The 72,089-nt window shown below is 45.3% G+C and overlaps 1 protein-coding gene across 1 annotated transcript; it reads left to right on the top strand.

The window, feature by feature from the left end:
- Positions 1-45,258: 45,258 nt before the first annotated feature.
- On the top strand, positions 45,259-64,676 carry shha (sonic hedgehog signaling molecule a). Its single transcript, XM_078227662.1, has 3 exons — positions 45,259-45,766; positions 51,083-51,344; positions 62,471-64,676. The coding sequence occupies exons 1-3, from the start codon at positions 45,473-45,475 to the stop codon at positions 63,181-63,183; spliced, it is 1,269 nt and encodes a 422-aa protein (XP_078083788.1). The 5' UTR covers positions 45,259-45,472; the 3' UTR covers positions 63,184-64,676.
- Positions 64,677-72,089: the final 7,413 nt, after the last annotated feature.

Here is a 72,089-nt window from a genome sequence, read left to right as displayed (position 1 = left end):
ACTCCTATTTATTGACTACAGCTCAGCCTTCAACACCATTATTCCCACAAAACTCATCTCCAAACTCCATAGCCTGGGCCTCGGCTCCTCCCTCTGCGACTGGATCCTGAACTTCCTAACGCACAGACCACAATCAGTAACGATAGGCAATAACGCCTCCTCCACGATCATTCTCAACACCGGTGCCCCACAAGGCTGTGTTCTCAGCCCCCTACTATACTCCTTATACACCTATGACTGTGTGGCCAAATTCCCCTCCAATTCAATTTTCAAGTTTGCTGATGACACCACCGTAGTGGGTCGGTTTTTAAACAATGACGAGACAGAGCACAGGAACGAGATAGAGAATCTGGTGAACTGGTGCGACAACAATAATTTCTCCCTCAATGACAACAAAATGAAGGAGATTGTCATCGACTTCAGGAGAACATGCTCCTGTCCACATCAATGGGGACAAAGTAGAAAGGGCCGAGAGCTTCAGGTTTTTAGGTGTCAAGATCACCAACAACCTGGCTTGGTACCCCATGCCGACACTATAGTTAAGAAAGCTCACCAACGCCTCTACTTTCTCGGAAGACTAAGGAAATTTGGCATGTCAACTGTGACTCTCGCCAACTTTTACAGATGCACCATAGAAAGCATTCTTTCTGGTTGAATCACAGCTTGGTACGGCTCCAGCTCTGCCCAAGACCACAAGAAACTACAAAAGGTTGTGAATGTAGCCCAATCCATCACGCAAACCAGCCTCCTGTCCATTGACTCTGTCTACACTTCCTGCTGCCTCGGCAAAGCAGCCAGCATAATTAAGGACCCCATACACCCCGGACATTCTCTCTTCCACCTTCATCCGTCAGGAAAAAGATACAAAAGTCTGAGGTCACATACCAACTGACACAAGAACAGCTTCTTCCCTGCTGCCATCAGACTTTTGAATGGACCTACTTTGCATTAAGTTGATCTTTCTTTACTCCCTAGCTATGACTGTAACACTACATTCTGCACTCTCTCATTTCCTTCCCTATGAACGGTATGCTTTGCTTGTATAGCGCACAAGAAACAATACTTTTCACTGTATCCCAATACATGTGACAATAATAAATCAAACCAAATCAAATCAAATCAAGCAATATTCCAGGTATGGCCTTGCCAAGCTCCTGTATAATTGCAGCCAAACATCTCTACTCCTCTATTCAAATCGTCTCGCTATGAAGGCCAACAGAGCATTTGCATCTTTACTGCCCACAGCACCTGCATGCTTACCTTCAGCGACTGGTGTACAAGGACATCCAGGTCTCGTTGCACACTCCCCTCTCCTAATCTATAGCCATCCAGATAATAACCTGCCTTCCTATTATTGCTACCAAAGTGGATAACCTCACATTTATCCACGTTATACTGCATCTACCATGCATTTGCCCACTCACTTGGCTTGTCCAAATCATGGTGAAACATCTCTGGATCCTCCTCACAGCTCACCCTCCCACCCTGCTTTGTGCCATCTGCAAATTTAGAGATATTACATTTAGTTCCCTCATCTAAATCATTAATATACATTGTGAATAGCTGGGATCTTAGCACTGATCCCTGCGGTACCCCACTAGTCACTACTTGCCATTCAGGAAAATAACCTTTTATTCCTACTCTTTCTTTCTTGTTTGCCAAGCAGTTTCCTATCCATCTCAATACACTACCCCCAATTCCTTGTGCTTTAATTTTACATGCTAATCTCTGATGGGGGAACCTCATCTAAAGCTTTCTGAAAGTGCAAATAAACCACATTCGCTGACTCCCCCTCATCAACTCTATTAGTTACATCTTTGAATAATTCTAGTCGATTTGTTGAGCATCATTTCCCTTTTGTAAATCCATGCTGACGCTGTCCAATTCTACCACTGTTTTCCAAGTGCTCTGCTATAAACTCTTTGATAATAGACTCTAGAATTTTCCCCATAACTGACGTCAAGCTGACTGGTCTATAATTCCCTGTTTCTCTCTACCTCCATTTTTAAATAGTGAGGTTACATTAGCTACTCAGTAATCCATAGGAACTGCTCCAGTGTTTATAGAATCTTGCAAGATGACCACCAGATGTTTGAATGATGTTGTTTCATTGGTTCATATTAGCCAAGATATCAGGGAATTCATTTAAAAAGTACCTGGATCCGCACTTTAAATGCCGTAAATTGTCGGGCTGTGTGCATGAAGATGGGATTAGAAAGGGCACCTGGGTGTCTTTGGGTCATCATGGACAAGATGGGCCGAAGGGCCCCCTGCTATGCTGTATCATTTCTATGGTTCTACTATTCTTCAAAATGGTGCCATAGGTTCTTCATGTCCATCTACTTGGGTGTGTGGACTGGGTCTTGGATTAACATGTCATCCGACTGCTATCCACTGATGTGATATCACAACCACGCTTTAGACACAAACAAAAGCCTAACAAACTCTTCCCAATCATTTAAGGCATAAATGGTCGAAGGGTGGCATCAAAACAATTTGTTATTTAATCAGTAAATCTCAAATAAAGAACAAAGAACAAAGAAAAGTACAGCCCAGGAACAGTCCCTTTGGCCCTCCAAGCCTGTGCCAATCATGATGCCCTAACTAAACTAAAAAAAACCTTCCGCTCTTACTCGGTCTGTATCCCCTCCCTATTCTGTTCACTTAATGGACACTCTTAGCACCTTCTCAGTCTTCTGTATCCTCATTTACATTCCCTTAGTCCAATTTCACATCCCCTTCTCCCCTCCCCCCGACCCCAATAGTATAAATCTCTACTGATTCTCTTTGCTCAGATCTCTGACAAAGAGTCATCCAGACTCTCCCCATAGATGCTGTCAGAGCTGCTGAGATTTTCCAGCATTTTTTGTCCCCTCCCTATTCATGTACCTGGCCAGATGCCTCTTAAATATTGCTAATGTGCCTGCTTCCACCACCTCCTCTGGCAGTGCGTTCCAAGTATCCACCACTCTCTGCATTAAAAACCTACTCCGCACATCTCCCTTAAACTTTCCCCCTCTCACCTTGAACCTGTGTCCCCTTGTAATTGACTCCTCCACCCTGGGAAAAAAGCCTCTGACTATCCACCCTGTCTATGCTTCTCATAATTATGTAGTGGCATTTCCGATAGTTCTGGGAAATAGGTTGCCAAAGATTGCCACTTGCATGAACTTCAGTGGGAGAGGCTGAGCTGGATGGAGAGAATTGATGGGCATCTGTACGAAAACCCAAATTGTTGGGAGGGACACAGTGGCACTGTCCTGAATCAAGACCACCCATTGTTAACGGAATAATTTGGGAACCCCAGTATAAATGTTGACTTGAAATACTGGCGATAATATTGACTTCAGAATATCACTCTAAAATCCCGATAACGGCAAGCTTTGGGGACAGAGAATGCTCCCATACATAAGATTTTTAATATAATGTGGATATAAATTAATTGTATCTCTCAATATTTTACCAGAGTTACCCAAGAGTGGGAATATTCCTGTTGTATTAAGAATAACACAATTAATGTTGATCCATTAAACTTTACAAATAACAAAGAATGGGCATTGATTCATCAAATGAAGTTTTAAGTTTATTTATTAGTGTCACAAGGATTTAATAAATTGCCTGTTGTGCTTTTGTTTGTTGAAGAAACATATTACTTCCAATTTTATGTAACCACAACGTACTGAGGATAAAGATCTCTGGCTCTGACCTCAATTTCTGGTTAATGTGGTGCATGAGTAATGAGATGATGCAGAACCACAGCACTATTCAGACAAATTGCAGCAGATTCATGTCAGATTTAGATATAGGCTTATTGTGGAGGTAGTGGTGTAGTCTCTGAAACAGGGAGCCAGGGTAACGGTCTGGGGACCTGGGTTCAAATGCCACCATGACAGATGATGGAATTTGAATTCAATTTTTTTTTAAAGACTGAAATTAAAAGTTTAATGATAACCATGAAACCATCGCTATAAAAACCCAAGGATCACCTTTAGGGAAGGAAATCTGTTGCCCTTGCATGGACATTGCCCACCTGTGACTCCGGACCCAAAGAAATAGGTTTGACTCTTAGCTGCCCCCTGAAATGGCCTAGAAGCCACTCAGTTTTATCAAACCACTGCAGTGGCATAGTGGTTAGCACTGCTGCCTCACAGCGTCAGGGACCTGGGTTCGATTCCCAGCTTGGGTCACTGTCTGTGTGGAGTCTGCACGTTCTCCCTGTGTCTGTATGGGTCTTCCCCAGATGATCCGGTTTCTTCCAACAGTGTGTGAAAGACGTGCTGGTTAGGTGCATTGGCCATGCTAAATTCTCCCTCAGTATACCCGAACAAGCGCCGGGATGTGACGACTAGGGGATTTTCACAGTAACTTCATTGTAGTGTTAATGTAAGCCTACTTGTAACACAAATAAACTTCAAACAAAGTCTGACTGCAGCAGTTTAAGAAGTCAGTTCACCATCACCTTCTCAAGGGCAATTTAGGATGGGCAATGAATGCTGCCAGAGCCGATGATGGCCACATACAAACCAGGAGCAGGAGGAGGCCACTCAGCCCTTTAGACCTGTTCCACCCTTCAATAAAGTCAAGACTGATCTGACTGTCACTTGCCCCCAACAACTTTTCACCCCCTTGTTTATTGAGAGTCTGGCTACCTCTTCCTTCAAAACATTCAAAGGACAAGATTTTCCTGCAGTGTGTTTTCCTGCAGCAGAGAAGGCTCGTCATTGTTCACTGGCAGGATCTTCTGGCCCCACCGATGTCTGCGGGAGCTGAGGGGGCCGCCGGGGGGGGGGGGGGGGGGGGGTGGCGGTGGGGGGGAGGGGGGGGTGGCGGTGGGGGGGGAGGGGGGGGTGGCGGTGGGGGGGAGGGGGGGTCACCTTCAGTGGACTGGTCCAGCTGGGGAAGGTTCTGAAAATCCTCCCTGAGGATTCTGCTTCCACTTTTGAGGAAGGGAGTTTCAAAGTCTCACCACCCTCTGAAATGAAAGAATTCTTCTCAGCTCCATCTTAAATGGGCAAGCCATTATTTTTAAAACACTGACCCTTCGTTCTAGATTCTCCCATAGGAGGAAACATTGGCTGAAAATCTTCCATCTCGCCCGTCGTGGGAATCGTAGTGGGCAGGACAGAAGTTTCAGTGGATGATTTGAAGGTTCCTGGAGCTCAGGCGGGAATTTCTGGTCTTGGGGAGCATGCGCCCGGAAAGTCCCACCACTCATCTCCACATCCACCCTGTCGAGAACCCCACCCCCCCCCGCGCCCGCCTGCCTCCCTTGTTTCAGTTAATTCACATCTAAAGAATGAATGAATTAAAAAAATTATTGAACAAAAATGTGCGGGTTAAATGGATTGACCATGCTAAATTGCCCCTTAGTGTCAGGGGGATCAGCAGGGTAAATACATGGAGTTCCGGCAATGGGCCGAAAGGCCTCCTTCTGTACTGTAGGGATTCTATGATTCTAAGAAATCTTGACAACATCACCAGCCATCTCCCAAATATTGGAGCAGAAGTTTCTTCAAGAACAATTGAGTGCAAATGTTCTCCCATCCATTGACTCTGTCTACACTTCCTGCTGCCTCGGCAAAACAGCCAGCATAGTCAAGGACCCCACACACCCCGGGCATTCTCTCTTCCACCTTCTTCCATCGAGAAAAAGATACTAAAGTCTGAGATCACAACTGACTCAAGAACAGCTTCTTCCCTGCTGCTGTCAGTCTTTTGAATGGATCAACCTTGCATTAAGTTGATCTTTCTCTATGCCCTAGCTGTGACTGTAACACTACATTCTGCACGCTCTCCTTTCCTTCTCCCCTGTGTACTCTATGAACAGTATAAGTTCATAAGATATAGGAGCAGAATTGGGCCATTCAGTCCATCAAGTCTGCTCCACCGTTCGATCATGGCTGATGTGCTCCTCATCCCCATTTTCCACCCTTCTCCCCTAACCCTGCAACCCATTACCAATTAAAAATCTGTCTAACGCCTCCTTAAATTTATTCACTGTTCCAGCATCCACCGCACTTTGGGGTAGCGAATTCCATAGATTCACAACCCTTTGGAAGAAGTAGTCTCTCCTCAAGTCTGTTTTAAATTTGCTACCCCTTATTCTAAGACAATGACTTCTCATCCTAGAATGCCCCATAAGAGGAAGCATCCGCTCCATGTTTACTTTATCCATACCTTTAATGCTTTGTATAGTGCGCAAGAAACAATACTTTTCACTGTATCCCAATACATGTGACAATAATAAATCAAATCTTTTGCTGTGTCTGTTCAAATCATCTTAGAAGAGTACCCCAAAGAACAACTCCTAACATTATAAACGTGATGAATTATTTTACGGGAAAGACATAATGTACGGGCATCAGCTGGACTATGAACATACGATCAAGGATGGGGAAGGACTCGCTATCTTTCAAGTTCATCCCAGCCTGGTATGGGTTTTTTTATTTGATTTGATTTATTATTGTCACATGTATTAGCATACAGTGAAAAATATTGTTTCTTGTGCGCTATGCAGACAGAGCATACTGTTCATAGAGAAGGAAACAAGAGAGTGCAGAATGTAGTGTTACAGTCATAGCTAGGTTGTAGAGAAAGATCAACTTAATGCAAGGTAGGTCCATTCAAAAGTCTGACGCCTACAGGGAAGAAGCTGTTCTTGAGTCGGTTGGTACGTGACCTCAGACTTCTGTATCTTTTTCCTGACGGAAGAAGGTGGAAGAGAGAATGTCCGGGGTGCGTGGGGTCCTTAATTATGCTGGCTGCTTTGCCGAGGCAGCGGGAAGCGTAGACAGAGTCCTACATCATGGAGCTTTCCCCTTAGTCACCCAACAAAGAAGTTAATAACCAATTTCAGAGCAAAGTCCTGGGAAATTCTTATGCAACATCATTGCATTAAACCAGGTTGATGGTAAACAGGCGTCTGGCCCAGAATGGCCTCAGTAACAGGTTTAGGTTAAAATCAGATTAAAGCTTCCGGGACATTGTCACAGATGACAACTGGATGCTCAAGAGTGAATCCTATCAGTTGTCGCACATCCTCAGAGACTAAACTCAGAGTTTGCACTGGGTTAGAACCTTCCTCAAGCAAGTAACCAAGAGCTCAGTGTCCCAAATCACCAAGGCCTCAGGCAGTTTCCTCCTGAGCCTCAGCCGGGAAGGTGACCCACTCTCATCCACAGCCCACTCTCCTGGCCTTCTCATGCTCTGCGACACATCCTCACTAAGAAAGCCTAGTTGCCCTCTGAGTGGAACGGATGACAAGTCACAAGGCGGGTGTAGTAGAGGAATAGGGGCGTCAGGGGGGGTCTGTACAGGAACTTCCAGTCTACCATCCTCTCCCACTTCACCATCGTTCTCCTCCCTCCTCATCATAGCGGCAGGGGACAGTAAAATCTCGACTCTTCCTCCTCCCACCCGCAGAAAAAGGATAAAAACATTTCATTAGGCGAGCATTACTCCCTTGGGATGAAGGAAATGGAGAAAGGGGTGGAAATTTGTGGCTGTGTGCTGCTTCCAAGGCAGACAACATAAATTTCCCACAGTCCTAGATGACCATAAGCTGCTCTCCCCTTTGAGAGGGAGAGTTGACTGGTGGTGATTTAACACAACAGGATCACAACACCTCAGGCGAGGTTGAGAAGATTGAATAATCTCAGCCGGTATGGGAATTGAACCCATGCTATTGGTGTTGCTCTGCATCACTAACCAGCTGTCCAGTCAACTGAGCTAAACCAACAGAGGTGTATAGGTACTAACATGGTGGGCACAGTGGGGCGGCACGGTAGCACAGTGGTTAGCACTGCTGCCTCACAGCGCCACGGACCCGGGTTTGATTCCCGGCTCGGGTCACTGTCTGTGTGAAGTTTGCACGTTCTCCCCGTGTCTGCGTGGGTTTCCTCCAGGTGCTCCGGTTTCCTCCCACAGTCCAAAGATGTGCAGGTTAGGTGGATTGGCCATGCTAAATTGCCCCTTAGTGTCAGGGGGACTGGCTAGGTTAAATGCATGGGGTTATGGGGATAGGGCCTGGGTGGGATTGTGGTCGGTGCAGACTTGATGGGCTGAATGGCCTCCTTCTGCACTATAGGATTCTATGGTGCTGGTGCTAGGTCACTGGCTTTATCATCTCCGAGAGTAGGAGTAGGCTGCCTTCCCATGTGGTTTGAGAGGTTAAAGAGTGATGACACCCTTTCCATTGTGTGACAAACAGGTGTTTTCTGTTTCTAAATTGCTCATCAGTTTGGTGAGTCATGTGATGGACATGTGACCAGAAGTGAGGTCACTATAAAACTGTGTAGAGGGTAGGTGGAGATTTGGTGGCTTTGACTGCCTTGTGCTTTATTTTTTTTTAAAAGCTTGTGTGTTGCAGCATCCACTAATTTCTGTTTATCTCCCCTGTTGTTGGTAACCAGGTTATTGGTGAGACAGAGATGTAAATGTTTTTGTGTTCTGGTTTTGCTGCTGTCCTATTGGGTGTATTCAAATCCAACGGGCTCAAAGAAATTGGTTTGATGCCCCTGAGTTCCCTTTTCATTTGTTGTTTTGCACCCTGTCTCTGTGTTAGGTTTGTTTAATCTCCTTGATCTCTCTCTGGGCCCCTGCCTTGTCTTTTCCATCTCTCGACTTTCTGATCAGAAAAGCAGTTATTGACTGACTGACTTTCTTCAAGAATTCTCTTTTGTTATGGCCACAGGGGTGAATAATTTCAAATTTGCCTGTGTCTGCCTGTCGATAACTTTCTTAAAGCTTTGGGGGCACCACGGTGGCACAGTGGTTAGCACTGCTGCCTCACAGCGCCAGGGACCTGGGTTCAATTTCTGGCTTGTGTGCAATTGGCACATTCTCCCTGCGGCTGTGTAGGTTTCCTCTGGGTGCTCTGGTTTCCTCCCACAGTCCAAAAGACATGGTGGGTGCATTGGCCATGCTAAATTCCCCCTCAGTGTACCTGAACAGGCACCGGAGTGTGGCGACTGCGGGATTTTCACAATAACTTCATTACAGTAGGCTACTTATGACACTAATAAATAAACTAAACAACTGATCTGCCTCTGGATGTTAAGAAGGCGAGATAGCCATGATGTAAGCTACAGCCACTCTTATCATTGACAAATTTGACAAGCTGGTTATCAGATCCAAATTCCCATACACATTTCCGTGTTATTTGAAAGCGAATGAATGGATCTGCTATTGCCCTCAATAAAGTCAAACGCTAAATGGCTGACAACAGATGTCCCATCACAGATTCCTGCAGATCTCCCACCCATGACCTGGTCTAGCCCCATTGGTGATTACTGTCTGCCCACGAGATGTAAATAATATTAAGGCCACAAGATATAGGAACAGAATTAAGCCATTCAGCCCACTGAGTCTGCTCTGCCATTCAATCATGGCTGATACGTTTCTCAACGCCATTCTGCTGCCCTTTCCCCATAACCTTTGATTCCATTACCAATCAAGAACCTATCTATCTCTGACTTGTCTTCTAACTATCCAACATCATGCCAACCCAGAGCCTCGATTGCGGCACTTTGTCAGAAGACTTTCAAGATACACAGCGTCTCCCAGACGTTCATCTTCCACCAGCACAGTTGCTTCTTCAGAGGCCTCCATCGGGTTACTGAGGCAGGAGCCTCCGTTTCCCATGCTGGGATTCTTTAATAACTGCTCGTCCCTCCAGGTGCTGAAGCATTCCAGCCCTCCGACTGACATCAAACTGACCGATACAATTGAGTTTGACTTGCTGCCCCTTGATTGCAGCTTCCTCGCTCCCATTCCCTCGCTGCAACTCATGTTCACTGCTACCTAAGTTTTTAGGGAAAAAAACCTACACGACACGGGCTGGTCAGATCTCCGGATCATGTTGTGGAAATATAAATAGGCAGCACACAAAGAAATCCATAGAACCGATGGTGTTGCAGGAATATTGGTTCCGCAGCAAGGTATATTTGAAAGCCAATCACACACTATGTCAACACTTCACTCTGATTGAGTTGTGAGGAAGATAGAAAGTTGCATCGCTCCTGACGATGTTTAATTATATTAAAATGATCTCCCAGCAACTGTCAGTAAAATAAATTGCATTCTATATCCTTACAGACTCAATCTGCGCATTTTTTTGATAAACGAGTTATCTGTCATGCTGCGTCTGTAATCAAACAGAGAACCAGAGCTCTCGAATAATGATACAAGCTCTTTAAAACTCTTCTTATTCAATCTTTTCTATTGTAGTACTTTGGTCCAAACGCCACCCCCCAAGTGCCCCGCTCCCCTCCATAATACCCTTTAATTCAATCACTCCTTTACAAACTGCTTGATTGAGGCCAAGTTCAAATTAGATCTGTTTGTCTGTATTGTACTTAATTCCTCTCTCAAATTCCCTCTCGTTTCTGTACTGCGCTTGACAGTATCAAATTATCTGTCAGACACATGCACGGGAGTGTTAGGCAGAGCAGGAAACCAGCAGGGATTCAGATCGTACTGTTTATACCAATCTGGTTCTAATCCATTTGAATCACAGTTATAAACCCAACCCCGGAAGTGAGTGTGCTGTAACACTGGAGTAAATTAGCTTTCACTGTTCACACAGAGCATTTTGATTTGAAACAGGTGAAATGTAAAACAAATCGACGTTTACGACCATAGCGTAAACAGGGTTAAGTGTGCTGATGGTGGATTTTCAGAACAAATACCTTTCCTGAGCGACATCAGCCCCCTCCACCTCCCGACCTCACCTCCCGAGAGTCAGGTGACAAGATCATGTCACCAGTGAGGCTGAACACCATCCGGACGTGTCCCTGTATCGATGGCAGCCATGATGTGGAGATGCCGGCGTTGGACTGGGGTCGTCACGGTAAGAAGTCTCACAACACCAGGTTGAAGTCCAACATATTTATTTGGTAGCACGAACTCTCGGAGCACTGCTCCTTCCTCAGGTGAGCAGTGCTCTGAAAGCTTGTACTACCAAATAAACCTGTTGGACTTCAACCTGGCGTTGTGAGACTTAGAACATAGAACATAGAAAAAATACAGCATAAACAGGCCTTTCGGCCCACAAGTTGTGCCGGTAATGTCCCTACCTACCTAGGCTTATATATAGGCTTACCTATAACCCTCAATCCTATTAAGTCCCATGTACTCATCCAGAAGTCTCTTAAAAGACCCCATCGAGTTTGCCTCCACCACCACTGACGGCAGCCGATTCCACTCACCCACCACCCTCTGAGTGAAAAACTTACCCCTGACATCTCCTGTGTACCTACTCCCCAGCACCTTAAACCTGTGTCCTCTCGTAGCAGCCATTTCAGCCCTGGGAAAAAGCCTCTGAGAATCCACCCGATCTATACCTCTCAACATCTTGGACACCTCTATCAGGTCACCTCTCATCCTTCGTCTCTCCAAGGAGAAGAGACCGAGCTCCCTCAACCTATCCTCATAAGGCATGCTAACCAATCCAGGCAACATCCTTGTAAATCTTCCCTGCACCCTTTCAATCATTTCCACATCCCTCCTGTAATGAGGCGACCAGAACTGAGCACAGTACTCCAAGTGGGGTCTGACGAGGGTCTTATAAAGCTGCATCATTATCTCCTGACTCCTAAACTCAATCCCTCGATTGATGCAGGCCAGCACATCATATGCCTTCTTAACCACCTCCTCTACCTGCGAGGCCGATTTAAGAGTTCTATGGACCCAGACCCCAAGGTCCTTCTGATCCTCTACACTGCTAAGAGTCTTACCCTTGATATTATACTCCTTCATCCCATTTGACCTGCCAAAATGGACCACTACACATTTATCCGGGTTGAAGTCCATCTGCCACTTCTCCGCCCAGTTTTGCATCCTATCTATGTCACGCTGCAGCTTCTGACGTCCCTCCAACCTATCCACAACACCACCAACCTTCGTGTCGTTGGCAAACTTACCAACCCATCCCTCCGCTTCCTCATCCAGGTCATTTATGAAAATGACAAACAGCAAGGGTCCCAGAACAGATCCCTGGGGCACTCCACTGGTGACTGACCTCCATTCAGAAAAAGGCCCATCTATACACACTCTCTGCCTTCTGCAGGCAAGCAGAAGGCAGAGAGAGATTTCTTACTGTATCCCTGTATGGCAGCTGATCTCAACTGAAAACAGTAAGAAGTTTAACAACACCTGGTTAAAGTCCAACAGGTTTATTTGGTAGCAAAAGCCACACAAGCTTTCGGGCTTTTGCTACCAAATAAACCTGTTGGACTTTAACCTGGTGTTGTTAAACTTCTTACTGTGTTTACCCCAGTCCAACGCCGGCATCTCCACATCTCAACTGAAAAGGCAGACAGGTTGAGTGTGTCTCCCAGGCAGAGACCACTCAACTCACTTCCTGCCCTCCAAAAAACTGTGGAATGCTCTGATGCCACAGGGAATAGATGACCCCACCCCCAACTCCCCCCCCCCCCCCCCCGCCCAAAATTTGGATGAATCTTCAGATTGCTTTCAGCTCATTGGTAGCAAATTCAAATCTAAGGAACTCAGTAGGTTTATAGGTTTGGGAATGGCCAAGTGGTATTATTGCTGGACTATTAATCCAGCAATTCAGCCCAAGTTCTGGGGGTCTGGGTTCGAATCCCGCCACGGCAGATGATAGAATTTGAATTCAATAAAAATTAAGAATCTACTGATTATCATAAAACCATTGTTGGAAAAACCCATCCAGTTCACTAATATCCTTTAGGGAAGGAAATCTGCCATCCTTACCCGGCTGGCCTACTTGTGACTCCAGAGCCACAGCAATGTGGTTGACTCTCAACTGCCCTCCAAGAGATGGGCAATAAATGCTGGCCAGCCAGCGATGCCCATGTCCCATGAATGAATAATGCATTTTTTAAAAGTTTAAGGTTTTATTTCTATTCACACAATAATTTAATTCTCTCCACTGCAAGTTCTGTCTTTCTGGAGAAAGCCAAGTGGTCCAGGTGTAATTGGAAACATCTCACAGCAGCAAAGCCATCTCCAATCAAATACTAGATGTCACATTAAGTGCTCTCCTCCAGTGAGAGCTTGTCGAACAGGTACTCTCCCATCCCATTCTCAGGGGCTCCCAGACGCTTCAAGTTGGTGATTGGGGCGGCACGATAGCACAGTGGTTAGCACTGCTGCTTCACAGCTCCAGGGGCCTGGGTTCGATTCCCGGCTTGGGTCTCTGTCTGTGTGGAGTTTGCACATTCTCCTCGTGTCTGCATGGGTTTCCTCCGGGTGCTCCGGTTTCCTCCCACAGTCCAAAGATGTGCGGGTTAGGTAGATTGGCCATGCTAAAAAATTGCCGCTTAGTGTCCTGAGATGCATAGGTTAGAGGGATTAGCGGGTAATATGTGTAGGAATATGGGAGTAGGGCCTGGGTGGGATTGTGGTCGGTGCAGACTTGATGGGCCGAATGGCCTGTTTCTGCACTGTAGGGTTTCTATGGTTTTTTTCTATGAAGGTTCGAGGCCAGATGTAGAACTTGGTGCAGAAATCCTCGGCTGACCTGACAGTGCAGTATTGCGGGAGTGTTGCATTGTCAGAAGTGCCGTCTTTCAGATGAGATGTTATCTAAGGTTCTACCTATCCTCTCAGGTACATGTAAAAGACCCAATGCTGCTATTTTTGAAGAGTAGATTTCTCCATAGTGTCATGACCAATACTTATCCTTCATAGAAACATAGAAGATAGGAGCAGGAGGAGGCCATTCGGCCCTTCGAGCCTGCTCCGCCATTCATCACGATTATGGCTGATCATCCAGCTCAATAGCCTAATCCTGCTTTCTCCCCATAACCTTTGATCCCATTTGCCCCAAGTGCTATACCCAGCCACCTCTTGAATACATTCAATGTTTGGCATCAACTACTTCCTCTGGTAATGAATTCCACAGGCTCACCACTCTTTGGGTGAATAAATGTCTCCTCACCTTCAACCAATATCACTGAAAACAAGCTCATTGCCCACCCACCACCTCCAGCGTTCACTCCCTCCGCCACTGATGCTCGTAATGTACCATCTACAAGATGCAGTAACTCACCAAGCAGTCCAAGCAGGCAGCTCACCACCACCTCTCAGGGGAAATTAGGGATGGGCAACAAATGCTGGATTAACCAATGACACCCACATTCCATAAAAGGCATTAAACACTTTGGAACATCCTGAGGTTGTGAAAGGTGCAGACACAGGGAGAACGTGCAGGCTCCACACAGACAGTGACCCAAGCCGGTAATCGAACCCGGGTCCCTGGCACTCTGAGGCAACAGTGCTAACTACTGTACCAAAAGAGTGGCAAGGTATGGAAATATCAACATTAGGTCATATTTGCTGTTTGCTAATTTTATTATTTGAGAGGACGCGAACACAAAAGTCTGTTTGCACCCTTCAGATAAAAGCAAGAACTCTTTTGAGTTGGGAAACAATTTTGTACTGAATCTCATCAAAGGAAAATGGTCTTAAGCTATTGCTGTAGAAACGGCTGACAACTGATTTCAGACATAGACCGCATAAATAATCATATCTCAACAGTATCATAAAAGCTAACACCGACTGCCATTTTCAGGCAATGAGAATAGATAGTTGTCCCTCAGGTTTCAGTGGTAACCTCCCGTGTCCCATATTACACTCAGTGCATCGTGTCTGTTACCCTGAGGACACTCGTAATCACTAGAGCTATCAACAGGTGCCATTATTTGCCACAGGACACCATCTTTATTTATGAACTGCTGCACAATTCTGAATTAATGCTGATTGCAAAGAAAGCAACAATAGCAGTCTGAAATCTGGGCCATAATCTTACACCTTACCCTCCCCATACCCCCAACAACACCCCCTCCCCAACCCGGCCTGCTTGTGTTGGGGGGGTGGGGGGGCGGCGTTCCTATCTTCTTAAGTTCATAAGATATAGGAGCAGAATTAGGCCATTCAGCCCATCGAGTCTGCTCAGCCATTCAATCACGGCTGATATGCTCCTCATTCCCATTTTCCTGCCTTCCCCCCATAACCCTTCAACCCATTAAAATCTGTCCAACTCCTCCTTAAATTTACTCGCTGTCCCAGCATCCACCGCACTTTGGGGTAGCGAATTCCACAGATTCACAACCCTTTGGGAGAAGTAGTTTCTCCTCAACTCTGTTTTAAATTTGCTACCCCTTATCCAAAGACTATGACCTCTGGATCTCTGGAATCAATCTCGTGAACCTCCTCTGAACTGTCTCCAATGCCACTGCATCTTTCCTCAAATAAGGGGACCAAAATATGCACAATACTCCAGGTGCGCCCTCACCGATGCCTTATATAGTCGCAACAATACTTCCTTACCTTTATATTCTATTCCTTTAGCTATAAATGCCAACATTCCATTCATAGAAATCATAGAATCCTACAGTGCAGAAGGAGGCCATTCGGCCCATCGAGTCTGCACCGACCACAATCCCACCCAGGCCCTACCCCCACATATTTACCCGCTAATCCCTCTAACTACGCATCTCAGGGACAATTTGTAACCTGGCCAATCAACCTAACCCGCACATCTTTGGACTGTGGGAGGAAACCGGAGCACCCGGAGGAAACCCACGCAGACACGAGGAGAATGTGCAAACTCCACACAAACAGTGACCCGAGCCGGGAATCGAACCCAGGACCCTGGAGCTGTGAAGCAGCAGTGCTAACCACTGTGCTACCGTGCCGCCCATTATCTGCTGTACCTGCATGCTAGTTTCTTTGACTCATGAACGAGGATATTCAGATCCCTCTGCACTGGAGCGCCCTGAAGTCTCTCCCCATTTAGATAATAAGTCGCCTTCCCATTTTTCCGACCAAAATGCATGACCTCACATTTACGCACGTTAAACTCCATCTGCCACATTTTAGCCCACTCTTCTAACCTATCTATATCCATTTGAAAGGTTCTTATTTCCTCATTGCAACTTACTATCCCACCTATTTTTGTGTCATCTGCAAATTTGTCTGTCGAGCCTTCTATCCCTGAATCCAAGTCGTTAATATAGATTATAAATAGCTGGAGCCCAAGGACTGAACCCTGTGGCACCCACTAGTTACTTCTTGTCATCCAGAAAAAAAACCCATTTATCCCAATTCTCTATCTTCTGTCCATCCTCGCTTGGTGGGGACCAAACACCCGCTATCCTAAAAATTCCGGCCCTGGATTCACGTCATCCTCGATCTTTGTTTATCACTGGAAGTGTATTTCTAACATTGATATGTTGGTCCACAGAAAAGTTACACCCAATCAGAAATATATCTGCTCTTGTTCAGCAGAAAGATTCAGGAACAAAGTTCATATTTGTCTTCTGCATTAAGTAAAGCAATATTATTAAGAAAATGCTAACACCCTCCAAAGACTGTATGCACTTTGATTCATAAAGATCCCTCTGGCATTTGAAAGGGGATTGGCTAATACAGGGAATTCACAAGAATAGAATCATAGAATTGTGGTTATTTGGAGAGGGTGGGACTGCTTTCCTTGGAGAAAAGAAGGCTAAGAGGAAACTTGATAGAAGTGGCACAGTGGTTAGCACTGCTGCCTCACAGTGCAAGGGACCCGGGTTCAATCCTGCCATCGGGTCACTGTCTGTGTAGAGTTTGCACATCCTCCCTGTGTCTGCGTGGGTTTCCTCCAGATGCTGGTTTCTTCCCACACTTCAAAGATGTGCGGGTTAGGTCGATTGGCCATGCTAAATTGCCCCATACTGTGAGAGGGATAAGCAAGGAAATTGTGGGATTACAGGATAGGGCCTGGGTGGGATTGTTGTCAGTGCAGGCTCAATGGGCCGAATGGCCTCTTTCTGCACTGTAGGGATTCTATGATTCAATGAAGTATTGAAGATCCGGAGGGGTATGGACAGGGTAAGTTGTGAGAAACTGTTCCCATTCAAGACAGCATTAAGAACTAGGGGGTACAGATTCAAACAAATTGGCAAAATGAGTATTGCGTGGTCCATTACAGATGCAAAGCAATTTTAAAATTCTGGATACTTCAGCAGCCAATGTATAAGGCCATTAAATATCACCCTGCAAACCGTAAAATGAGCTGGTTTTGCTCTTTGTAAGACACCTGCACTACCAACCAGTCAATTGAACTACATAGCATTCTACAACTGGGAGTTTAACATCGCAGAATTATTATTGTGATTCATAAAGTGTGCAGGGAGGTGCTTTTTGTAAGCCTTCACCCCCGACCCTCATTCGTAGAATCCCTGCATAGCAGGAAGAGGCCATTTGGCCCATCGGGTCTGCATCGACTCTCCGAAAAAACATCTTACCCAGGCTCGCCCTATCCCCGTGACCCCGTGTATTCACAATGGCCAATCCACCTATCCTGCACAACTTTGGAGTGTGGGAGGAAACCGGAGCACCTGGAGGAAACCCATGCAGACATGGGGCGAACGTGCAAACTCCACACAGACAGTCACTCGAGGCCAGAATCTGGTGATAGAAGAGGACTGGGAGTGGACAGAACTGAAATCCACAACTCCATTAATTGGACCCTGATGGTAGCTATCAATATTTTTATATGTGAGCATCAAATTGTCATGTGAGGAAAATCTGACAGGAAAAATGATACAACAATGAGTTTGTAACTGATGTGTCTGACCAGGGGTGAAGAGCTGTTTGTGTTAATGCAGTAGCAAGTTACACAGATTTATTTTTGATGTGAAGGGAATAGAGTTAATTCTGTATTTATCAACCTCAAATGGGTGAAGAATCCTTATTCATGTGTATTGTCGTAGTGCCTGTCCAACATCCAGTGCAGGATGAACTGTTGTGATTGGGAAGGTTGAAGCCCTTGTCTTCAGTCCCCACCACAAACTCCGTTCCCTGACCACCAACTCCATCCCTCTCCCTGCCTACGTCTCAACCGGACTGTTCACAACCGACACTGAGACCAGCTTTTAACCACATATTTGTGCTGTCACATCGACCACCTATTTCCATCTCTGTAACATTGCCCAATTTCAATCTTGGCTCAGCCCATCTGCTGCTGAAACCCTCATTCATGGAAACATAGAAACTAGAAGCAGCAGTAGGCCATTTGGCCCTTTGAGCCTGCTCCATCATTCATTATGATCATGACTGATCATCAAATTCAATATCCCGATCCCACCTTCCTCCCCATATTCCTTGATCCCTTTAGCCCCAAGAGCTGTTTTGTTCTTTTGTTACCTCCAGACTTGACTGTTCCAACACACTCCTGGTCCGCCTCCCACATTCTAACTTGAAATCCTCCAAAACTCCAGTGCCCGTGTCCTAACTTACACCAAATCCCACTCATCCATCACCTCTGTGCACACTGTCCGACACTGGTTCCCAGTTAAGTAATGCCTCAATTTTTAAATTCTCATCCTCATTTTCAAAACCCTCCCAGGTCTCATCCCTCCCATCCCTGTAATCTCCTGCAGCCCTATTACCATCAGAGATATCTGCACTCCTCAGCCTCTCGAGCATCTCCAATGTCATTCACATCAACATTGGTGACGATGTCTTCAGCTGCCTAGGCCCTAAAATTTTGGAAATCCCTCCCTAAACGTTTCTGCCTCGCTGCCCCACTTTCCTCCTTAAAACCTTCCCCTTTGACGAAGTTTTTGATCATCCAATACCTCCTTTTGTGGCTCAGTCTCATATATACAAGACATTAGTTAGACCTCAACTGGAATATGGTGAACAGTTCTGGGTGTCACACTATGGGAAGGATGTGAATGCATTGGAGAGAGTGCCGAAGAGATTCACAAGAATGGTTCCAGGGATGAGAAATGTCAGTTATGAGGATAGATTGGAGAGGTTGGGACTGTTCTCCTTGGAGAGCAGAAGGCTAAGAGAAGATTTTGATAGGGATGTTCAAAATCATGAGGGGGCTGGATAGAGTAGACGGGGAGAAACTGTTCCTACTTTGTAAAAGGATCAAGAACAAGAGGCACAGATTTAAAGTGATTTGCAAAAGAAGCAAATGTGATGTGAGAAAATATCATTTTCACACAATGAGTGGTTCGGATTTGGAATGCACTGCCTGGAAGTGTTGTGGAGACAGGTTCAATCAAGGCATTAAAGAGGGTATAAGACGATTACTTAAAGGGAAACAATGTGCAAAGGTACCGGGGAAAAGGCAGGAGAATGACACTAAGTCATGATGCTCATTTGGAGAGCTGGTGCAGAGTGATGGACCAAATGGCCTCCTTCTGCACTGTAACGATTGTGTGAGTTAATGCCTCTGTGAAGCACATTGAAGAGCTTTATTATGTTAAAGGTGCTTTATAAATACAGGTAGTTAATGTTATTAGTCATTGTTGAATGCACAAGCAGTTCCAGGATAGAATTACATGTGTGAAAGTCTTGTGTCTAGGATGTGCTGATTGTACATGAAAAATGTATACGCACAATAATATTCTATAACGCTAATTTTCCAAAAGTCATTCAAAAATTCTCTGCTGCTTGAGCACATCTTTCACAAATGAATTTCCAAATAATGTGCATTATAATCCACCATCCCAACCTGCTGCCCATGTCAGCAATATCTCTCAAATTAATATTTTTTCATCGATGATAGCTAAGATCTGGCATTTGCTGCTCTGCTATGCCCAGATAGATGAGGATGACTCCAAAGTCACGCCCCATACTCGCTGAGAAGTACCTCAGGCTAAAAGTTTATTTATTCGTCACAAGTAGGCTTACATTAACACTACAATGAAGTTACTGTGAAAATCCTCTAGTCGCCACCTGTTTGGGTACACTGAGGGAGAATTTATCATGGCCAATCAACCTAACCAGCACGTCTTTCAGACTGTGGGAGGAAACTGGAGCACCCGGAGGAAACCCACGCAGACACGGGGAGAATGTGCAGACTCCACACAGACAGTGACCCAAGCCAGGAATCGAACCCAGGTCTGTGATGCTGTGAGGCAGCAGTGCTAGCCACTGTGCCATTGGCTATCTACTGATCTTTTGTGATTTCTTCTCCTTTTCCATTCCAATTTGTTCCTCTTCTTATCCCAAATGTACTAACTCGTGTTGCTCTCTAAAACCATAAACATGCACACCCTCCATCACCAATGCACCATGACTGCAGTGGATACTACCCACGGGATGCACTGCAGCAACTCATCAAGTCATCTTTAACAGCCGTTCCTAAGCCCACAACTTCCACCATCTAGGACTAGGTAACCAATGCATGAGGGGAGGCAGTGGCACAGTGGTATTGTCGCTGGAGTAGTAATCCAGAGACCCAGGGTAATGCACCAGGTTCCTGGCTTCAAATCCCACCATGACAGGTAGTAAGATTTGAATTCAATAAAAATCGGAAATTAATAGTCAACAAAACCATTGTCGATTGTCGTAAAAACCTATCTGGTTCACTAATGTCCTTTAGAAGGAGGTCTGGTCTACATGTGACTCCAGATCCACAGACTCTTAACTGCTCTCAGGGATGGAAATAAATGCTGGCCCAACCAGTGATGCCCACATCCCATGAATGGATATTTAAAAAAACGCCACCCTCCAAGACATATCATCCTGGCTTCAGCATACATCGATGTTCCTTGATCGTGGCTGGGTCAAAGTCCTGGAACCCTACATAGAAACATTGGGAGGGTATGGACTGCAGTGGTTCAAGGAGGAGGGCCACAACCATCTTCTTGAAAGTAGCTAGGGGTCGGCATTGATGAGTTTTGCCAGCTATGGGCCATTTCACAAGAATGATTGTTTTAAAAAGGCTGTCCTCTGCTACACGATACAAGGGGTCTTTCCTCTTCATGAAGCGAGGTGATACATCATGGCAGCCTGTCGAATGGTGAGAGGTCTCACAATCAAACCACAATCCTCTTCCCATCTGTTATTTATTCAGATAGTGGCAAGGGTTAGTTGTGAAGAAGAACAAACCTGAGTGTTTTTCCCTTGTCCAACCTAGGAGTGCGAGCACCAAAGTGGCAGAATCACCATTTGAGATGATCGCATTCACAATCTGAACCGTCACGGCCAGATTATACCATCTGAATCCCTTGGTTTATAACTGACCTTGCCATCCCAAATGCTTTATATAGCTGAACAATTTTGGTATTGTGCTTCTGTTATGGATTGCATTTAAAGATCATAACCCCATATTGAAATGTTGATTGTTGTTAGAACAAAGTTACAGGAACAGTCCAAACAGAATAACTTCTCGACTCTTCAGATCTGAAGTTTGGTCACCTGTAGAAGAAATGCTACGGTACAAATTTCATTAATCATGGAATTATTGAATCATACAGTGCATAAAAGGCCCTTCGAGTCTGCATTGACATGCGAAAAACACCTGACCTCCCACCTAATCCCATTTACCAATAGTTGGCACACGTGCCAAGTGTTCATCCAGGTACTTTTTAAAGGATGTGAGGCAACCCGCCTCTACCACCCTCCCAAACAGTGCATTCCAGACTGTCACCACCCTCAGGGCAAAAGAGCTTTTTGTCACATCCCTCCTGAACCTCCTGACCCTCACTTCGAACCTCTGTCCCTTCGTGACTGACTCTTCAACAAAGTGGAACAGTTCCTCCTTATCCACCCTGTCCATGTCCCTCATAATCTTGTACACCTCAATCAAGGCACCCCTTAGACTTCTCTGCTCCAATGAAAAAAACCCAAGCCTACCCAACCTCTCTTCATAACGAAAATGTTTCATCCCAGGCAGCATCCTGGTGACTCTCTCCTGCACCCCCTCCAGTGCAATCACATCCTTCCGATAATGTGGTGACCAGACTGCACACAGTACCCTAGCTGTGGCCTCACCAAAGTTCTATACAATTCCAACATGACTTCCTGCTTTTGTAATCTGTGCCTCGATTGATAAAGGTAAATGTCTCGTGTGCAGCACGGTGGCACAGTGGTTAGCACTGCTGCCTTACAGCGCCAGGGACCCGGGTTCAATTCCGCCCTTGGGTCACTGTGTGTGTGGAGTTTGCACATTCTTTTGTGTTTGCGTGGGTTTCCCCCGGGCACTCCAGTTTCCTTCCACAGTCCAAAGATGTGCGGGTGAGGTTGATTGGCCATGCTAAATTCATCCTAGTGTCAGGGGATTAAGAGGGTAAATATGTGGGGTTACAGGGAATAGGGCCTGGGTGAGATTGTGGTTGGTGCAGGCTTGATGGGCCTTTTTCACCACCCTACTAACATGCTCTTCCATCTTCAGAGATCTAATGCTCTTAAGGCAATGAATCAGGAATCATTCAAGAATTTGAGCTCGAAGTACCTGATGAATTCCAAGCAGCAAGAGTCAAATAACCAAAAGAGGATGTAGTGCAGCAAATGTGGGAAACGTGCATATTAGTGCGAGAAAAGCATTTAGCCTTGTACGTAAAGTAACAGAATGGCAATCTCCACACATCGGGTTCTTAAGGTGTGGACTATAATATGAAACCTTATCTCTTGATACAGAGAAAATCAATGAAAGACTCCGGACTACTTAAAGTACGTTTGCAGAACTCTATTAAATTTCAAGAGTTCTTTTATTCCACCAGGATCTTTTTAAAACTCGCAAACTTTAATTCCTTAGTGTACTAGATTTAGATTTTCCAAATATCCATTTGACAGCAAGAAGGAAGAGAAACACAAAGAATGCCAACGAAAATCAGGCTGATGCTGGAATAGAAATTATCTCTGAAAGAAATATTTAGGTAGAGTTATTACAGACAATCTTAGCACACTCTAATTTTCTAATTATACGTTTTTAAATTGTTATTTTATCAGAGAATCTGCTCACTTTAAATAGTTTAAAGACCATCTCAAATGGCAGATGAAGAACTCAATACAAATTTGCTATGCACTCCCGTATTTTCACAGTAGCTTCATTGCCGTGTTAATGTAAGCCTGCTTGTGATACTAATAAAATCAACTTTATTAAGAATGTAATTTCAAAACTTGCATGATGAAGTCTTTCAAGCTGTCTTCATGTATTGTGCAGCGATGTACATATAGTGTAAGGACCACAATATAAGGAAGATTGCATGTACTGAGATCCAATATACAAATATTTCATTATAAATGTTACTCCTAAACATCATTGCCAAAAGTAAAAGCTTTTAAATTGGAATCTGTTATCTTATGCAATGGAACCACCCCGAATCATCTGAATTGCAAAGTATTGATACTCAATGAATAATCTAAAAGAATCATCTAAAATATATTCCAATGGTCTGCCATTGTTGTTCATAGGTTCATGGAAATAAATTTGGTGACGTTCAAAGTGAATTTTTAAAAAGTAGTTGGAGTGGGTTTTGCGTTTGATGTTTTGCCCTGAGGTCCTCCATTTATTTTCGCCATCAGTCAGTTGATGCAATAGAAAAGGATGGCATTGGCTATGGATTGTTCCATCACTGTTGTCATTGGCCAACAGCAGGTGTCTGGCAGTCGTGCTGGTTGCCTGTGTCAGTTTTCCTCTCTCCCCCCCTCCCCCACTTCCCCACCATCCTGCTATGGTAAGGTACTCCATCTTGTGGCCCAGTAACAAACTGACCAAACTTGTTTCCAACATTCTATGAGATCTAGGATGCTAGGATACAAAAGCAACTTCCATGTCTCAATGACATGGGCTTAATATTTTGGGTTAAGATAATGGGAATCGTTACGAGAATCCTCTTGTTTTGGCTAAGCAGCCAAGCTTTTGAAGTTGAATTCTCCCAAGTTGCTAGTGACATTGATCCACTCGCCAAATAATGGAACTACGACTTACCACCATACATTGCATTTAGATAGCACCTTTAACATAGACAAATAGCCCAAAGCACTTTACAGACAAAAGTGACCATTCAGCCAAAGAAGAAATATTGGGAGGGGTGGCCAAAGGCTTGGCCAGATGGGTAAGGATGGGATCAGGTTACTGAATTTGATGATCAGCCATGATCAAGATGAATGGCGGAGCAGGCTCGAAGGGCCGAATGGCCTACTCCTGCTTCTAGTTTCTGTATGTTTCTATGTAAGTGTTAAAGACAATATTGAAGGACCAAAGGGAGATGAAGAAGCAGAGCTTTGAGAGAGCCAATGTTCACAAGAGGTTGTCGGATGAAAGACCAATCAAGAGGGCAGGGAATAGTAACATTTGGAGCAACTGGTGCTGAAATATCGGGAGATGACTGATTGCACATTAGACAGTTGGCAGCTTCAAAAAACAATGATGTTTCATTGGGGAGAATGTGCAGGAGTGGTGACAGTACAAAGTGCAGTTGATAGAGGTGGACGGACAAAGGCGCAGTTGGGGATAGCCTTGTGTATGATCTAGACCTTGGGGGTGGAGAGGCCACAGGCGATGACATATTTGAAGGGGTAGCCTTGAACATGAGTAAGATAGTTTATAAAAGGATATATTAACAATTATGCTCTTTTTCCAACATGGTTGGTTTGAACCTATTCTGCGGCATCGGATATCAACAAATGGGATGGCTGAGCTTATGACATAACATGGCGAATATTGGTTAGACTCATGGAAAAGATCTCTCCTAGATTGCATAGTTGAACATCCAGATGAGAGACAAAGCTCTCTGCTGCCTGTGTTACTAGGTGGATGGACAGAAAGTCAGCTAACTTGTAAAAGAGAAAGCAAGCTTAACATTTCAGGTGTGACCCTTCAGCTAAGAGAGGTTTTAGCATGTGACCCTTCAAAGTGACCATGCAAAATACATTGTCGTATATAGCGTTTGATATTTTGGGAAACACTGCATAAAAATATCAAGGTGCTTCAATATTCTAAAGGAAGTTAGTTTCATTCTTAATTTATCTTTTAGATCTTGTAAATGTGGCACCACATCTACAAACATTCAATCCCTCCACCACCGGCGCTCAGTAGCAGCAGTGTGTACTATCTACAAGATGCACTGCAGCAATTCACCAAAGATCCTTAGACAGCACCTTCCAAATCCATGACCACTTCCATCAAGAAGGACAAGGGCAGCAGATACATGGCAACACCAACACTTGCAAGTTTCCCTTCCAAGTCACCATCCTGACTTGGAAATATATTCAGTAGGAAGTCTCACAACACCAGGTTAAAGTCCAACAGGTTTATTTGGTAGCAAAAGTCACACAAGCTTTCGGAGCTCTTGCTGCTCCTTCGTCAGGTGAGTGGGAGTTCTGCTCACAAACAGGGAATATAAAGACACAAACTCAATTTACAAAATAATGGTTGGAATGCGAGTCTTTACAGGTAATCAAGTCTCAAAGGTACAGACAATGTGAGTGGAGAGAGGGTTAAGCACAGGTTAAAGGGATGTGTATTGTCTCCAGACAGGACAGTTGGTGAGATTTTGCAAGCCCAGGCAAGCCGTGGGGGTTACAGATAGTGTGACATGAACCCAAGATCCCGGTTGATCTTGAACCGGGATTATCAAGAACCGGGTTATCAAGAACCGGGATCTTGGGTTCATGTCACACTATCGGTAACCCCCACGACTTGCCTGGGCTTGCAAAATCTCACTAACTGTCCTGTCTGGAGACAATACACATCTCTTTAACCTGTGCTTAACGCTCTCTCCACTCACATTGACTGTACCTTTAAGACTTGATTACCTGTAAAGACTCGCATTCCAACCATTATTTTGTAAATTGAGTTTGTGTCTTTATATGCCCTGTTGTGAACAGAACTCCCACTCACCTGACGAAGGAGCAGCAAGCGCTCCGAAAGCTAATGGCTTTTGCTACCAAATAAACCTGTTGGACTTTAACCTGGTGTTGTGAGACTTCTTACTATGTTTACTCCAGTCCAACGCCAGCATCTCCACATCATGACTACCATTGGAAATATATTGCTGTTCCTTCACAGTTGCTGGGTCAAAATCCTGGAATTCCCTCCCCAACGGCATTGTGGGGCAACCCACAGCACATGGACTGCAGCGATTCAAGAAGGCAGCTCACCATCACCTTCTCAAGGGCAACTAGGGATGGGCAATAAATGCTGGCCAGCCAGCGACACCCATGTCCCATGAATGAATTTTAAAATCTTCATAAAGTGAAGACCAGGTAAGTCGTCTGAAGGCCTCCAACATTCAACTTATGCAAATAAGTACAGTTCTCGGACATCATCAGAGTGCAGGTAGATGGCAATATTTACCCAGTGGACATCCCAATCTTCTGTATATTTGACAATGAGAAAAGACAAGATTTCCATTTGGCTGTCTAACTTTTTTTAATTAATTCGTGGGACATGGGCATCGCTGGCTGGGCCAGCATTTATTGCCCATCTTGAGGGCATTTAAGAGTCAACTACGTTGCTGTGGCGCTGGAGTCACATGTAGGTCAGACCAGTTAAGGATGGCAGATTTCCTTTCCAAAAGGATATTAGTGAACCAGATGGGTTTTTCCGACAATGGTTTCATGGTCATCAGTAGATTCTTAATTCCAGATTTTTTTTTACTTATTGAATTCAAATTCCACCATCTGCTGTGGCGGGATTCAAACTCGGGTCTCCAGAACATTAGCTGAGTTTCTGGATTAATAGTCCAGCGTTAATACCACTAGGCCATCGCCTCCCCATTTATAGACTGATACAATCATTAAGAACTGTCAGGGCGCACTGTGAAAGATATCAACTGAGATGTGTCTTAAGATGGGTGCACCTAGGATCTCAACTATCTCACCCTTTCTTTGTTAACTGCAATGAGCACTGATCCAGCAACAGGCAAAGGAAATGATCAGAATCAGAAACTGGCACACTGGTGATGCTGGGGAGCTTAGCAGAAAATGACGAGAAATCCCCAGTGGTATCTGTGAGAAAGAACTATCTCTATAAAATCTTAATCAATTGGGAGCAGGTCATGCAGAGTTCTGCCTGATTCATTAAGAGGCAAGTCAATGGTGGCGATTTATAATACCTACAGCTTGCCTTGCATTTATTTTCTGAGGCAAACAGCTAATACACTAAAAATATGCACTGAACTCATCTACTTCTATGTTTCTGGGGGTTGGAGAGTTGGGAGGCAGAAAGTGAGCCAGCCAGGGTTGAATGGTGGAGACAGGGATTCTGGAGTTGTCCTTCAGTATTTTTAAGGATCAGGATGTTTTTATTTAATATTATCCCTCTAGACGTTAAATTTATGGGAAAGTGTTCATGAAAGACTTAGGTGGAAAGGTGAGAATTGGTAGCATCTTTCTCCTTTGCATGATTTTCTCATTTCTTAAATGTCATCCTTTTTTATTGTAAGCCTAATCATGTTATGCTTCAATATGAAGAGATGAAATCCAATGTGTTGCTTTAAATGCAATACATTAATTTAGAAAAGAGTAATATTCTGACCAATAATCACCCCTAAGTGTTGCAACCATTTACTGTCACTATTATACTTGCCATCATCCCAATGTACCAGGTCGTCAAGTAAATGGGGGGAAAAAATCTATTTATTAGTCAAAGTAGGCTTATATTCATACTGCAAATAAAGTTATTGTGAAAAGTTATTGGGCGGCACGGTAGCACAGTGGTTAGCACTGCTGCTTCACAGCTCCAGGGACCTGGGTTCGATTCCCGGCTTGGGTCACTGTCTGTGTGGAGTTTTCACATTCTCCTCGTGTCTGCGTGGGTTTCCTCCGGATGCTCTGGTTTCCTCCCACAGTCCAAAGATGTGCGGGTTAGGTTGATTGGCCATGCTAAAAATTGCCCTTAGGTTCCTGAGATGCGTAGGTTAGAGGGATTAGTGGGTAAATATGTAGGGATATTGGGGTAGGGCCTGGGTGGGATTGTGGTCGGTGCAGACTCGATGGGCCGAATGGCCTCTTTCTGTGCTGTAGGGTTTCTATGATTCTATGAAAATCTCCCAGTTGCCCCACTCCGGTGCCTGTTTGGGTATACTGAGGGAGAATTTAGCATGGCCAATACACCTAACCTGTACATCTTTGACTGTGGGAGGAAACCGGAGTACCCGGAGGAAACTAACGCAGACATAGGGAGAATGTGCAAACTAAACATAATGTGGAGATGCCGACGTTGGACTGGGCGAAGCACAAGAAGATGTCTCACTCACCTGAAGAAGGAGCCTGAGACTCTGAAAGCTTGCGCTGCCAAATAAGCCTGATGGACTTTAACCTGGTGTTGTGAGACTTCCTACTGTGCAAACTAAACATAGACAGTGACTCAAGCCAGGAATCGAACCCGGGTCCCTGGCACGCAGCAGCGCTAATCACTGTGTGAAGCAATCTTAAGTATTCAGAGTGCAAAATCTATATGTAACTTCGACCCTAACCAGACTTTTAAATATAGTAGTTTTAAAACCATATATTCTGGAGATTAGGTTAATGCATCTCTGAATTTCTTCTGGAAATCAGTTTTAGAATGGTGCTTAAAACATTTAACACACTGCTGGTCCTACCTTTATGTAATTTGCATAATTACTCATTAGACAAAGATTACTTGGGTTGCAACTTCAGCATCAATGCTGATTTCATTATGAAGAGCAATATTTGTCATTTGTCACTAGTGCCATGAGCTTGGAAGTTAAGGTGATTCTTGGTTGCTTCACTGGCAAAGAAATCCTTCGCAGCATCTTTGACCTGAATATGATTACTATGTTGCTGATAAAGAGATCTTAGTTGAAAAATTGAACTGAGATGTGGAGGAATTTCTTCAGCCAGAGGGTGATGAATCTGTGGAACTCTTTGCCGCAGAGAACTGTGGAGGCCAGGTCATTGAGTGTCCTTAAAGCAGAGATAGATAGGTTCTTGATTAATAAGGGGATCGGGGGTTATGGGGAAAAGGTAGGAGAATGGGGGATGAGAATCATATCAGCCATGATTGAATGGCGGAGCAGACTCAATGGGCCGAGTGGCCTAATTCTGCTCCTATATCTTATGGTTTTAATTGCACAGCAGGAACACACTAGGAAGGAATGAAGATGAATTCAGCAAAATGTACCATTGAATAAGATGCAGACAAATGGACATCCATTTCTCATGAATATTGAACTGAAATGTGATATGAATGTTTTAAGGGGAAGGTGAAGGGCATCTATGGGCTCGTCTTTTATTTTTAATACTTCTTTATTTTTAGTAATTTCTGTGAATTGCAAGATTTTCAAATCAGGGCCTTCAGACCACAGAGAGCCTGTGTGGAGGTCCCGAAATTCCATAGTGTCATCGGATTCCTGCATTTCTCTGTAATTGACCTATTAACATCCACAGCATTGGGTCAGTTATGAAACACAAAAACAGACCATTCAACTCCTTCTGAACTTCCTCCCACTCTACTGAATTTGTCATACCCCATCAACATACCCAACCATTCCTTTCTCCCTCATGTACCATTCTATCTTCTTTTCTCAAAAAATGTTTAAAGTTTATTTATTAATGTCACAGTAACATTAACATTGCAATGAAGTTACTGTGAAAATCCCCTTGTTGCCACACTCCAGCGCCTGTTCGGGTACACTGAGGGAGAATTTTAGCATGGCCAATGCACCTAATCAGCGCGTCTTTCGGACTGTGGGAGGAAACCGGAGCACCCAGAGGAAACCCACGCAGACACAGGCAGAACGTGCAGACTCTGCACAAACAGTGACCCAAACCAGGAATTGAATCCAGGTCCCTGACGCTGTGAGGCAGCAATGCTAACCACCATCTCCTTAAGTTATTTACAGTGCACTATGCACTTCCACCATGCCATGATGTAGATAGTTCTACATTCTCCATACTCTCTGAGTAAGAGAATCTAGGAATGCCAGTCACTTCATAAGATCACTACATCCATTGGACACCACTGAGGCTCTTATAGACTATTTCTCGGAAGACTGCTGTGTTTTTTCATTTAGCCATCACTGAGTTCTTATTAATGCAATGACAGTATTTTGCTTAATCATTGTATTACTTTTCCCTTTAAATCAAAGGAATTAAGTTTGATATCCAATAGATTTTCTTTCCACTTAGGTCTAAAAAGATGAAGACATACACTTTGTGTATAGCATCGTTTGCCAGTTCTTTTTATGCTTCCCCAGTGGCCAAGCACATCAGTATTGATTCAGGCATTGATACCAAGTTCAATTAGATTTAAGAGACATTAGTTCTGAGTTTCATTGGGCTCTCTGGCAAAAATCAGTGTCTTACATTCTGCAGTTACGATTTTTCTCCAAGGTATTTTAAAGCATTTCTACAATTGGGCAACTGTGATAGTAATCTTAATGCATTATAATACCTCTCCTTAATTGCAAAATTAGACAGGATGTATTTGTGGCAGCGATGCAAAGGAACAAGTTGTATTGAAAGAAATGAAGAATCTTTGCCTCATATTATTTGTGAGAGTAAACATTGAACCCTCTTGCATCGGGGGGTGGGGGGGGGGGGGTGGGGGGGGGGTGGGGGGGTGGGGGTGGCGGGGTGGCGCGGGGGGGTACAGGTAGGGGAGGGGGTGGTATATATTGGCATGCTGATTTAAATATTACACTGTTAGGATCACACTTCAAATCAAACCGACATTAATGGGATGAATTATCCTACCTGAAATAAGTTTTGGACAATCCCGGTTTTTTTTAGAATTACAAACACAACAGTCCAAAGCTACCACGTAATTAGGAGTCAGTTTGACAATGTCAAAAGGAGAACCTGTAGAAATATGCTTCAAATGGAAAAATGGCACACTTAATGTGGCAGGAATTGCTTTTCTGATGTTGTACCTGAGGCAAATTGAAGAAGATCTTTAGTTTCCATCTGACCATTAATATACAAAATGCCTAAAAAAAAGGAAGCAATCCGGTATGACTGTTAGCACTAAAATATTATTGTAAAGCCTTCCTCTCTTTGGTTAGGTCTCTTCAAATGGACACAAAGGTAAATCATACAATTATAGAATCATGGATAGAATTCCTATAGTGCAGGAGGAGGCCATTCAGCCCATCGAGTCTGCACCGACTCTAATAATGTGTTAAAAACAATGTTTTTTTATTATTGCTCATTCTATTACGACATATCTATTTCACAATAGCGTACGTTCCACATTTCTCTCAATATAATATAGTTATGCTGTCACTGGAAGTGCCTATCATTCCATTACATTCCCAGTTCTTGCTTGATCCAAAGCAGTTAGCACTGCTGCCTCACAGCGCCAAGGACCTGGGTTCGATTCCCAGCTTGGGTCACTGACTGTGTGGAGTTTGCACGTTCTCCTTGTGTTTGCATGGGTTCCCTCCAACATTCTGAAAGACGTGTTGGTTAATAGCATTGACCCGAACAGGCGCCGGACTGTGACGACGAGGGGAATTTCACAGTAACTTCATTGCAGTGTTAATGTAAGCCTTACTTGTGACAAATAAATAAACTTATACTTATAATGCTGTAAACTGTGAAGTCACTCTAAATACCTGCACCTTATACTGCTGTTACACATCATCTGTCTGAGACCAATAGCTGCAGAGCACGAGATATATCTGGCAAGCCTAGCATTATACTGGAAACTGCTTCTCAATGTATTTTATGTACTGCTTGCTTGGAACAAAATTTCCTTAGACATACTTACATGCCTATCACATAGTGGCTATATTCTTCATATAGAAGAGTGTCCTGCTCTGCACACAACTTCAGGTATATTTTGATTTGATTTGATTTATTATTGTCACATGTATTAACATACATTGAAAAGTATTGTTTCTTGTACGCTATACAGACAAAGCATACCGTTCATAGAGAAGGAAAGGAGAGAGTGCAGAATGTAGTGTTACAAAGAACAAAGAACAATACAGCACAGGAACAGGCCCTTCGGCCCTCCAAGCCCGCACCGCTCCCTGATCCAAACTAGACCATTCTTTTATATCCCTCCATTCCCACTCCGTTCATGTGGCTATCTAGATAAGTCTTAAACGTTCCCAGTGTGTCCGCCTCCACCACCTTGCCCGGCAGCGCATTCCAGGCTCCCACCACCCTCTGTGTAAAATACGTCCTTCTGATATCCGTGTTAAACCTCCCCCCCCTCACCTTGAACCTATGACCCCTCATGAACGTCACCACCGACCTGGGAAAAAGCTTCCCACCGTTCACCCTATCTATGCCTTTCATCATTTTATACACCTCTATTAGGTCACCCCCTCATCCTCCGTCTTTTCAGTGAGAACAACCCCAGTTTACCCAATCTCTCCTCATAACTAAGCCCTTCCATACCAGGCAACATCCTGATAAACCTCCTCTGCACTCTCTCTAAAGCCTCCACGTCCTTCTGGTAGCGTAGCGACCAGAACTTGGCGCAGTATTCCAAATGCGGCCGAACCAACGTTCTATACAACTGCAACATCAGGCCCCAACTTTTATACTCTATGCCCCGTCCTATAAAGGCAAGCATGCCATATGCCTTATTCACTACTTTCTCCACCTGTGACGTCACCTTCAAGGATCTGTGGACTTGCACACCCAAGTTACAGTCATGGCTAGGGTGTAGAGAAAGATCAACTTAATGCAAGGTAAGTCCATTCAAAAGTCTGACCATTACCAATAAGAGACACTCTAACTACCGTCCCTTGACATTCAAAGGTGTTACCATCACTGAATCCCACCCATCAACATCCTTGGGGTTACCATTGACCAGAAACTCAACTGGACTCACCACATAAACACAGTGGCTACAAGAGCAGGTCAGAGGCTAGGAATACTGCGGTGAATAACACACCTCCTGACTCCCCAAAGCCTGTTCACCATCTACAAGACACAAGTCAGGAATGTGATGGAATATTCCCCACTTGCTTGGATGGGTGCAGCTCCAGGGAAGAAGCTGTTTTTGAGTCGAGGTTGGTATGGAACCTCAGACTTTTGTATCTTTTCCCGCCGGAAGAAGGTGGAAGAGAGAATGTCCGGGGTGTGTGGGGTCCTTAATTATGCTGGCTGCTTTGCCAAGGCAGCAGGAAGTGTAGACAGAGTCAATGGATGGGAGGCTGATATACGTGATGGATTGGGCTACATTCACGACCTTTTGTAATTTGTAATTTTTTTGTAATTATTGGAGTAATAAACCAGCCCATCTGCAATGCAACAGAGAGGATTTCATCCTGCCTCTCATAATGCACTTTTAGAATCAGAACACCAATTTGCCTCCAAGTTGTATTTCCAATGTTACGCTAGCAATATGAAGCAGAAATTACATTACCTAGATGGAAATCTCCCAATAACCCTAACCTTTGATGCCTTCTAAACTCACAACCTCCACCACCTAGAGTAACAAGGGCACTTGATGCATTAGAATACCATCAGCTCCAAGATCCGCATCCGAGCCACAGTGCATCCAGGGTTGTACAGGATTTGTGTGAGACCATACCTAGTGTACAGATGCAGTTTTGGTGTCCAGAGAAAGGTAATACTTGCGTTGGAGGTAGTACAGCGAAATTTCACTAAATTGATCCCCGAGATGAGGGCGTTGTTCTATCGTGAGAGGGTGAATAGATTGGGTTCTCTGGAGTTCGGAGGAGTGAGGGCAATCTCATTGAAACTTACAAAATTCTGAAAGGGCTTGATAGGGTAGCTGCTGAAAGAGTGTTTCCATTGGTCAGGGAATCTGAAACGTGGTGGCAGTTTCAGGATAAGGAGCCAATCATATTGGACTGAGATTAGGAGAAGTTGTTGCGGATCTTTGGAATTCTCTGCACCAAAGAGTTCTGAATGTTCCATCATTGAATACATTTAAGATTGGGATAGACAGACATTTGGGGTGGAATTTTCCCATCCCGCCCACCATGGGAATCATAGCGGGCAGGACAGGACCATACAAAGGTCCGTTGACCTCAGGCGGGATTTTCCAGTCTCAGGACGAACGTGGCTGGAAAATTCCTCTCTCTGTCTTTCAGGGTGATCAGGAGATATGGGGAGCAAGTGGGAAAATGGAGTTGAAGCCCAACATCAGCCATGGTCATGCTGAATGGCAGAGCAGGCTCAATGGACCATGTGGTCTACTCCTGTTTCTTTTTCTTATGTTCTTATATATCCTTCATTCTTCATCATCACTGGGTCGAAATCCTTAAACTCCTTACCTAACAACACTTCACCATATGGATTGCAGCAGGTTGAGTGGAATGCCCATCACCACCTTCTTGGTGGGCACAAAAGTGCTGATGGGCATTGTTAGCGACATCCACATCCCGAGAATGATTTTTTTCATGTTGTTGTATTAATGTATTTTTAGAGAACATTAAAAGCTGACAATATTTAATTTTTCATTCATTCGTGGGACATGCCACGAATGAATGAAATGTTGGTTGGCCAGTATTGACTGTCCATCCCCAGTTGCCCTTGAGAAGGTGGTGGTGAGCTGCCTTCTTGAATCGCTGCAGTCCACGTGCTGTGAGTTGATTCCATGATTTTGACCCAGCGACTGCAAAGGAACGGCGATATATTTCCAAGTCAGGATGGTGAGTGGCTTGGAGGGGAACTTGCAGGTGGTGCTGTTCCCATGCACCTGCTACCCTTGTCCTTCCAGATGGAAGTGGTCGTGGGTTTGGAAAGTGCTGTCAAAGGATCTTTGGTAAATTGCTGTAGTGTATCTTGTAGATAGTACACACTGCTGCAACAGGGCGTAGATGCTGGAGAAATTGAATGTTTGTAGATGTGGTGCCAATCATGTGGGCTACTTTGTCCTGGATGGTGTCAAGCTTCTTGAGTGTTGGTGGAGCTGCACCCATCCAGGCAAGTGGGGAGTATTCCATCACACTCCTGACTTGTGTCTTGTAGATGGTGAACAGGCTTTGGGGAGTCAGGAGGTGTGTTACTCACCACAGTATTCCTAGCCTCTGACCTGCTCTTGTAGCCACTGTGTTTATGTGGTGAGTCCAGTTGAGTTTCTGGTCAATGGTAACCCCAAGGATGTTGATGGGTGGGATTCAGTGATGGTAACACCTTTGAATGTCAAGAGATGGTAGTTAGAGTGTCTCTTATTGGTAATGGTCATTGCCTGGCACTTAGAACATAGAACATAGAACAGTACAGCACAGAACAGGCCCTTCGCCCCATGATGTTGTGCCAAGCTTTATCTGAAACCAAGATCAAGCTATCCCACTCCCTATCATCCTGGTGTTCTCCATGTGCCTATCCAATAACCGCTTAAATGTTCCTAAAGTGTCTGACTCCACTATCACTGCAGGCAGTCCATTCCACACCACAATCACTCTCTGAGTAAAGAACCGACCTTGGACATCCTTCCGATATCTCCCACCACGAACCCTATAGTTATGCCCCCTTGTAATAGCTCCATCCACCCGAGGAAATAGTCTTTGAACGTTCACTCTATCGATCCCCTTCATCATTTTATAAACCTCTATTAAGTCTCCCCTCAGCCTCCTCCGCTCCAGAGAGAACAGCCCTAGCTCCCTCAACCTTTCCTCATAAGACCTACCCTCCAAACCAGGCAGCATCCTGGTAAATCTCCTCTGCACTCTTTCCAGTGCTTCCACATCCTTCTTATAGTGAGGTGACCAGAACTGCACACAATATTCCAAATGTGGTCTCACCAAGGTCCTGTACAGTTGCAGCATAACCCCACAGCTCTTAAACTCCAACCCCCTGTTAATAAAAGCTAACACACTATATGCCTTCTTCACAGCTCTACCCACTTGAGTGGCAACCTTCAGAGATCTGTGGATATGGACCCCAAGATCTCTCTGTCCCTCCACAGTCTTCAGAACCCTATCTTTGACCCTGTAATCCACATTTAAATTAGTCCTACCAAAATGAATCACCTCACATTTATCAGGGTTAAACTCCATCTGCCATTTTTCAGCCCAGCTTTGCATCCTATCTATGTCTCTTTGCAGTCTACCACAGCCCTCCACCTCATCCACTACTCCACCAATCTTGGTGTCATCAGCAAATTTACTGATCCACCCTTCAGCCCCCTCCTCTAAGTCATTAATAAAAATCACAAATAGCAGAGGACCAAGCACTGATCCCTGTGGCACTCCGCTAGCAACCTGCCTCCAGTCTGAAAATTTTCCATCCACCACCACCCTCTGTCTTCGATCAGATAGCCAGTTATCTATCCAATCGGCCAACTTTCCCTCTATCCCACACCTCCTTACTTTCATCATAAGCCGACCATGGGGGACCTTATCAAACGCCTTACTAAAATCCATGTATATGACATCAACTGCTCTACCTTCATCAACACACTTAGTTACCTCCTCAAAAAATTCTATCAAATTTGTGAGGCACGACTTGCCCTTCACAAATCCGTGCTGACTATCCCGGATTAATCCGCATCTTTCTAAATGGTCATAAATCCCATCCCTAAGGACCTTTTCCATCAACTTACCAACCACCGAAGTAAAACTAACTGGCCTATAATTACCAGAGTCATTTCTATTCCCTTTCTTAAACAGAGGAACAACATTCGCCACTCTCCAGTCCTCTGGCACCATCCCCGTGGACAGTGAGGACCCAAAGATCAAAGCCAAAGGCTCTGCAATCTCATCCCTTGCCTCCCAAAGAATCCTAGGATATATTTCATCAGGCCCAGAGGACTTATCGACCTTCAGTTCATTCAAAACTGCTGGTACATCCTCCCTCCGAACATCTACTTCCTCCAGCCTATTAGCTTGTAACACCTTCTCTTCCTCAAAAACATGGCCCCTCTCCTTGGTGAACACTGAAGAAAAGTATTCATTCATCACCTCTCCTATCTCTACTGACTCCATACACAAGTTCCCACTACTGTCCTTGTGCCACTTGTGTGGCACAAATATAATCCTGCATTGTCCACTTTTACCACTGCAGAACTGAGAGAAGTGCTCCACCAGCAATGAACTCAACATGTAAATGATGGATCATGCTTTACTGATTTCACTGAGAATATCTTGTGAAAGTATCGATGAAGGAGATGGATATACGTGGGCTCTCGAAAACCTTTAGATAAAGTGCCACAGAAGAGAGTTGCTGCAAAAATGAAGGTGCATAACTTTAAGAAGGAGGGTAGAAATGTAGAGAAAGAGAGATGATACAAAAACAGAAAGTAGACAGATAGTGAACGTGTTTCAGAATAGCAGAATGTCGGTAAGAGTCCGTACCTCATCTGTGTTTTTGGCGATTTAGCTACAATGGAAATAATATAAGTTTATTCTCATAATAAATTGAGAGGCATAGCAAACTATCAAGGAAGAAAGTTGGGAAGACATTCACAGGTCAGCAGACTGTATGGATAGGTGACAGACACAGTTTAACGCATCTGTTGAGTAACGTAGCCTGGCAAAAAGAAGAAGGGCAAAGTGCTCCCTAAATGGTCAGATTCCACATTAAGGAAAAGGAAAGAGGGGTCTAGGAAGAAAAAACAGAAAATGCTGGAAATACTCAGTGGGTCAGGAAGCATCTACAGAGGGAAAGGGAGCAAAAGGTTTAGATCACTGACTCTCCATTGGGTCTGAAACGAACTCTATCCCTCTCCACAGGTGCTGCCTGAACTGTTGAGTATTTCTGCTTTTATTTCAGATTTCCAGCAGCTGCAACATTTTGCTCTTGTGTGAGGGTAGGGTGCAAATAGATAGATTTATTTAAAAGTGTCAGTTCAGGTAGAAAAATTAAATTGCAAAAGCAACTAGGATTCTGGATTTTTCAATTGACTACAAAAACAATGGGATGATTTGAAAGGTACAGAGACATTGGTTAGGCAATGGTTAAAGTGCAGTGTGCAACTCTGAACTTCCATGGTTGGAAAGATATCAGAGCCATCGAAAGATCCTCGACTCCATCTACACTTCCTGCTGCCTCAGAAAAGCAGCCAGCATAATCAAGAACCCCACGCACCCCAGACATTCTCTCTTCCACCTTCTTCCTTCGGGAAAAAGATACAAAGATCTGTGGATACATACCAACTGACTCAAAAACAGCTTTTTCCCTGTGGCCATCAGACTTTTGAATGGATCCACCTTGCATTAAGTTGATTTTTCTCTACACCCTAGCTATGATTGTAACATTACGTTCTACACCCACTCCTTTCTTTCTCCCCATGCACTCTGTAAACAGTATGTTTTGTTGGTATAGTGCACAAAGTTTTAAAGTTTATTTATTAGTGTCACAAAAAGGCTTACAGTCACATTACAATGAAGTTATTGTGAAAATCCCCTATTTGCCATACTCCGGCACCTGTCCGGGTACACTGAGGGAGAATTACCATGACCATTTCACTGAACTGGCACATTTTTCGGATCATGGGAGGAAACCGGAGCACCCAGAGGAAACATACGCAGACATGGGGTGAATGTGCAGACCTGCACAGTGATCCAAGCTGGGAATCGAACCTGGGTCCCTGGCGCCATGAAGCATCAGTGCTAACCATTGTGCCATCATGCCACAGAAACTGCATACCAATACATGTGACAATAATGAATCAAACCAAATCAAGAATGAGAAGTTACAGATATGGAAAACAATTTGAACTATTGGGGAATATTTACTGGGGCAGAGATTAGAAGGAGATCTACAGAGGTGTTCAAAATTATGAATGGTTCTGAGTGGGCAACGCAATAAACGATTGGTTAAGCAGTGGAGCCAATCGAAACAAAGGGACGTCGACTTAATCTCATCACTGGAACAATGAATGAGGAAGTCAGAAGAAATGTTTCCACACACAGAAAATAACGAGCAGATGGAATGTTTTCTCACAAGTGGCCAATGGAAGCAGGGACAATGGCACCTTTTAACATGGAATTGGTTAAGTGTTTACAGGGGAACCATGTCAAAGGCCGTGCTGACTGGATGGAGAACTGGAACTGGAGTGAATAGCCCCAAGTTAGCAAGTTAGCACAGTGGATGGACTGGCCATCTCCCTCGTGCTGAAATCATTCCATCATTCCATGAAATATAAGGAATTGGTCGGGCTTTTATTCAACTGCCAACAAGATGACACAATCGTCCAAAGTAATGATGGCGATTGGCCTGCTTTTCGCTAGAGATTGAAATAAAACTTGGAAGCGTAACTTGGGCGGAGAGCGAGAATGCAGAAAACTAAACACTCCAGTGGATTATGACAGATTAGTGTGTTTGAGAGCTAGTTAATGTATTCGCCGACTCGTCCCTCAAACGCTTCTATAAACTTTTATCTCTATATATGGGCAGGAGAATACCCCATTTCGTCGCTCTCACTAGAAAAGGGTTATCTAAAAAAACGAACGACTTATAGTGAAGCAATAGAACGAGAGATACGATTTTCCAATAGTTAGCATAGTTGTCAGGTATCTGCAGAGAAAAGATACAAATGATCACACATTGTATCCTCTCCAGATGAATGCGAGTTTTTAAAGTTTGAGACTGTATGACTTAATTTTTTTTTAAATCTCCCCCACGATTCATTTCAGAAAGTAACGTTGAAACCTTGTTGGTTTCCCCTTTAATTTTATTCCCTAGATACTTAATATGTTTTTTTTAATTGACTAGTATATCTCCTTGAAACATTTTTTTGTTAAATAACCACTGGGTGATAAACTTCTACAGGTAAGAAGAACTGAATTCGATGTTGATCATTTTTTAGAGTAATAAAATGCGGATTATGCCGCTGGGTCCACGTGGGATTTTTTAAGAAGACTTTTGTCTAACCGTTGGGTGGAATTAATGTCCCAACAATGTCAAACTTTAAGCATTTTTTAAACCCCCAAAAGGACCACCAATTTCTTCCATCACAGTGTAACGTTCTAACAGAAAATCTTGCCTTATCATTACATGTTTTATTTCCAAAATGTGGCTATTTTTCGGTTCCCGTGTATATAGAAGAAAGTACACTCACCCCCCTCCCGCCCCATTGATTGGATTGGACGGTCATAAACAAGGGGGACAAACAAGAACCGGGGTGTAAATATGTCACACACAAAAAGGCTACATCTGTACTGTGTTTAAAAAATAGTTTGGCAATGCGGGAAAAAGGAGCCAGCGCAATTATGCACATACCTTGGACGCTGCCATGGACTAGTGAATACAGTGGTTGCCATGGCTAGGGTTGGCTTCGAGGTGGACTTTGGGGGCTAGGCATTGTCTCTGGAGCTTTACCCAAACACAGAGCCCCAGCACTCGGCCGCATGTCTGTGTACTTTGGGTAGAGCAGGCCCCTCCCGCCTCGGCCAGAGTGCACAAGCTCCCTTCAGTTAGCACCATGCCATTGAGTTTCTCTTGACACCCCCTTCAAGGAGGCTGCCAGGTCATTAGTAGACAACGATGGATGTACTCCTTCTTAACTCGAAATATTTTGTTGTTGTTGTTCACACGCCTGCGCAAGATTGATCCTTCCACAATAACGCACTGGTTTTGCCTTCCTCAGTGAAACAGGTTGCAAAGCTAAACTGGATCTTCTCTTGTTATAAGCTGCCTCACGTCACTCACTTTCCCAGAAATGAAAATGCTATTATTTTGACTCTGTGTTTTAATTTATCAGCTCCAGTGTTACCTAGACTTTCCCATTCCCTCTCCTAACGAGGGGTCTCTAGGTTCTGTCTCACTGCCTGGGTTATTTGCTGGGATATGTGCGTTCATTGTGAGAATTCGATGGCTTTTGTAGGCCCGATCTGGATTTCTGCACCGAAATTCCAATTAATTCATCCGTCTGTGGATCTAGCAATCTTTATATCTATTTATCTGTCGCCAGTTTCCGCCTGCCTGTCTCTGTCTGGCTGCCCGACTCTGCCCATCTATCTGTTGCTCTCTGTCTCCATGTCTGTTTGTCCGCCGCTTTCTGTCTCTGTGTCTGTCTGTATCTGTCTCTGTCCGTGTGCCTCTGTCTATCTGTCGCTGTCTCTCGATGTGTCTGCCTGTACCTGTCAATCTGGCTGTGTGCCTATCTCTCTGTCATTGTCTATCTGTATTTATGTCTGTCTGCCTCTGTGTGTCTATCTATCTGTTGCTGTCTGTCTGTGTGCCTGTCGCTGTCTGTGTGTTTATCAGTCGCTGTCTCTCGATGTGTCTGCCTGTACCTGTCAATCTGGCTGTGTGCCTGTCTCTGTACCTGTCATTGTCTACCTGTATTTCTATATGTGTGTCTGTCTGTCCCTGTCTGTGTGTTTGTCTGCATCTGTCAATCTGGCTGTATGCCTGCGTCTGTCACTGTCTATCTCTATTTATGTCTGCTTGTCGCTCTCTTTCTGTGTGTCTGTCTGTATCTGTCACTGTCTATCTGCATTTATGTCTGTCTGTCTCTGTCTGTGTGTCTGTCTGCATCTGTCAATCTGGCTGTGTGCCTGTGTCTGCCAATCTGTATTTATGTCTGCCTGTCTCTGTCTGTGCGTCGGTCTGCGTCTGACGGTCTGCCCGTCTGCCTCTGCCTCCCAGCGTGCCTGTCGCCCTGTGTGTGCGTCTGTCTCCGTGTCTGTGTGTCTGTCTGTTACTGTCTATTTATTTGTATCTGATCCGTTAAAGGTATGTTTTGAGGATAATAAAATGGTCAGATTCTGTTATTTTGTTGTATTTGCCTGTCTATTGGCGAGGTGGAACCCCGCTTGGGTCGAGGGCGGGGGTTAGAGGGGGGGTGGCTGTTTGAACACTGTAAATAATCAGTAATACACTGAAAACGTAAAGAAGACAAATAAAAACACAACTTGATATCGCGCCTTTCCCATTCCCGGGACCAGCTGAAGCCATTCAAAGCCAATGGGACGAGTTAAAGATTAATTTAGATGAATCATTTCAGTTCTGTGCTCAGTGTGTGTGTGTGTGGATTCCGGCTGCATTATCATTGCGTGGATGTGGAGATGTTACCGTGAGGTACAATTACAGGTTTCACATCTTAGAAACCTCCTGTGTGAGGAGAGAGGGTTAGAGTGAGGGCAGAGAGAGACCTCAGGCGGATCCACTTGTCATTCCCCACACATTGGAATCAACGTGTTCAATTTTTTCTTCCCAAAAAAAAAGTGATAAATATTACCGTGGCTTCCTCTTCAACGTGTTCACGTGTGGTGTCGAATGGGGTGAACTTGTGGAAAACGCTTGGGATGGTATTTTTTTATTTTGAAAAGTGGGAAAGGTGACCAGTTACAAGTCATTCAAATCACGGCAAGTGAGCCTTTCCATGCGGCGGTACAATGTGGACAGACCCTATGTATTTAAAACTCTCATCTCCTACCTGGTGGAAACCAAGTGTAAAATAACCCAGTGAAACTTACGCACAGGATCCGGGGAGTTGTTCACTTAGGTTTGTAAATAGATACAGTAAAATTAAACATTGGTGAGAGAACCCCATAGCAACAGCGTTGCCTATAGAAGTCACACTTTCCTTCCACGTTTAACTAAGATTTGTCAGGGATTTTCTTGGGGGAGGGGGTGAGGTGAGAGGACGCCTCTTATTTTCAATATCCTTCATTGAAACCCTGTTTCCCTAATGGCAAGGTTTTTTTTTATGGAGGAAAGTTCCCCACTGTTAAACTAGCCAGGAGTAACATAAACAAGTCGTTTCTGTTTTATTGTTCTTGTTGTTATATTATTGTTGTTGGGGTTTTTTTATAATAAAAAAAAGGCCTTGTGTGACCGCTTCCTCCGACAAGCTTCGGGGAATTGTTAATGAGCCAGCGGACGACAGGACGGTTTTAATAAAGCATTTAATAAAATTCTCAGCTCCCCCATCGCCCCACACGAGTTGTCTGGGAAAGTTACTTTGATATTGTCCAGCGAGTTGTTTTTTTTCTTTTTTTTTTCCTTGCTCTGGAAAAGCGGGTTTGTCGCTGGAAAGCAAGATGAAAGCGATTTATGGTCATCTGTGTTGGTTGATGGGGAAGGGGAGGGAATCAAATGGTAATTGTCAAAAGCAAAACCGCCGGCGCACTATCTGAGAACGCGCTGCTCAGATTCGATTTTAATCGGGGAAAAATCGACAGGTGATTATCCCACATCAAAGCTCGCCAAGTTTCCTTTTTGTGTCTTTTACACACACACAGACACACGAGTTTGAAAACAAAGTGTGCTCGGTGTTAAGATGACACAGCCCGATACTAAATCAATCGAGTATTGAGTGCAAATGAGCCCTGGAGTGACTCAAAATAAAAACAAAACTTTCCCAATCTTATCCAGAATGATTACTAAACTTTTTTTTATTCTTCGCTTGACATAGGGAGGGGGCAATAATTTCATTTATTCCCTCCCTCTCCCAAAATAAAGTTCTGAGGTGGCGTTTTGTAGGGGTGGTGGTGAGGGTCTGGGGGGAGGGGGGGGGGAGAGACAAGCTTTGAGAGTTCACAATGTGATAAAAAAAAAGTCACGGGCAGGCAGAGTGAAGTAAAGGACAGGAGAAATATACACAAGGTACTAAGCAAACTGAAGCAAGGATCTTGATTAGATTAATTGACAATGAACCTTTGGGTTGTGTTATTTGGGAATGTGCTTTCTGGCGTTTTTGTGTTATTGTGGAATATGGTATTGAACACCAGTTAAAAGTTGTTTAAAACAAAAATCCATCCATATATATGAAATTTGAGTGCACGCGTTAAAAATTCAACAAAGCAACTTAAATCAGCGAGGCACAGATACTATTTTAAATTAACTATTAGCAAAGTCTCTGAAGAGGAGTCTTTTTTGTTTAAAAAAAGAGGGAATCCATTCATGGGTTACTTTGATTCGCATCCTAGACATTTCTATCAATGTGTTCACTTCATCTGTCCCTTTGCGGACAGAAGTTCAGAAGGACTTGCGGGACTTCCGAAGTTTCCCCATGTTCAAATGTCGTCTGTATTTGAAACTTGGGGGCGGTGGGGGATGTGGATTCCTTAAACAGAGAGTGAATCTTCAATCTGCAGTTGGAATGCCCAACCCACACTCAGGGGGCCCGTTCCGACGGTGCAAAAAAAGGTTTCATTGAAAAAGTTAATTCCTTCTGGCCAGTCCTGGTTTGGCATTGTGCGCTGCATTGGCCAGGCCACAGCCCTGGGACTCTCCCTCTCTCTCCCTCTCTCTCTATATATATATAATGTAATTTTCTTGGGGTCGGGGTGCTAAGTTGCACGAGATCACAATTAATGTTAAATTAAAACTCATCCTGTCGAACTGTATTTTCAGATAATTTTCCAGCTCAGCTGTCCCCACACTGGATGTGCCAGTGTCGACCTGTGTTTTAAAAAGAGGTGCAACTTCCAAAAGATAGCACTGATTTGGTTAACAGGCGGGGAAAGAAAGGGACTTTTCCCTCCTCAGCCTTCAATGGCCAAGTTGCCAAATGGCTTCGGGTCCTAACTTTTTTAAAGAGAAAAAAGTGATTAACCTAGTGGTGGAACGTTTAATTATTGATTTAATACATGTCATGTTTATATATTATTTAAAACAAAGCCCCCCGATGGCAAAAGACGGTGCAAGTGCTCCAAGTCTTGGAACTGTTTGCATTTTGCATCAACATTTTTGTACACAGTGAATTCGGAGAACATTAACTAACGGTTCATGCTCCAACTTTCTACCATAACTTCATCGACGACTTCAGCCCAAAAGATGTCAGAAGATGGTGAATTAAGCATTTTATTTTAAAAAGAAAAATAAGTCTTTCCGCTGGCCTTTATTTAACTTTCAAACAATTTAAGGACAGAAGTATATTTTTATTATTAAAAGTCGTGGTACGAAATGGAATTCTGGAATGATCAAGAGAGAAAGTTAGGAAATACCGTTTTAATAGTTACCACATTATATACACATTTGACTATATGTATATATATATATGAAACTACCCTATATATAAAGGGGATTTTCACAGTAGCTTCATTGCAGTGGGTAATGTAAGCCTACTTGTGACTAATAAATACACTTTAATATATAGGAATTAGGAGCAGAAGCGGACAAATTCAGCCCTTCGAGCTTGCTCCGCTGTGTATGTCGGTAAAACCTCTTTTGACAATAGGCATGTCAAACGGCACAAGCGTTAACCGGATCATCTTCAGAGTGAGAGCAATTTTTTACAATTCAGACCAATTAATCCGTATGTCAGACGCGCGAAGATTTTACATTAGAGTCGATCAAGCTGGAGGGTGGGGGGTGTGGGGGGGTGTGGGGAGGGGGCAATGAAAACAAGTTGTAATCGATGTTTTCATAAGGACAGGCAGTCCTCCTCCCGCTCCTGATACGCCAGACTCAGGTGAATTTTCGGAAATTGTTGGTTTTATTGTAGCACACCAGAAGCCAGTAGCTTCTGGCTGGCCAATCAGATCTCACCGTTGTGCCTTTCTGAGGCTATATTACATTGCTGTGCAGCCAAGTCTCTCTGAAGCGTCTCCAGCCTCCGTATCCTTTAAGCTGCATTCTGCCTTCCTTTTTTTTTATTTTCATTTTTTTTTTAAACAGAGACAGAGAAAATCCTCCCCCCCCCCCCCCCTCCACCCCACCCCTGCTCTCCAAGGCTCCCAACTCCGATGTGTGACCGTTACCGCAGATCTGAAGCTTGCCAGTTCAGCACCTGCCTCAGGAGGGGACCGGAGGACAAGTGAGGAGCTGAGAGGAAGATAGGAGAAGGCAGCAAAGAGGGCAGCGAGAGAGAGAGAGACACACACACACAGAACTAACCCCCCCCCCCCCCCCACCAAAACCTCCTCTGCCCTCCAGCCATTGGATTCGGCGGGACGCGATGCTGACAAGAATTGTGCTGGTGGGATTGATATGCTATTCCCTCGCCTCGCCCGCCAGGGCTTGCGGGCCGGGCAGAGGCTACGGGAGAAGGAGGCACCCAAGAAAACTGACCCCCCTGGCCTACAAGCAGTATATCCCCAATGTGGCCGAAAAGACGCTGGGGGCAAGTGGCAGATACGAGGGCAAGATTACCCGGAACTCGGAGAGGTTCAAAGAATTGACTCCAAATTACAATCCGGACATTATTTTTAAGGATGAGGAGAATACTGGAGCCGACAGGCTGATGACACAGGTACGGGGGGGGGGGGGGGGTCACATCACAGATGATATTTGTTCCCAGTATTGGGCTGTGCGGCTGAGAAAGGGTCGGAGGGGGGCGGGGGGGAGGTGGGTGTGTTTAGGGGAAAACTTTGTACATCTCTCTAAACCCTTTTTTTAAATGTTAAGCCTTTATTTCCACCCCCCGTTCCGCTGGCGGCATGCAATGCACCTTGAATCTGGGCTTTGGGGAGGTGTCCGCACTAACCAGTCACTGCTCTGGACTTTAACGAGTGGGCAGGGTGGGCACCGTGAATGCTGACCGTGCGACACTTGTATTGCTGCGAGCCTCCAGCCTGGTGTCCTTTAATCCCCTCTCTCTCTCTCTCTCTTTCTGTGCCTTTCCAATTAAAAATAGCTTCTGAACCTCGCAGACTTGAGCTGGGATGACTTAATGAGGCTGCCTTTTCTAAATATAGGAGAGAGAGAGAGGAGGGCGGGTAGAATCGACCCGACTGTCTCTCTCTCTCTCACCCCCCTGTCTTTTGCAGTCTGAGTATCAACATTTCACCGCGTTCCGCGGCGTTCTTGAGTCGATATTCCTTTAAGGTTGCGGGGGGGACACAAGTGACGGTGTTTGTCTTGTGCGTTCCCGTGTTTAGGACTATTCACCTCCCCTCAATGTCTGGCAGGAAAAGTTTGGCCACCATTTCTAAAATTGCAATGTTCAGGTAATCAGAGGTCATGGAAAGTTCCTCTCCATAAGGCGGCATGACGCGCTTACCTCTCATGTGGTGGGACCCACCAAAACTCATTATTAGGATTTAAACACGCAGACACATATCTCCCCATCTCTGTGTGTCAATAGACGGATGGATCTCATTCCATGCTCGCACGCGGAGGAATAAAGACCGAGGTTGAACATTATTCTTCTTTCCCCCCCAAGATGTTACCCTTTTAAGCGGTTGGTTAGAGTGGCTGAATGTTTACAATCGGCGCGTGGAGTGTTCCTCATCCCAAAAAAATAAAGAAAACCCCCAATCTTTTTTTTGTGGCTTTCCCAGAGCGAGAGGCTGGCTTCAAACTGCAGGCAGGCAGGATCCCTGTACGTCCCAGATCACTGGCCGCCGCTCGAATATCACCAGAGCCGGCACAACTGAGTCAAGTCTCTCTCACACACACACTGATAATTCAGCCTCACCTCCTCTTCTGGAATCGATCAGGACCGGCCGGGGGGGATTATTTCAGATTTCTACTCAATATCTAAAACCAGTGGAGATCGTCCAGTTCTGTGCCTTTGGGAATACTTAAAGGAATAAAAAAAAGGGAGGCGCGGGTTGGGGGGATGGGGGGGGGAGTTGTTGGGAGGGGGGGGGGGGGTTGGTGTGGGAACAATAAAATTGCTCTGGTGTAGAAATAGCAGACTGCCGACCTGTGGGATTTCCTATCCCCACTCGAATCAGTTCTAATGTGTTGCTGCTCTGTCTGCCCTGGGAGGAGAGGCGAATGTACACAGCACACATACACACACACACACACAGAGAGAGAGAGAGAGGGGAGGGGGACACATCCCTGGGAATAGACAACCTCTCTACACGGTTGCTGCATTAGCGAGGAGCGTTTGAACTTCTGACCTTGTGTGTGTGTTTGTGTGTGGATTTGCTGAGGGAGCCCGGAGGGCAGCAGCAACGCCACACTGGGCTATTTTCCCGCAATGTTTCCCCTCCCGCAGCTTTCTGGATGTCAAGTTCAACGGTATTCCTGCAGTTATCGTCCTTCCCGACCAGCACCCCCCCCCCCCTCCCCCAATCCCAACCCTTTCCACATCAAACCGGCAGCCCAGACCCAACCTGTGCTCAGGGACTGACGAGGGGGTGAGCTTGGGGAGGGATGTGTTTACAACATCCTTTTACACTTTGGGGCTGGGTTGGGTACATGGGCTAGTAAAGGGTGGGTGGGGGGAAGGGACTCGACAATAATCGATTTGGCGGTGGGTCTGTGTGTTGGAGAGAGGGGTTAACAAATGGCCCTCTCTTTTTTTTGCCTCTAACTATCCCAGCGGGCTGTTTGCATTGACAGGAAGCTCTTTCTCTCTTCCTCAATTCATTTCCCAATGTCAGGGTGATTGGGGATTAATGCTGGGGTTTCGGGGTTTCAGAAGCTCTGCCCGGCCACAGAATCAATGCTGATGTATTTATACTGCCGGCTGGTCAGGTTTGCCAGAATGGATGCGGCGCCTTCTCAATGCAGAAATATCTGGTTGTTGGTGCCGCGCCTGTGCACCGACAATGTATCCCCTACACGCCGCTGCCAACAGCTCCAGATGCCGCCGCTCCTGTTAAAGGGGCCGCGGTGCTCAACATGTCCTCAAAGCCAGTCCTGCCCGCTCCCTGCATTTCCCCAGAGGGGGCTGTCTGTTCGGAGGAAACCATTCGGGATGTGGGGGGCTCGGTCACACAGCCCTGCGTGTGCGCACTGGCGAGCTGGTGCAGTGGAAGCTGTTTAAAGTGATATCGCAGCGAGTGGCACAGGCTGGGAGGGACATTGGCTGAAAATGCGAAGAAACCTTCTAGGTGCGCAGATCGGATGGTCTCTAAGTCCCAGCTGTGCTGTGTGTATATGTGTGCATGTACATACATACTGTGTGTGAAGTGTGAATATGTGCGAGCATTGTATATGGCCATGTACATACATGCTGTGTGTGTATATATGCTGGCATTGTATATGGCCGTGTACATACATGCTGTGTGTATATATGCTGGCATTGTATATGGCCGTGTACATACATGCTGTGTGTGTATATGCGAGCATTGTATGTGGCCATGTACATAAATACTGTGTGTGTATATGTGCCGGCATTGTATATGACCGTGTACATACATGCTGTGTGTGTATGTGTGTGGGCATTATAGATGGCCATGTAAATACATACTGTGTGTATATGTGCGGGCATTGTATATGGCCATGTACATACATACTGTGTGTGTATATGTATGGATATTGTATATGGCCACGTACATACATACTGTGTATATGTGCGGGTTTGGTGCATGGCCATGCACATACTGTGTGTATTTGTGTGGGCATTGTGTATGGCCATTTTCATACATACTGTGTATATATGTGGGGACATTGTGTATGGCCATGTACATACATTCTGTGTGTGTGCAGACGTTGTGCATGGCTATGTACTTAGATACTGTGCGTGTTTATGTGCAGGAATTGTGTACAGCCATATACATACATCGTGTGTGTGTATGTGCAGGAATTGTGTATCGCCATGTACATACGTATTGCGTGTATATGTGCGGGCATTGTGTATGGCCGTGTAAATACTTACTGTGTGTGTATGTGTGGTGGTGGTGGAGAGGATATTTCGCAGACTGACCATGTATGCACTGATATGTCTCCGTGAAGAAAAGATCGCCAAACTACTTTATCCTCCCTTCGGCTTGGCTGCTGTTCGCTGCAGAGCTGATGCGGCCATTCATTTATCAGCCAGTGTGCGCTCGCCAGCTTTTGCCTGGGCTCCCAGTGGGGGAGAATCACAGCCTCTTTGCACATGCGGACATGCTGCACTCTCCCTATGCACCATACACAGAGTTGGCGGTGAAGATTCCCTCCGCCTGGCCTTGCTCACCTCTTACGCAAGGACAAATGTCAGCGACAAGATTCTCTTTCTGTTAGTGTAGCCCCTCCCCACCTCCCTCCAACTCTCCCTCTGAAAAGAGTCTATGTGATCCGGGATGTGTTAAATTTCACACTTCGGGATAGTTTCTGTGGACAGTTGAGGGGAGAGCCAGACATCCCAGTGCCGAATCCTCAGAGTTCAGAGAGCAGTTCCGCGGCTGACATTCCAGTCCCACCTCTCTCCCTCTCTATACCTTTCACCGCATCGATTTAGCCGAGAACTGCAATGAAATGTAACAGGACCCCCGAGCCACCCGTTTGTCTGTGGGATAATAATTGCCACGGGCGTACGAGGTTGGAAGGCAGTGCTCCCAGTGGCAGCAGCGGTAATATCTGTGAACCCCCATTCTCCCAGCCCGCGAGGGTCGCTGTTACCCCGATCAGGAGAAATGTGAACCATTTTTGTCCTTAAAAATCACGTGCATTCAACAGGGAGTTGGGGAGGGGGTCCTGCACGTCCTTAGCCCAGGAAAGGAGGGCTCAGATAAGTCGAATAGACTCAGGGTAAGGTCTTTATTGAGAGCAGCAAGTTGAGTCATTGAAAAGGCCAGATCACTGCTCCTCTGCGTTAACCTTGACGTGAGGGGCACAGATCAGCTAGATAGTCAACATCTTTTCCCAAAGGTAGGGGAGTCTAAAACTAGAGGGCATAGGTTTAAGATGAGAGGGGAGAGATACAAAAGGGTCCAGAGGGGCAATTGTTTCACACAGAGGGTGGTGAGTGTCTGGAACAAGCTGCCAGAGGCAGTAGCAGAGGTGGATACAATTTTGTCTTTTAAAAAGCGTTTAGATAGTTACATTGATAAGATGGGTATAGAGGGATATGGGCCAAACGCGGGCAACTGGGACTAGCTTAGTGGTTAAAAAAAGGGCGGCATGGACAAGTTGGGCTGAAGGGCCTGTTTCCATGCTGTAAACCTCAATTACTCTATGACTCTAAGGAAAGCCCTCCACCTTAGCAGTGATAAGCTGGAGGCTCCGAATCTCCTTTCCTGTGATCCTGTCATCTGTCTACAAGTGTTCACGAAGAAATTGGGTCTTGCTCTTGGGGCTAAAGGGATCAGGGGATATGAGGGGAAGGGGGGAATCAGTAGAGATTCTATCAGGATATTGAATTCGATGATCAGCCACGACCAAAATAAAGTTTATTTATCAGTCAGAAGTAGGCTTAAATTAACACTGCAATAAAGTTACTGTGAAAATCCCTAGTCGCTACACTCCAGCACCTGTTCGTACACTGAGGGAGAATTTAGCATAGTCAATGCACCTAACCAGCAGTCTTCGGAGTGTGGGAGGAAACTAGAGCACCCGGAGGAAGCCCACGCAGACACGGGGGGAACGTGCAAACGCCACACAGACAGTGATCCAAGCCGGGAATCGAACCCGGGTCCCTGGCGCTGTGAGGCAGCAGTGCTAACCACTGTGCCACCGCATTGAACGGTGGGGCAGGTTCGAAGAGCCGAATGGCCTCCTCCTGCTTCTAGTTTTATGTGTTTCTGTGTTCATGGGTGCATGTAATTAGCCAATATTTAAATCAATAGCAGATAGCGAGTGTGTTACCGGAATGGTCAAATGCTTCATTAACAAAAATCAACCAATTGGGATTGGCACACTTAATTGATTTTTTTCTCTCTTTCTTCTTTCTGTCCATTCTTGGCAGAGGTGTAAAGATAAGTTAAACTCCCTGGCCATCTCAGTCATGAACCAATGGCCCGGGGTGAAGCTGAGGGTGACAGAGGGCTGGGATGAAGACGGGCACCACTCCGAGGAATCCCTACACTACGAGGGCAGGGCCGTGGACATCACCACCTCGGACCGCGACAGGAGCAAGTACGGCATGTTGGCCAGGCTGGCCGTGGAGGCGGGCTTCGACTGGGTCTATTACGAATCCAAGGCCCACATTCACTGTTCGGTCAAAGCAGGTGAGGGAGCGCTTTAAAGAAATCGGTACGCCCTTCTCACCAGCCGGCAGACTGGTATGATGAACCTGATCATATTTCATATCTGCAGCACACACTTTCAGTCTGAAGGCACCTCAGGCGCCAGCCAACGCTTCCTGTCACTCCTTGGCAGGGTGGAGGCTCGGGAACATTACAGAGGAGTTTCACTGATCTTGTAATAAATAATGCGGGTCATTAATTTGATGGGTGGGGAGGATGTAAGCCCAAAGTGCAATGAATGAGGATGTTCTCTTAAAAGAGGCGAGAATCATTGTCTCACCTTCATAATCCTTTCTATTTTGGTTAATCACAAAATCTCCGGACCAAACCAGCAAGCAATCCACACCAATAGTTGTTGCCTGTCTTCGGGGGAATTACAGAATCCATACGGCACAGAAGGAGGCCATTCGGCCCATCGAGCCTGCACCGACAACAATCCCACCCAGGCCCTATCCCCATAGCCCCATGCATTTACCCTGCTAGTCCCCCTGACACTAATGGTCAATTTATCATGGCCAATCCACCTAACCCGCACATCTATCGAACTGTGGGAGGAAGTCGTAGCACCCAGAGGAAACCCACACAGACACGGGGAGAATGTGCAAACTCCACACAGTCAGCCAAGGCCGGAATCGAAACCAGGTCCCTGGCGCTGTGAGGCAGCAGTGCTAACCATTGTGCTGCAGGGATAAAATGGGTGATGGGTGGGTGGGGGGGGGGAGGTGCTTTTGGAGGGTCCCCCGTAAGTACAGCAAAACTCAGGGAAAACTTGAGTAGTTTGAAACCCACCAAGGTTGAGCCGTGCACAAGGTCTGGCTGAGGTTGCATTTTATTTATAATGCTTCCCCCTATTTGTTTAGTTGTGAGCAGTCTCTTTGATAGAGCTCTGGAGGAGTGGAGGGAGATAAGTAGGTGCCGGGTCGGTGGAATCTCAATTGACATGAACAAGTGTACCCCTCTTAATACTTACCAACAAGGTCACTAGTCAACTGAGTCCCGAGGCAATTGAGACCTGATTGACCCTGATATCAGATCAAGCCACAGAGGGCCCACAGTTACATTAGCGCTGCTGTCACATTGGAGTTAATGTAAGCCAAAGATCCCTCTTCTCTCTCCTCTCTCCCAGAAGAAGGGTTTGGATCGTCTCTCCTTGGTCACCTTGACTACCATACCTTGGGTGACACGGTGGTACAAAAGTTAGCACCGCTGCCTCACAGCGCCAGGGACATGGGTTCGATTCCCAGCTTGGGTCACTGTTTGTGCAGAGTCTGCACGTTCTCCCCGTGTCTGCGTGGGTTTCCTCCGGGTGCTCCGGCTTCCTCCCACAGTCCGAAGGACGTGCTGGTTAGGCACATTGGCCATGCTAAATTACCCCTTCCTGTTAGGTTAATACATGGGGTTATGGGGATAGGGCCTGGACGGGATTGTTGTCGGTGCAGGCTCGATGGGTCGAATGGCCTCCTTACGGACTGTGGGGATTCTATGATTCTATGACCAGATTAGCGTGGGTTAGGTAGTCTTAGATAAAGTAGATCTCGCATCAGTTCTAACTAGCAACTTATAACTAGAACACTTCAACTAAGTTATATAATCCTTGCCCGTTAACCAGTCGTTCAATGATTTGGATTTAACCGTTATATTCCGAGGCTCTGGGCACCTTTTTAGATTAATATCCGAAATGCAATGTCTGTGTCTCTGACACATCATGACTTGGTCACTTTAAACTTATTCTTCCCCCAGTCTCTAAAGATACTTTTTTTTAAAAAAACTCCACAGCACTGGTCACGTACGCGACTCACACTCACACTGTCTCACCCAGCGATAGATCTGTCATTAAAAAATACTTCAGAAGAGTTCAAGTAGGAAAAGGTGCCGCGAATGCTGAATAAATATAATCGCAAGAGCCAGTAAATCATGAACCGCAGTTTGAAATAAAGATGGAAATCAGTAGGATCCCAGTTTATTTTTAACTGGCCACTCTGGATGTGCGGTAACGCGTGTTTTGATTAACACTGATGGTAATTAACAGTCCAGGGCGATAATCGCACTCTTCCCAAGAAACCACCCCCCCCCCGCCCCCCCCAACAACACACTCGTTTGCACAAACCAATAACACTGGCATCCTTTGGGGCACCGAGTGCAGAGTTTTATAGAACTGTATGTACCTTCACAGAGAAACTGTGAATGCACCCACCTTGGGTTTAAATAGAACAGGTAACTCCCATTTTAGACAAAGTTAACACTTGCGATTCCCTGCCAAACTGTGTGGGTTGGGAGGGAGGTTTTTTATTGCACTTTGCCCAATCTCTTCCTAATGTTGGGGATAATTGATGATTTTTATTCGGACTTGCATTCGTGTAGTCAAACTAAAGCCCGCTTGTCATCTGCCATTCCCTATTTACCAATCCCTCCATCTATCTCCCTCCATCTATCTGTGTCTTGATCTCTCACTATTTTTTTCCACAAGTGGTTCAGATTCTGTAGGCTTTGTAGTTTTCTTCATTCTTTCGTGTGATGTGAGAGTCACTGGCTGAGCCAGCACTTTTTTCCCCACCCCCTAATTCCACCTTGAACCGAGTGGCTTGCTCGGACATCTCAGAGGGGCAGTTAAGAGTCAGCCACATTGCTTTGGGTCTGGAGTCACATGTAGGACCAGACCAGGTAAAGATGGTAGGTTTCATTACTGAACACAGGTGGGTTTCTTGTGCTAAAAGACAATGGTGTCACGGTCACCATTAATGCGATCAGGTTTCTTTTCACTGAATTTGAATGCCATGCTGGGATTTGAACCCACGTCCCCAGAGCATTAGTTCTGGCCCTTTGGATTACCAGCCCAGTGAGATTACCACAACGCCAGCGTTCTTCCTCCCCTACCTCAAGATGGGCAAGTTCCCAAACGTCATTGGGTTCACAAGAATATTCAATAGATTGAGACTAGCTAAGTTGCTCTTGCAGAGAGTCGGTGGGCTGAAGGGCTTACTTTAATTGTTCTATCATTTCCACGTCCGTGAACGACTCACGGGAATTGGTACAATTGTGATCACTGAGATGATGCTTTAATAGCACACACACATACATACATTCAGACACATGCACACACATCCAGACACACACATATACACAAGCAGACACATATAGACACACATTTATACACGCACATACAGACACACACACATACAGACATAGACACACAGACACATATACAGACACACACATACACACACACAGACACATATATACACACATACAGACACACACATATATACACACACACACATATACACAGACACACATATACAGACACACATATATGCACACACATACAGACACGCATACAGACATACATGCACATACACATACAGACATATATACACAGATATACACCAGTGGGTCTGGGATTGCTCTCGCCTATAGAAAACTACAGCCGCTCATTCACCGTACTTGCAACGCCACACACTGTCTTAATGAAGAATTTCCCTTCCCTTGCCAACCAACAACAAAAAAAATCTTGAATTACAGATAAGAAACTCAGCGAAGGCTCATCTAGTGTAATCCAACCTTCGTTTTCAGTCTTTAAATGGGAGAGGGGCAAATCTAAAATTTAAAATTCCAAACACACTGAAGCCTCCAGACTCATTTGAGTCGATGTCATGTGGGTCGTGTGACGGTACCAAATGGATTTGGCCGGACTATTGGAGAATGCTGTTAGCTCAGGCTCCCATCCGTTTGTTCCGCCATCATTTCATGTCAGTGAATCATATGAGAAGATTAAATGCTGTCTGCAAAGGGCTTGGAGGGGGGAAATGCCAGGCGAGGAAGATTCTCTTTCTCCATCTCTATTTGCTGAAAGTATGATCCCAGGGACAGGAATGCAAAGCCGAGATATCTCAAACCCCCTGAATCATTGTCAGGACGAACACTGAGAGAACTGATGATGGGCTGCAGTCAGCATCTAAAGCCACACTCGGTCATTTAAAATTCAAATACACATCTTGAAGTAGCCAAGGAAAAGGGACAGTGTTTCTGCCTGTGCAAATACAGGCTGCATTCTGGCGTGTAGTGTATGTGTGAATTGACACATACACATATACACACATAAGGGGGTGGGAGCTCCCGCACCTGAACAAACAGGAGCTGGGAAAGAGAGTGGAAGTGTCTTCTCTTCCAGCGACATCTCCTCCATTAGCTGAATCCCAGAGACAATACGGCCTCCTTTTGTTTTCTGATTGGATTTCAATGAGGCCGGACCGCGTTCCTCCCGAGTTGGAGCCCACTCCCCAGCCACAACACCACAGCGACAAGCCGTTTCTATTTCACACTCCCCCTGTCTCCCCTCCCCCCCCCCCCCCCCCCACCCTTCAGCCCCCCCCCCCCACACAGGTCGCTCGGAGTGGTCCACAGCCCCTCACCCCTGTCACCACCCACCCACACACACACTTTCCTTCGTGTTTGCTTGCATACAACCTGTGACAAAGCCGCTGCCAATTCGTCCAGTTCCCCCATTAAAGCGAGGCGAGAAAGTCGTTAACAAATCCATAAAATGTAATTTGCGGCTCTTTCTCGCCAATTAAACAGAGTAGCTTTCTGAGGAGCTGTTGTTTGGCAAAAAGCGCCACCGCCGGGTGTTAGCAGATGGTTTTTGCTAATGAAAATAGCGCTCTGATTCTCATTAACCTGGCCATCTCTGTTTTGATCGCCGTGACGGGGTGACTGAGGGAAGAGGGTGTTAATCCCGGCTGCTGTGTGTGTGAGAGAGAGAAAGGGACGGTATTGGCAGCTCAACTTCCTCCAAGTTTGCAAACCCCCATACAGCGGTGTGAATGTCCCGTCTGGATGAGAAACATTTCAAGGAGAATAACTCAGATTTTTGCACTCGAATGGTTTACTCGGAAGAAGTGAAGTTTATTTATTAGTGTCACAAGTAGGCTTACATTAACACTGCAATGAAGTTACTGTGAAAATCCCCTGGTCGCCACACTCCGGCGCCTGTTCGGGTACACTGAGGGAGAATTTAGCATGGCCAATGCACATAATCAGCACGACTGTGGGAGGAAACAGGAGCGCCCGGTGGAAACCCACACAGACACGGGGAGAACGTGCAGACTCCGCACAAACAGTGACCCAAGCTGGGAATCAAACCCAGGTCCCTGGCGCTGTGAGGCAGCAGTTCTGACCACTGTGCCACCGTGCCACCCTATTAATGCTATTAAGTATTAATTATGATATATATTTTTTAATTATTTAACCATGACCCGGACCTCCTATCTATCCACTGGATTTAGTTCTGAAGTTAGTGGACATAGATTGAAGATCCCTCAGAGAGAAAACAGTGGGCACAGAAAGGAAATGAGTGCAAAAAGATCCTTAAATGAAACATTTGAAGTACCAAGCAATGAGGAAACTAGGCTCTTTCACAAGGGGGATATTTTGTCTCTGCGGTTTGATCAATGCAAACTAGAAATATCTTCAAATCGTTGCTTCAAACTATTTGTTCATTGCTGTCCATTCATCTTCTTACTAAATAATCCGGAACCATCCATCTATCTAACTCTATCACAACTGTTTATATAGTCACAGGAGTAGATATATACCTATATAAAGTTTATTAGTGTCACCAGTAGGCTTACATTCACACTGCTACGAAGTTACTGTCGCCACATTCTGGCGCCTGTTTGGGTACACTGAGAGAGAATTTTAGCATGGCCAATGCATCTAACCAGCACCTCTTTCGGACTGTGGGAGGAAACCCACGCAGACACGGAGAGAACATGCAGACTCTGCACAGACAGTGACCGAAGCCAGGAATTGAACCCAGGTCCCTGGTGCTGTGAGGCAGCAGTGCTAACTATATAACCAATAACCACTATATATACATTCAGCTATGTGTTTAGCTTCCTTCAGTATGGAATGCTCCATGTACATTAACACTTCCCTGGTGTTAATGCCCTGGTTTTGAGATTTTTATGTAACCTCAGATACCCATTTCACTGGGCTCAACTTTCACATTTTAGGTGATGAGTGTTTATTACCCCAATCTGTAATCTTTTTCTCTCTCCACTGATGCTGCCAGACCTGCTGAATATTTCCAGTCATCTTTCCTGCTTTTTTTATCCAGGTTTCCACATCCTAGCTATTTTGTGTTTTGCTTTTTTAAATGAGGTTTAATCCCACTGCTCTGGCACTTTGTATCCACCCGCCCCCCCCCCCCCCCCCCCCCCCCCCCCCCACACCCACACCCCCCGCCCCTCCGCAGTTTGGCCTTGGCCAGTGAATCCTAACCACCTAGGTGATCATGAGGTCGTCTTTAAGTATGGACAAAATAAAAAAATGTAATCCTTACATTGGTTATTTAGTGAAGGCTGCCCTCTGCCTGCCTCTGGTGTGACTTGCTCAATATCTCATTATCCATCTCTTGTGTTCCCTTTTATGTTCTATCTTCACAAGATAAAACAAGCGCCCTTTAATGCTTTATATTTAAGTTTCTTTATTTATTAGTCACAAGTAGGCTTACATTAACACTGCAATGAAGTTACTGTGAAAATCCCTAGTCACCACACTCTGGTGCCTATTCGGGTACACTGAGGGAGAATTTAGCATGGCGAATGTACCTAACCAGCACGTCTTTCAGACTGTCTGCACGTTTCCCCCGTGTTTGCATGGGTTTCCTCCGGGTTCTCCGTTTTCCTCCCACAGTCCAAAATACATGCTGGTTAGGTGCATTGCTAAACTCTCCCTCAGTGTACCCGAACAGGCAGCAGGGTGTGGCGACTAGGGGATTTTCAAGTAACTTCATTGCAGTGTCAATGGAAGCCTACTTGTGACACGAATAAATAAAACTTAAACTTTATTTCACTATTCAGTAAGATCATGGCTGATATGGTTGTAGTTTCACCTCCACTTTCCTGTCTGCCTCCCAAAACCCATGACCCCCCCTTGCCACTCTGCCCAATCAGAAATCTGCCCAACTCAGCCTCGAAGGACAGCACAGTGGCATGGTGGCACAGTGGTTAGCACCGCTGCCTCACAGCACCAGAGACCCGGGTTCGATTCCAGCCTTGGGTGACTGTCTGCGTGGAGTTTGCATGTTCTCCCTGTGTCTGTGTGGGTTTCCTCCGGGTGCTCCTGTTTCCTGCCACAGATGTACAGGTTAGGTGGATTGGCCATGCTAAATTGCCCCTTGGTCTCCTAAAATGTGTGGGTTAGGGGATTAGCAGGGTAAATACATGGGGTTATGGGAATAGGTGAGATTTTTTAAAAAGGTGGGTCAGTGCGGGCTCGACGGGCCGAATGGCCTCCTGTAGGGATTGCATGATTCCATGAATCAATCCAATGACCCAATGGCTCCCTGTGGAGGGGAATTCTACACATGAGGGAGGGGCCCTTTGAGAGAGAAAAAAAGTCACCTTCCTAACCCTATGCTGTAGATATCCTAGAATCATAGAATCTCTACAGTACAGAAAGAGGCCATTCGGCCCATCGAGTCTGCACTGACCACAATTCCACCCAGGCCCTATTCTCATAACCCCACATATTTACCCTGCTAATCCCTTGACTGTAGGGGCAATTTACCATGGCCAGTCCACCTAACCCGCACATCTTTGGGCTGTGGGAGGAAACCAGAGCTCGGGGAGAATGTGCAAACTCCACACAGACCCAAGCCGGGAATCGAACCTGGATCCCTGACGTATTAACTATAATCGCTTTGATTTGATACTTTCACATATGACCCATGGAAATTGGATACTGGGAGATGATGACTTGCGATCTCCCACTGTCTGCACACTGTCCAAATGATAAGTTATCCTGTCACCTGATGGCCGTGGCTCTGTTGGGTTCAATTTCTCTCTGTCAGAATAGCGGATTCTGTAACTCATTCCAGTCAGTTTCCAGATTAAGACATCCGCGCTGATAATATAACAACAATGAAAGGCAGAAAGCACAGACAAGGACATCAACGATCATTCCCAGAGCACAACACTACGGATCAATGCTGGAAATGCTCAGCCGGCCTGGCAGCAAGTGTGGAGGTCAGAGAGAAACAGGGTTAAAGCTCCAGGTTCGAGCAACTTTCCTCATCGACCTCATTTAACCCATTCGAAAGCCGCTCACTCGCACATAGTTCAAACCGGGTCGCCAACCCCGCTTCTCTCTGCACAGATACTGCCTGGCTGGCTAAATATTTCCAGCATCTTCGCTTTCTAAGAATCATGAGTGCCTGTTAGAAGAGGGAGTGGCTGCCGAGTCTGTAACGAAATCAGCAAGTGTCTCAAACACCAGGTTTCACGTTTTAAACTGTCGATTTAATGTAACTAGCAAGACTTGCGGCTCTGTAACTGGAACCGGACAAGAGCACCTCTAGGTGTAAAGGCTGGAAGTTCAGTTGGAACGAAACAAGATTTACACAATCCATCAGTTGTGTTTAAAACATTACACTCTCGTCCCCTGTTACCTCCGGACAAGCTTCGGGCTGTGTTCTTGGAATATTGAATTCAGTTACACACATACAAACTGAAATTCCTTCTGCGCATCCCAGGAATGACATTTTGATTAAGTTTCCTTTAACATTATTGTTTTAGTTCCAGTGCTCCGCCAGGGCCTACCACCCCCTCTCAATTTTGTTTAATTTCTTGTTTTTTTATTGAAGAAGTGTAAGTGGATTTTTTTGAGGGCCACGTGTGGCATGGTAGCACAGCGGTTAGCACTGTTACCTCACAGTGCCAGGGATCCGGGTTCAATTCCTGGCTTGGGTCACTGTCTGTGTGGAGTTTGCACATTCTCCCCCTGTCTGCGTGGGTTTCCTCCGGGTGCTCCGGTTTCAAAGAACAAAGAACAATACAGCACAGGAACAGGCCCTTCGGCCCTCCAAGCCCATGCCGCTCCCTGGTCCAAACTAGACCATTATTTTGTATCCCTCCATTCCCACTCCGTTCATATGGCTGTCTAGATAAGTCTTAAACGTTCCCAGTGTGTCCGCCTCCACCACCTTGCCTGGCAGCGCATTCCAGGCCCCCACCACCCTCTGTGTAAAATATGTCCTTCTGATATCTGTGTTAAACTTCCCCCCCCCTTCACCTTGAACCTATGACCCCTCGTGAACGTCACCACCGACCTGGGGAAAAGCTTGTCCAAAGATGTGCGAGTTAGGTTGATTGGCCATGCTAAATTGCTCCATCGTGGCAGGGGGATTAAGAGGGGTAAGTACGTGGGGTTAAGGGGATAGGGCCTAGATGGGATTGTGGTCGGTGCAGACTCGATGGGCCAAATGGCCTCCTTCAGTACTGTAAGGATTCTATGATTTACTTTATTCCTAGGCACACTCGAAACAATGCTGAGTGCAAATTTAGGCTCCAATTACCTTTCAGCTGCTAATCCCACATTGCGGTATGTATGACAGTCATGTGGTTATCAGAATCATCCCTCCATGGACGCAGGGCCAAGATTTTGTCCACAAGGCTGTTTATACAAGTGTGCAAGAGGAGCTCCTTTCGCTCAAAGGCTAAATGTTTATGGTGTTTTATTCCATGTTAGGGTCGAGTGGGTGGGCGTGTCAAATTTGTAATAATTTGTAGATAATTTATAAAGTCACCAGGGACTCCCGTGGGTCACCTTTTTAATAAAAGCAAAATAGTGCAGGTCCTGGAATCTGAAACAAAAACAGGAAAATGCTGGAAAATCTCAGCAGGTCTGACAGCATCTATGGAGAGGGAATAGAGCCAACGTTTCGAGTCTCAATGAGCCTCCATCAGAGCTAAGAGGAAAGAAAGCGTCATCCAGACTCCAAACATTGGCCAGAACTCTACCACCTTGCCCGCCATGGAATCAGAGCAGGAGAGGGTCCCAAAACGGAAAGCTCTGTTGACCTCAAGCGGGAACTTCCAGTCTCGCTTGACCGAGGCTGTAAAATCCCAGCCATTGACTCTACTCTCTCTCCGCAGATGCTGTCAGACCTGCTGAGATTTTCCAGCATTTTTTGTTTTTGTTGCACCTTTTTACCCATCTCCCTGTGATCAAGCTTTGGGCTACCTGCCCTAACCTGTCTCCTTATTTGGGTCCGTGGTTGCTTTTGGTCTGATTCTGCTTCCACAGTGGAATATTGAAGCTGCTATGTAAATACAAGTCTGTTGTTTCAAACACATCTTGGCTTCGAGCCCTGTCTGAACCGGAGCTCTGTGAATGAGGAATCTCACATTTCAGTTCTCCGCAGTCAGAGTGGCTCCTGGACCCTAAATAACTTGATTTGATTTATTATTGTCACATGTATTGGTAAACAGTGAAAAGTATTGTTTCTTGCGCGCTGCACAGACCAAGCATACCATTCATAGAGTACATAGGGGAGAAGAAAAGGAGGGTGCAGAATATAATGTTGCAGTAACAGATAAGGTGAAGAGAACGATTAGCTTAATATATGATAGGACCATTCAAAAGTCTGACAGCAGCAGGGAAGAAGCTGTTCTTGAATCAATTGGTGCGTGACCTCAGACTTATGTATCTTTTTCCTGACCAAAGAAGGTGGAAGAGAGAATATCCAGGGTGTGTGGGGTCCTTGATTTTGCTGGCTGCTTTTCCGATGCAGTGGAAAGTGTAGATAGAGTCAATGGATGGGAGACTTGTTTGTGTGATGGACTGGGCTATGTTCACAACTCTTTGTAGTTTCTTGCGGTCTTGGTCAGAGCAGGAGCCATACCAAGCTGTGATACAATTGGATAGGATGCTTTCTATGCTGCATCTCACCCATTCTATGGTGAGAGGGGTAGTGGACATGCTGAATAAAGTTGTTGATGTGAGTTGGGGTGCACACCAGAGACACATTGAGCTGAGAATTGCAATAAATTGATAAATTCTTGTTTCCTCGAGAAATTAAGGGCTATGGGGAGAGAGCGGGTAAATGGAGTTGAAATCAACCATGATTGAATGGTGGAGTGGACTCGATGGGCCGAATGGCCTTACTTCCGCTCCTATGTCTTATGGTCTTATAAGTGTCCCATTATTTCACATGCATTAATATCGCCTGCTTGCATTTACCCTTTGATATGTCTGCTTGTTATTTTTTATCATATAGTTAACATCATTCTGAATCTGTTCCTGCTCTATTTGTGTTCCCCGAACAGAGAACTCAGTCGCTGCTAAGTCCGGAGGCTGCTTCCCGGGTTCAGCTCGAGTGAGTCTGGAAAGCGGTGGCACCAAGTCGGTGAAAGATCTGAAGCCAGGGGACCGGGTGTTGGCGGCGGACGATGAAGGGAAGCTGGTCTACAGCGACTTCCTCATGTTCCTGGACAGGGCGGAGGCGACCAGGCGAGTCTTCTACGTGATCGAGACGCGGGAGCCCCGGAGGAGGCTGCCCCTGACGGCGGCGCACCTGCTTTTCGCCGGGGAGCCGGAGGGGACTGGCTCCGGCCAAGCCCTGCCCAAGGCAACGTACGCCAGCGACGTGAGAGCCGGGCAGCTGGTGTACATCGCGGACGGGGACGAGGACGGGGACGGCCGCCGGCTCCGGCCCGCCCAAGTGGAGAAGGTTTACTTGGAGGAGATGGCAGGCGCCTACGCCCCACTGACTGTCCAGGGCACCCTCGTGGTCAACCAAGTCCTGGCCTCTTGCTATGCCGTGGTAGAGCAGCACGCACTGGCCCACTGGGCTTTCGCTCCTGTACGAATGAGCTACGCGGCCAAGTCCTTATTTTCACCCAGTGACCCACTAATGTCCAACAGTACTGTGCAGGAAAACGGCGTCCACTGGTACTCCAGCGCCCTGTATCAAATAGGCACATGGATCTTGGACAGCGCAGCCCTCCATCCACTGGGAATGACACTGGATTCTAGTTGAAATAGTTTACACAGGGGAGGGAGAGGTTATACAGGAAAACAGACTTTACAGTAGCATACACAGCAACAAAAAAGCAAGTAGAGTTTCAATAGAGACCCCGCCCCGCCTCCCAGAGTGTTTCTTTTTCGAGGGGGAATATTTATTTCGTTCGCATTTGTATTGTGTCTTTTCCCCCGCTCCCTACTATCTCGTCTGCTTCTGTTTATTTTGCTTTTTATAAAAAAAAACAAACCTAGAACTTCGAGAGCCTTAAGAAAACTCCTTTGCTAATTTATTCCCGGTGAACTTTCTTTGAACCCAGCAGGGGGAAAAAAGGAAATTATTTTGTGTGGTCAATCAAGGGGCGCAGAATATATTTTTCTATATGTCTGATATCACTGAACATTTCAGAGTCGCCTGCAACGTTTTCCCTTCGGATTGTTGATCTTGTTCTTGTGTCTCGCTCTTTGGGGGGGGGGTTTGTCTTCTGTCTTTCTTTCTTTTTTTGGAAAAAAAAAGTTACATTTCGTCGGGGTCCATAAATTATATTTTTATACACAGAATTGTAAATTAGATTTTGGAGAGTTCATTGCTTAACTGAATCACAATTCGTTATTTGAAATAGTGTAAAATACGAGAATATATTATTTTAATTTAAAGTCTAGTTGCAAAAAAAATATAACGTTTCGACCATCCCATTTTTACGGTTTTTTTTGTTTCCTTGGTGTTTTTTTGTAAACCCAGTTGTGGTGTTGCAAATACGTGCGCCTACACACACACACACATACAGCTGTGCATCCAAGCATTTGCGCTTTTGTCGTTACCACCCGGGACTGAATTTTATTAGAAAAGAATTTATTTTTTAAAAATGGGAAGCTTGAGGATGAATATTCGCATCCTAACGAAAATGGTAGTTTGTACAAAAAAAAATTTTTTTTTTGCATAATATTCGACGGAAAACAGCTGTAAATTTACTAAACCGTATTATTTGCATATTTTGTAATAGTTTAATACTGTAGTTTTATAACATAGGGAAAAAAAGGTGCCAAAACGCTCTTGGTTCGAATATTATTAAAATATACAGCGTTTCAAACTACACTCAACCTTTGATTGCGTGGAGGGAAAGACAGACCATTGTGTATAGAGACTTCAAAATATTTTGGAAGAGAGATATTTATGTCCTCGCGTCGCCTTTTGCCAAGTCCGCAAACTCCCCTGGAGTTGGAACATTCTGCAGGCGGTACGGAGAGACCTGGGGCTACGTTTTGTATTCGGTTCGGGCCGATCATTCCGAGACTTTAACAGTGAATGAAACGAAAACTTTGCTTGGGGCAAAGATTTGGCCGCGTGCGGTCAACAAGACTGTTTTTTTCTCCCTCAGTGCTGCTTTCGTTTTTGAACTTCTTAAAAACAGAATAATAAATTTTCTCTGAAGCCTAAAGTAACTGTAATACATTGGAGAAAGAAGGCGTGTTTAAATGTATGAATGCAAAAAAAAATATTTTTCCAACGCGTTTTATGGCTGCATCCTTTTTTTTCTTAGACACGCACATATCGCTGAAGTGTAAGAAACAATTTATTTCTGCGTGGGAGCGTGAACGACGGTGATGCGGCGCAGTGGTTAGCACTGCTGCCTCACAGCGCCAGGGACCCGGGTTCGATTCCTAGCTTGGGTCACTGTCTGTGCGGAGTCTGCACGTTCTCCCTGTGTCTGCGTGGGTTTCCTCCGGATGCTCTGGTTTCCTCCCACAGTCCAAAAGGCATGCTGGCTAGGTGCATGGGCCATGCTAAATTCTCCCTCAGTGTACCCGATCAGGTGCGGGAATGTGGTGACTTGGGGATTTTCACAGTAACTTCAGTGTTAATGTCAGCCTACTTTTGACATTAATAAGTAAAAATGTTTTTTTAATAAACTACGCTGGCTATCGCTAGAACATAACACCCAGGTCTGTAAAAATCGATTGTGCGTTTGGACAATTGTCCTGATGAAGTTTAAAGCAACTAAAAAAGATGAAGAGATTTGGGCAACAGAAAGTGAGAGGAGTTACAGCACAGAAGGAGGCCATTTGGGCCATCCATCCCTGTGAAAGGGCCATCCAGCTCCACTCCCCTGCTCTTTTCCTATGGTAAGAGTTTTAACAACACCAGGTTAAAGTCCAACAGATTTATTTGGTAGCAAATGCCATTAGCTTTCGGAGCGCTGCTCCTTCGTCAGATGGAGTGGAAATCTGCTCTCAAACAGGGCACAGAGACACAAAATCAAGTTACAGAATACTGATTAGAATGCGAATCTCTACAGCCAACCAGGTCTTAAAGATACAGACAATGTGAGTGGAGATCTTTTTCTGATGAAGGAGCAGCGCTCCGAAAGCTAATGGCATTTGCTACCAAATAAATCTGTTGGACTTTAACCTGGTGTTGTTAAAACTCTTACTGTGTTCACCCCAGTCCAACGCCGGCATCTCCACATCATGATTTTTCCCATAGCCCATGCACTCGCCCTGCCCCCCTTTCTCAGCATAGAATCATAGAAACCCTACCGTGCAGAAGGAAGCCATTTGGCCCATCAAGTTTGTGACTCTATGACAGGCAATTTTACTCAGGCCCTATCCCCATAACCCCACCTTCACCCCACTAATCCATCTAACCTACATAAATAAAAGCAAATTACTGCGGATGCTGGAATCTGAAACCAAAAGAGAAAATGCTGGAAAATCTTCAAGTAGGCTTACATTAACACTGCAATGAGCTTTGACAAAGCGTTATCTGGACTGGGTCAGCTCTTTTCTCTCCTTACAGATGCTGCCAGACCTGTTGAGGTTTTCCAGCATTTTCTCTTTTGGCCCCTAATCTACGCTTCCGTGGGACATTAAAGGGCAATTTAGCATGGCCAATCCACCTAACCTGCATGAAGGCTGCATACTGCGGATGCTGAAATCTGAAACCAAAAGAGAAAATGCTGGAAAATCTCAGCAGGTCTGGCAGCATCTGTAAGGAGAGAAAAGAGCTGACGGTTCCAGTCCAAATGACCCTTCAGCAAAGCTCTGTCTACCTAACCTGCACACTTTTGGAAGGTAGGAGGAAACCCACGCAAACACGGGGAGAACTTGCAAACTCCATACAGTCACCCAAGGCTGGAATGGGAACCCCGGTCCCTGGCACTGTGAGGCAGCAATGTCAACCACCGGGCTGCCCTATATATATCAACTTTCATATATATCACATTCCAGTTTGAAACTTAATGGTGAATGCTACCACAGCGTTTTCAGGCGGCTCACATCAGCCTCTCCCTCCAAAACCCCTATGTTCTTGAGGCCCCCGAAAAGATCACAAGCGAGTGGTACATTCCTCATGCGGAGTAACTGTCTGCAGTTCTAAGATGCTCGCATCTCCCATGAACGGTCCATTATTACTTTAAAAAACTTATGCAAAAGAATTCTTATGGACAAGGAGGAGTTAAAGGAACGGATTCCTGCCCCCTCCCCAGTGAAGGCCATTCAGTAATTCCCTTCTACAGACCATGCCCCGGTTAAGTTAAAATCGCACGCACATTGGAGTAAGGGATTTTAAAAAAACTTTCTAAGCTGCCTTACCAAGACAGTACTAACAATCAGGGGCAAACTGACAGCGTGGCTTCGAGCAGCACTCGCATCGCACACATTCTGAACTGGACTGGGATTTTCTGAAACTTACATGGGGAAAGTTGAACCAAACTACTAAACGCTAAAGTTAGCCACGGGCAGCCGGCGAGAAGAATTCTCCCGCTGTTAATTATGGAGACTGGCCCGCAAATTAAACATAGCACGGCTCCACACACACAAGAATTTTTTTTAAAAACAGACTTATAAAGGGAAGCCACAGTTCTTGACAAAAGCGATCAACACTTTGGGTTTGGCAAGCCTGATGAACCTGCACCCCTCCAAAAAATCAATCCTAATGTCAGGCTGTAAATTCAGTTGAGAGTGTTGCATTCCGACAACAGACCTGCACAAGATTAACAATTGGAAAAGAGTTTTATCTCCAGGAAAAAAAACGGTTGAGGGTTGCCTCCAATTTGTCCCATTCTACTGTGCCCTTCCAACCCCATATCTCAGCAGAGTCTGTTTATGTCAGAGTCAGTTCATAGCACCCCTACAGTGCAGAAGGAGGCCATTTGGCCCATCGTGTCTGCACTGACCACAATCTCACCCAAGCGCAATTCCGGTAACCCCACATATTTACCCCGCTAATCCCCCTGACACAAGGGTCAATTTAGCCTGACCAATCAACCTAACCCACACATCTTTGGACAGTGGGAGGAAACCGGAACACCTAGAGGAAACCCACGCATACACAGGGAGAACGTGCAAACTCCAGTCACCCAAAGCCGGGAATCGAATCCTGGCCCCTGGCGCAGTGAGGCAACTGTACTAACCACCGTGCAACTGTGCCACCGTGAATTAACAAAACTTTCCACTCTGCTCACATGGTTGGACAGCATCCCAAACAGTGCAGGAATGCACTGCTACTCATCTATTAGTTTGAATTTTACTTCTAAAATATTATGCCAATTTCCATAATTTTTGCTTTCCCAATGTAACTGTAGCATTCTGGCAACCAATATCCTCCAGACTAGTGTATTCTTTGAGTCATAGAATCCCTACAGTGCAGAAGACACCCACCGGGTCTGCATTGACTCAAACAAAGTATTTTACCCAGGCCCACTCCCCTGCCCTATCCCCGTAACCCCACACACTTGTCATGGCTAATCCATCCAACCTGCACATCTTGGGACACTAGGAGGAAATTTAGCATGGCCAATCCACCTAACCTGCACATCTTTAGAGTGTGGGAGGAAACCGGAGCACCTGGATGAAACCCACGCAGACACATGGAGAACGTGCAGACTCAACACAGACTTATGGTGGAAGATACAAAACATCTCCCAGCAATTAGAACTGAGCGAGGAACGGCCCTGAAGAACTGAAAGAAATTAGGCTTAGTAAAATTAAAGTAGTGTTGGAGAAATTAATGGGATAGATAGATGATAACTCTTCTGGAGCTGATGATTTACATCCCAGAGTTTGAAAGAGGTGGCTGCAGAGATAATGGAACCATTGGTGATCACCTTCCAACCTTCAATAGATTTTGGAATGGTGCCTGCAGATTGGAAGGTAGCAAATGTAACCCCACCAATTGAGAAAGGAGGGAGAGAGAAAACTGAGAACTCCAGGTCTGTTAGCCTGACATCACTAGCACGGAAAATGCTAGAATCTATTCTAAGGGATGTGATAACTGGACACTTAGAAAGTAATGGTAAAGTTGGGTAGAGTCAACATGGATTTATGAAAGGAAAATCGTGTTTAAAAAAGCTGTTGGAGTTTTTTGAGGGTGTCACTAGCAGACTGATTAAGGGAGAACCAGTGGATGTGGTGTATTTGGATTTCCAAGCAGCATGGTGGCACGGTGGTTAGCACTGCTGCCCCGCAGTGCCAGGAACCTGGATTCAATTCCTGGCTTGGGTCAATCTCTGTGCGAAGACTGCACGTTCTCCCCATGTCTGCGTGGGTTTCCTCCGAGCTCCGGTTTCCTCCCACAGTCTGAAAGACATGCTGGTTAGGTGGATTAGCCATGCTAAATTCTCCCTCAGTGTACCCGAACAGGCGCCAGAGTGGCAACTAGCAGATTTTCACAATAAGTTCATTGCAGTGTTAATGTAAGCCTACAGGTATTTTGAGAGACAGGATCTACAGGCATTTAGAGATGCAAGGACAGTCAGCATGGCTTTGTGAGTGAAAAATCATGTCTCACAAATTTGATTGAGTTTTTTGAAGGGGTAAGCAAGAAGGTAGATGAGGGCAGTGCAGTTGATGTTGTCTACATGGACTTTAGCAAGGCCTTTGACAAGATACCGCATGGTAAGTTGTTGCATAAGGTTAAATCTCATGGGATCCAGGGTGAGGTATCTATATGGATACAAAATTGGCTTCTTGACAGAAGCCAGAGGGTGGTCTTAGAGGGTTGTTTTTCAAACTGGAGACCTGTGACCAGCGGTGTGCCTCAGGGATCAGTGCTGGGTCCACTGTTATTTGTCATTTATATTAATGATTTGGATGAGAATATAGGAGGCATGGTTAGTAAGTTTGCAGATGACACCAAGATTGGTGGGATAATGAAGAAAGTTATCTCTGATTGCAATGGGATCTGATCAATTGGGCCAGTGGGCTGATGAATCGCAGATGGAGTTTAATTTAGATAAATGCGAGGTGATGCATTTTGGTAGATTGAACCAGGGCAGGACTTACTCAGTTAATGGTAGGGCGTTGGGGAGAGTTACAGAACAAAGAGATCTAGGGGTACATGTTCATAGCTCCTTGAAAGTGGAGTCACAGGTGGACAGAGTGGTGAAGAAGGCATTCAGCATGCTTGGTTTCATTGTTCAGTACATTGAATACAGGAGTTGGGATGTCTTGTTAAAGTTGTACAAGACATTGGTAAGGCCACACTTGGAGTACTATGTACAGTTCTGGTCACCCTGTCATAGAAAGGATATTATTAAACTGGAAAGAGTGCAGAAGAGATTTACTAGGATGCTACCGGGACTTGATGGTTTGAGTTATATGGAGAGGCTGGATAGACTGGGACTTTTTTCTCTGGAGCGTAAAAGGCTGAGGAGTGATCTTATAGAGGTCTATAAAATAATGAGGGGCATAGATAGATAGATAGTCAATATCTTTTCCCAAAGGCAGGGGAGTCTAAAACTAGAGGGCATAGGTTTAAGATGAGAGGGGAGAGATACAAAAGTGTCCAGAAGAGTAATTGTTTCACACAAAAGGTGGTGAGTGTCTGGAACAAGCTGCCAGAGGTAGTAGTAGAGGTGAGTACAATTCTGTCTTTTAAAAGGTGTTTAGACAGTTACATGGGTAAGATGGATATAGAGGGAAATGGGCCAAATGCGAGCAATTGGGATTAGCTTAGGGATTTTAAAAACAAGGCGGCATCTTCAAGTTGGGCCGAAGGGCCTATTTCCATGCTGTAAACCTCTATGACTCTACTTGTGACTAATAAATAAACTTAATAAATAAACTTTATAAGGTCACACACAGGAGATTAGTGAACAAAATTAGTGCACGTGGGAATGGGGGTAATGTACTGGCATGAATTGAGGATTGGTTAGTGGACAGTAAACAGAGAGTAGGAATAAATGGGCCATTCTCAGCTTGGCAGGGGCACCGCAAGGACCAGTGCTGGATCTCCAACTGTTCACAATCTAAATCAATGATTTGGATCTGGGGACCAAGTCTAACATTTCCAACTTTGCTGATGACACAAAATGAGGTGGGAATGTGAGTTATGAGGGTGATTATGCAGAGAGGTTTCAAGGGGATTTGGACAGGCTTAGTGAGAACATGGCAGATGGAATATAATGTGGATAACTGTGAGGTTATCCACTTAGGGAGGAGGAACAGAGGTGCAGAATATTTAACTGGTGAGAGATTGGGAAGTGTAGATGTCCAGAAGGATCTGGGTATCCTTGTTCCCAAGTCACTGAAAGCTAACATGTAGGTGCAGAAAGCAATTAGGCAAATGACCTCTGTCACAAGAGGATTTGAATACAAGGTTACAAGGGGGCATAACTATAGGGTTCATGGTGGGAGATACAGGAAGGATGTCCGAGGTAGGTTTTTTACTCAGAGAGTGGTTGGGGTGTGGAATGGACTGCCTGCAGGGATAGTGGAGTCAGAAACTTTAGGAACATTTAAGAAGCTATTGGATAGGCACATGGAGTACTTCGGAATGATAGGGAGGAAATAGCTTGATCTGGATTTCAGACAAAGCTCGGCACAACATCGTGGGCCGAAGGGCCTGTTCTGTGCTGTACTGTTCTATGTTCTATGTTCTAAATGTCGTGCTGCAATTTTATACAACCTTGGTGAGATCGCACCTGGAGTACTGTGTACAGTTTTTGCCCCCTTACCTATGGAAGGATATGCTGGTCATAAAGGGAGTGCAGCAAAGGTTGACCAGACTACTTCCTGGGGTGGCAGTACAGTCCTATAAGGAGAGTTTTGGGAGACGAGACCTGTCGTCTCTAAGAGTTTAGAAGAATGAGAAATGATATCTTTGAAACTTACAAAATTCTTAAGGGGGTAGATGCTGAAAGGATCTTTCCCTGGCTGGGGTACTCTAGATCCGGGGGACACAGTCTCTGAGTAAAGGGGAAGCTATTTAGGACTGAGATGAGGAAGGGTTTCTTCAGCTAGAGAATGGTAACTCTTTGGAACGCTCTAAACCAGGGCTGTGGAAGCTCAGTCATTGATTATTTTCAAGACAGAGATCTAGATGGTAATTATATCAAAGGATATGGGAATAGTGTGGGGGAAATGGTGTCGAGATAGATGATCAGCCAAGATATGATTGAATAGTGGTGCAGGATCAAGGGGCTGAATGGCCTATTCTTGTTCCTATGTTCCTTGTACAACATAATAATCTTATAAATCTCATAACTGTAACACTTGTGTGACTTAAAAAGATTATTATATTTTGGGATCATAGTTCTAAATTTAGGGTAAATGAAGAGGGGCACCTGATCAGGTCTGCAGTCTTAGAAATGCTTAGATTACATTCCTGGGAAGAAGGTACAAAGTATTTCTACCTGGAAACAATGGTGACAGTCTCTGAGTCTCGGAGATTGGGTAAACTGGGGTTGTTCTCCCTGGAAAGACGGAGAATGAGGGGAGATCTAATAGAGGTGTACAAGATTATGAAGGGGATAGATAGGGTGAACAGTGGGAAGCTTTTTCCCAGGTCGGGGGTGACGATCACGAGGGGTCATGGGCTCAAGGTGAGAGGGGCGAAGTATAACTCAGATATCAGAGGGATGTTTTTTACACAGAGGGTGGTGGGGGCCTGGAATGCGCTGCCAAGTAGGGTGGTGGAGGCAGGCA

The sequence above is a fragment of the Mustelus asterias genome, chromosome 2 (assembly GCF_964213995.1).
Source record: "Mustelus asterias chromosome 2, sMusAst1.hap1.1, whole genome shotgun sequence".
NCBI lineage: Eukaryota > Metazoa > Chordata > Chondrichthyes > Carcharhiniformes > Triakidae > Mustelus > Mustelus asterias.
The sequence above is the reverse complement of the archived record's forward strand: the minus strand, read 5'-3'. Positions and strand labels throughout refer to the sequence as shown.

What these genes read in the sequence shown, in the direction of transcription:
- shha (XM_078227662.1), top strand. Translation starts at nt 45,473, where the DNA reads ATGCTGACAAGAATTGTGCTGGTGGGATTGATATGCTATTCCCTCGCC. An exon ending in CCGACAGGCTGATGACACAG is followed by an intron (nt 45,767 to 51,082) that starts GTACGGGGGGGG and finishes CATTCTTGGCAG; the next exon opens with AGGTGTAAAGATAAGTTAAA. An exon ending in TCACTGTTCGGTCAAAGCAG is followed by an intron (nt 51,345 to 62,470) that starts GTGAGGGAGCGC and finishes TTCCCCGAACAG; the next exon opens with AGAACTCAGTCGCTGCTAAG.